General features: G+C 48.1%; 1 protein-coding gene across 1 annotated transcript; it reads right to left on the reverse strand.

Annotated features, from left to right (window-relative positions):
• Nucleotides 1-14,029: 14,029 nt before the first annotated feature.
• On the reverse strand, nucleotides 14,030-25,038 carry LOC142584174 (uncharacterized). Its single transcript, XM_075694342.1, has 2 exons — nucleotides 24,646-25,038; nucleotides 14,030-14,962 (listed from the first exon to the last, which is right to left on the reverse strand). The coding sequence occupies exons 1-2, from the start codon at nucleotides 25,018-25,020 to the stop codon at nucleotides 14,660-14,662; spliced, it is 678 nt and encodes a 225-aa protein (XP_075550457.1). The 5' UTR covers nucleotides 25,021-25,038; the 3' UTR covers nucleotides 14,030-14,659.
• Nucleotides 25,039-72,089: the final 47,051 nt, after the last annotated feature.

The following is a 72,089-nucleotide window of genomic DNA, read 5'->3' on the forward strand; positions in this document are numbered from 1 at the left end:
GGCGCGCAGATCGCTGCTACTACCAATTTCGAGGCGTAAAATAGACATATGTCGGGCGCCTTAGTGAGTGCCAATAGGTCTATAGAGTACGCGTCAGAATGCGTGCAGTTTAGTCTGCCAATGACACCATTACGGCAAGCCATATGGCTGCCTCCGATGAAGTAGTCCATGCGCCGTGACGAACTGAAGCAAAAGACGACGTCGACTCTCCTCGGCGCAGCTTCCTGCACAGTCGCAGTACTTCAGCGAAGACGACCCTCGACTGAAGGTGTAATCGAACCGCTTCAGAACGTTTGCCTCAAAGAGTTACATGGCGAAATTGAATAAGCTGCACTGTTCGGACGCATTTTCTTAGCCAAAAAGTTCTTACGCTGAGATAAGGGTACAGCCGAAGTGGTAGCGGATTTCACTTAGGCGTCGTATGGGAGCGAGGAGTAAGCAAAGCTCGAATGAAACGACGAGAAATGAAAGAATCCCGGTCAATTGATAGCGTCATCGCACGTCATGCCTCAGTAGCTTGTCCACTGCACACAAATCCCTGCCATTACGGCAAATCACTGCACACACCTATTCAACAGCTTTCTTTTCCGAGCGTCTGCTACAGCTCCGAAAAGTACCCCCGCACTCGCCCGTTCACCGTACTTCCGTCAAAAGAATGGCACTGCAAATGTCACGCATTCTTCTCTCATTTCAGCAACACACAGGACAGATGGGTACATTGTAACATATTGGTGAAGATAAAGGTTCTCGGGTGGAGGAATTGCCGGCCTAGTCTGCCAAGCTAACCCCGCCTGTAGCAACATCTTTGTCACCATCACCAACACCAGCAACACTATGTTACAGGGCGACTAAATGTCTTTATTTTGATACTAATTATGGAAAGGAGAAAAAAGAAAGCTGAACTATATATAGTTTACGTGGCCTCAAGATAAGGCGAGCAGCACTCGTTATTTTTTTGTCCGTATGATATGTGATCGCGCAGCACACGTTGGCGGTGCGGTTGTAATGCCGCGCATGAGCTCAATATGAGCTCCCGCGGCAGCCCGTACCGTCTAAGGGGCTGAAAGACGGTGTTGACGAGCAGCAACCGACTACGAAATACACGCTCCCCCTGCATAGCGTCCTTGTCGAGGGCACGGAGAGATATGAAAGCAGCCTTATAAAAGGTAAATGCAGAAAGAAGACGCGGCTGCCGACACCCCCAAATTATTACAAGAGGCTTCACTGCGCAACTTCTGCAGGTGAAAGTTTCGCTGTCTCTTATACTTTGACATGGTATCAGCATTCATCGTTTCTTGGCCTCTCCTCAGCTCGTAAAGTACGATGATGCATTGCGCCAGCTCAAGACTGCTTTGCGAGTTGGCGCAGCCGCATTCCGACGGAACCAAAATTAAAAAACGCCCCAATACTTAAGATTTGCAAACCGTTGAAAAAACCATAGATTGGTGGCGCCAGGGCCTGGAGCCCCTAACTGCGCTCTCTGTCATAGCCCAAGGAGCACATCATAGAAGTCAAGCATAATCAGTCAACATCACCGCAATTACCAGCTCCAACGTTTCTATAAGTTTACCAGCCTCATAAGAACACAAATTCAAGTGCACGTCAGAATACTGTGGAGCACCGCACACGAAGCACATTACGGTTCAATGTTCCAGCTGGTTTCGGATCAAATCAGTTCAAGTCGTCGACCTTGCGACGCTTTACACACTTAGTTCGAAACCCTCACTGCACGCATAGTACATCCAAGCAGCGACGCACACCTTTCTGTAAACATCTGAATGTGGCCTCGCAGTAGGAAGCGAAATCCTGCTAAACAGCGACCATGCGTTAGAGTTCCGGGTGAATTTTGGATTTCGCCTAAACCAGCATTAGTCTATTTCTTGATCTCTAATTACCTCCGACAAGCGCTAGCTGATTCCAAGTTGTACCTGCAAATTTCCTTGTTTCATTACCATACCTAATTTCCTGCCGTTCTCGGCAGCGCTTCCTCTCCCCTAGCACTAACTCTGGACTTCTAATGAAGCACTGATTATACGCCCTACGAATTGCGTAGCTTGCCCAGCTCCAATTGGTCCCTTTAATTTCAACTGCCACTACCCTCGCTTGCTCTCTGATCCACACAGCCCTCTTCATGTATCTTAATGTTTGTCCTAACTTTTTTCGTTCCATCGCTTGCTTAAGCGGTCGTTAACTCGTCCTCAAGCTTCATTGTTAACGTACAAGTTTCTGCCCCATATGTTGGCACTGAAAAAATAGAATGATTGTACACTTTTCAACCACAGCTGTAAGCTCTCGGTAACGATCCGGTAATGCCAGCCGCATTGGCTCCGATCCAACTTCATTCTTCTACAAATTTTCCTGTCAAGATCGGAGTTCGCTGTGAGTAATTGACTTAGATAAACTTACTCCTGCTCACCTTGGAGGCTGACTGTCGGCCATGAATTCTTGTTCCCTTGACAGATTATTTAGCGCTACCTTTTTCTTCTACATACTTATCTTCTACCTACTCTTATACTTTCTCAGTTAAGGTCCTCAATAAATTGTAGCAACGTGTCCCTAGCGTTGATGAACAAGACAGCGTCATCAACAAGCTGAAGGTTGTTGAGATATTCGCCGTTGATCGTTGCTTCTAATCCTTCCCAGACTAACAGCTTGAATATTTCTTCTGCGCATGCACTGAATATCATTGGAGAGGTTGTGTCTCCTTTGCTGATCGCGTTCTCCATAAATATTTTTCCAATTTTCTTGCGGGTACTTAAGATATGTGAAGCCGGAACCATACCTGAAGCCGAGTCGAAACCTGATGAGTTGCGGATACGCGCGCTATGGCTGAACGTACGTATGGAAGTTACACTTAAAGAACGTTTCAGGTGTCAGCCGAATGCTGCAAGCACCACGGCCTTGATGTGAAGTCCGCTCTATCCTTCAGCACAATCCATATGACAAGCAGTTACGCCGCTAATTGCACGCAAATGTCAAAGCTTCGTCCAAACGCACTAAATTAAGTGATCGAACTGCGCGTCTTCGGCAGAGCACAAAAGACGGCATAATTCGAGTGACGCAAATGCTGATCTTGCTGAAACGACGCATTTCAGTGACCTCGCTTAGCTTAGTGCACACTTCCCTCTGTTCACTTCTCGATACCAGGCAACTGTGGCACGATTTTTCATCCGTCATTCTGACCTGGGCGCGATCGGAGATCGTTATTCGGAGCGCGTTGGGTTACGCCGCGCATGATTGGCCTAGGCAGCGCCGACGAGAACGCAGAACGCTACGAGAAGTGAGCAGTTCGAGCGGTCATGCGCTCGCTATAAGATCGCCTTCACATGGCACGTTTGGTGGACTAGATTGAATCCAAACGCCGGCTGCGGCTACGGAATGGCTCATTACGATTCAATCCATAGACCAATTTGAGAAAATGGCGCTTATAAAGGGAGCTTCGGTTGTTGCTTTCGCATTGCTCGACGATGAAGCAGAGCGGCTGTAGGTGGGAAATGCGTTTGAATAGATGGAAGAAAGCGAATTTTGGCGTCCTTTTTGTTTCTAGAAACGAACAGTGCGCGGGTTTTGCTATGAACTCGACCTCGTCATCGGGAGCCAGCGAACCATTGGAAAGTTGTTGCTTCTTGAAAAGCGCGCCACTGTTCCGTCGTTTCCTTTTTTTTCCGCTGTGCACGATGCCACCTAGCGACCACGTAGAGAAAGCAATAGTTGTTAATTATAATAGTTAAAAATAATAGTTATAAACAGATATTACGATTTGAGAACGTGTTTAAGCTTGAGACGAAAAAATACGTTTTTATATGAAGATTTCATTCATTGGAAGACGAGAAAGATTTCGTCTTGTAGTGCATTCTCTGGAAGTAGATGACAAACAGGGCACGTAAACTTCCGGGGCGTTCACCGCTTGCCGAATGACTGCTGTCTTCCTCTAGTTCTCACAAATCTTGTATAATTCCCACTTTTGTGACGTTGCCGCAACTGAACAGAACGCGTTTGGAACAAAGGTCTCCTATCGCGCCCCTGACTATTGCGCAGCAAGCGAGGAGCACCGTGAGACCATCGTCGGCTGGAAAAAAATTATTGCGCTGAATTCGCAAACACCATGAAGGATTTGTTATGTGAGAGGAGGAAAAGAGAGAAATAACAGTGCAGGAAGCGGCTGAAAGACGTGAGTGATGTCATTTCGCCGGGACGGCTGTTAGTCTGCGGTTTAGAATTAGCATATCCAGCCTATCATTAGACGAAGATGGATGTCCTCTGCTGACCCTTTTCTTTGTCTGGTCTTCCCAGCCTGTTACTGGCGGCGCGCACGCAAAACAAACACGTAGTGGCGTTTTTATGAGCGTAATGCTGCGCGCTTTTTTTGCCAAAACGAAGTGTGTTCAGTGATATGCGTCATTCTGGTTATAAATGTGTGTACGTGTGTGTGTGTGTGCGTGTGCGTGTGTGTGTGTGTGTGTGTGTGTGTGTGTGTGTGTGTGTGTGTGTGTGTGTGTGTGTGTGTGTGTGTGTGTGTGTGTGTGTGTGTGTGTGTGTGTGTGTGTGTGTGTGCGTGCGTGCGTGCGTGCGTGCGTGCGTGCGTGCGTGCGTGCGTGCGTGCATTTCACAGCATCACTCTTGTTCAAGCAGTCAAGATGACTTTCGTGTCAAGGGGGGGGGGGGGGGCGTGGTTTTATTCCGCAACCTTTTTACAGCGAAGCTGTTTATGCGCACCCTGTGCCGTCGTTGTCGGACGTCGCTAAAGAAGGGTCCACGTATCTTAAAAGCGGGAGAGGGAAAGAAGAGCTCAACAGGGGTAAAGGGGTTCCTATCTAAAGAGAATGCTATCTTACACGCGAATCTTATGCGGTTGACACAGGTGCATTTTCGTTGATTGAGCCCCATCGACGTCGAATTTATGGACGATTGATTCCACTCTGCCGCAAAAGAAACAAATGTTGTGCTGGCTGTTTGCGGCCAACGAACAGTGCCCAGCTACTGAAACGTGGTACTGGGAGTGCATGGCTGCCGTCACTTCTCGCTGGCGCAATAAGTGCCGGCAGCCGCATCAGCCATCACACCATTCTAATTCATCGTCAAAACGATTACAGCGCCCGCATCTGCAGTGGTTGTCCTCGCGCCCAATATACGGAGCTTTGGATTAGTGGTCCCGCACGTTCCATCCCAGCTACAACTATGGGAAGACTACGAGCAGTACGTACTCCTCAGGAAGAAGCTGCCTTCCACGAGTGTCAGCGAGACTTGGCTGCTGAACGGGCTTGTCGTCGTAGGGCCGACCCCGAGCGGCGCGCCAGAGATGCCGAGTTTAAACGGCATCGCACGCCATCAACCAATACAACAGTACACTAATACTCCATTGCATGGTATAACACTTGGTGTAAGTAACACAACTTCACTGTTCGACGACCAACTTCACGAAGTGGAAGGGCCGTGTTTTTCTTTTCTGTCATCGAAGTGACGTCCCGCTTCAATCATAGACAGGAATTAAGTCCTTCGTGCGTATCCATTGCCTCAGACAGTATGCCACAGCATGAGCAAACATGTAGGCACAGGCACAACGCATCGACTTAGGGGTCAATTCAAACTATGAGCAATATAATAGACGGATTAGGCTAACAGCACCGCAGACGACAACGAATTGCACAAAAGCGACGTGTATTGATGGTTTGAGCGTGTTCGCGCTTTTTCATATTGCATGGACGAATATAGCTTCAAAATCGTCGGAAAAAATAATCACCCACATTCGTATCAGTGATAGAAACCTCAAAGTAGAAAAAAAGTGATAGAAGTGCTCAAAATACATCGACGACAAATTTACGGTTGTTAGGGACAGACACTACAATTTCATTTGCTACCACCCAATAGAGTCTCACGACAAGCGTGAAGCGTCAGGATATTGCGCGCAGAAGAAGACAGAAGAGGAGGAGGAGGAGGAGGAAGAGGATTAGGAGGAGGACGAAATAACTTTATTGCGTGCCCTGCGAGTTGGTGGGGAGGGCCAAAGGCCCCGCCTAGGTGACGGCCAGGAGTTCGTCGATCCTGGCAGCACCCTCGGCCCACTGGACGGCCCATAGTTGATCCTCGAGGGCGGGGCTGAGCAGCGCAGCTTCCCAGCGCGTGCGAAGGCTGTTGCTAGAGGCCGCGTTCTCGTTATTGTTATGTATCCCTCGGCATTCCCATAATATATGGTCCAGAGTGGCTCTGGATTCGCATGTGTTGCATTTGTCCGTTTGATATATATCCGAATATATGATGTGCAAGAGCGCAGGATTCGGATACGTCCTAGTTTTTAATTGCCGCCATGCGACAGACTGCCTTTTTGTCAATTTTGGGTGAGGTCGTGGGAACATGCCCCCCTGTAACCTACAGTGTTTCGTAATGTCATTATATGTTGTCATTCTGTCTTTCCGCTCCCACCCATTTACTGCACCTTCACGTCCAGAGAGTGTCGGGGCGTCACTTGCGACGGCGGCTCGGTCCGTAAGCCCTCGAGCCGCGTGGTGTGCCGGCTCGTTATTGCCGTCGTCCGCGAGGGTGTGAGCGGGTGTTCAGACAGAGCCTATAAAAAACTAAGCAGAAGATCGCAGCACAGGATTAATGTCCCTGCTTTCCACAGCAGCGCACGTCCAATATAATTATGCCCTAAAACTTCTGAATGCACTTTAACATGACAAATCAGAGGGTGCCACAAATATAAAACAACGCGTCTTTTCGGCTATCAGTTATGGCATCTGGTCAATCGGTCGCAACAGCGTGTTCCAGCGCTTACCCGTGTCAGCTCGAGCGTTGCAGATAGCTATAATGTTCGTAACACTCCTACACCATTATCGTAGAAATTTCCTCTTACGTCGGCAGCTGCGACAGCTGTTCAGGTCTTGTGAATGGACCTACGTTTAACATCGGGGCAAGTACTGGAGCTCGCACCTGTGCTGCCATTCTTTTTCTTTTACTTTCTTTCTTTCTTCCTTTCTTTCTTTTTTTACTACAGCGCTCGTCTTTGCACTGGCGGGCATCACAATTTGCTAATCTAACGAGCAGTTTTAGTTCTATGACTACGCATTCTTCATAAGATTTTTTTATTTTTGCGCCGCGATTTGTTCGTAACGTCGGTTAGTGAACTCCAACCACATTTCCTACATTTTCAGTATTGACACGTGTACTTATCTTTATCGGGCGACCACGTTTCGCCGCCTAACAAATGTTATCGCACAGCGCGGGACGCGTCTGCATGCATCCGAAGTTTCTGGAAAGTTATCGATGCTTCTATCCGGCTGTCTGTTGTCGCCGAACCTTGTGCTATCAGATTTCATCGCGTGACGCGAATGGCGTAGAACTTTGTGGAAGGCACACGGGTCCCAACGATTAGTCTGGAACATTCGACAACTATTGTATAAAAGCCGACGCGCTTGACCCGCTGATCAGATTTTCGACGATCGCCGACTGTGTTCGCCGCTGTCGTTGTGCTATAAGTGTAGCCTGTTTTGTGGGCACAGGTTCGCCCAATAAAACTTAGTTTTGTCGTTCACAGTGTTGCTACTGTGTGCTTCAACGTCACCACCACGTGAGAGTATCATAAAAAGCCAACAGCTGAAAAATACATTAAGCATTTTCAATCATTGAGTGCTTTCTGTCATGTTTAGAGAATGTGGACTCCATCAGAAAACTCATACATGAACATGAGATATGAGGAGGTGAACACTTCCATGTCTAAAAGGCTCAAAAATCACCTATCCGGCCACTTTACAATTTTTCCTGCTACAACTAACTGTGAAAAACAATACAAGAAGTGAACTCGCTCCTGCAGCTCCATTCCAATCAGAAGTGTATTAAAGGGACACTAAAGCGAAACAACAAATAGTTTAGACTAATAAAGCATTGTTTGAGAACACTGCAGACAGTCATTTCAAAATAATAGTTTAATTATTACACGAGAAAATTAAGGTCGAAGTATCAGTATTTGAATTTCGCGGCTAAACCCCGACGCCGGTACGTCACTGTGATGTCAGGGATTCCAAAGTATGTTTTCACATTTGGGCCGCGTTGGCTGAGTAAAGGTTCCCGAAACTTGCCATGTTGAATATTTGGTTCCTTTAGAACACAATGTTGTCAATCTGTACCGCTATATAATTATGTAGGCCCTAGAAGATGCCATCAAAATTCATGACGTCACAGTCACCAGGTGCGGTAACTTCAAAGGGGCGTCGCCACCCTTCTGTCGTTCTTGCGCTTTTCTGGCTTACCAAGCGTCTTATCGTGGTAAGAGTGGTGTTTTTGGTGTAGTAGAGAGGCAATTTACTGATCCAGAAGAAATCATTTTTTTAATGTCCTTTAACATGTATGTGACACATTTTAAGTGTCATTACTTTCTCCAGTGCCTTTGCTGTTGATGCTCAACCTTTGACATGCGCTATTCCGTAGTACACGCGCCTCAAAGGGTTAACAATTTTTTGTAAATTAGTTTACTCAGAGTAACTTAAGCAACATCAAAGTATTTCCACCTATCAGTACAGCTCGTATGCGAACACGGCATATGTCTCATGGTCATAGCTTTGTTTATAAAAAATCTGTATTATCGTTAAAAAAACAGCCTGTAGTTCTATGGCTCAGCAGAAGGGCTCCCTCACTGTAGTCAGTTCCCGCATATTTATTCAGCGTCGCTTTATCATAGTTTTCGTAAAAATTACTTACGAGCTATACAGAATCACTCGGTTCCACAACGTGCTTTACGAAAGGGAAGCGTAAGGGGTGTTGGCCTAATATCACAAACAGCTTTGCCTTGCATGCCCATTCTTTTTACAAATATCAGAAGTCTTGTGAATAAATTTCATTCTTTATCTTCGGCAATTGACTCGTGCGATGCGAAAATTATTGCCTTGACAGAAACTTGGCTTCCTGCACATGTGCGCGATTATGATACTTTCTGTGGCGCCGGCAATTTCGCTGTCTACCACTGTGACCGATCTGCACGTCGAGCAGGAAGCGTCCTTCTCGCAATTTCTAAAGATATCCATTATTTCATACAGATCATCATCATCATCATCATCATCAGCCTGGTTACGCCCACTGCAGGGCAAAGGCCTCTCCCATGCTTCTCCAACAACCCCGGTCATGTACTAATTGTGGCCATACCGTCCCTGCAAACTTCTTAATCTCATCCGCCCACCTAACTTTCTGCCGCCCCCTGCTACGCTTCCCTTCCCTTGGGATCCAGTCCGTAACCCTTAATGACCATCGGTTATCTTCCCTCCTCATTACATGTCCTGCCCATGCCCATACAGATACACTGAATTTAAACCCACGGGGTCTTGCATAACTCTCGGTCACACAAAGATAATCCTCGGCGTTTGCTACCGCTCACCCTCGTCATCTGCCACTTTCACTTAAGAGTTACACAATGCTATTAATAATTTTTTTTCGCGTTTTCCCACAACACCGTTATTCTTACTCGGCTATTTTAATTCTGCAAATATAATATGAAATACGCATCCACCCATCATAAACTTTTTGCCCTTCAGGCTAAACATTTTTGTGAACTGTGCTCCCTGTTTCCATTTTCCCAACTTGTGACCCAGCCTACCAGATCATCAATCAACACCGCAAAATGCTTGATTTAATCCTAACTAATCGACCAGAACTTGCTTCCTCTATGACAAACCTACCTGGTATTTGTGACCATTCCTTACTAACATTCGGTTTAAAAGTCTGCTATCTCAAAAAGACAAAAGTTAAGAAAGTTATACGCTATTTACAAGAAAGCCAACATGAAGCCATTACCAATGGACTATCGTCACTTGTTCAAACTTTTTTGTTGATGTTGAGCACCATGCGGCCCAGTCAAATTAGGATATATTTGTAGACTAGGTACGCCTATTAACTGTAAAGTTCATTCTTTAACACGTCATCCCTTCTAATCCACAATCCCCTTGGTACAAATCTTATATAAAGCGCCTATCTAACAGCAAAAAAAACGTCTTTGTAGCTTGGCTAAATCATCTGCAATTAAAACAACTTGGGAAACCTATAAGGCTGCCAATCATGTTTACGTAACTGCACTAAAAAATGCTAAAGACGATTACTTATCCCATACATTACCTGACATGCTTACGACAGATATCCGAAAGTTTTGGTGCGTCATTAACCCGTCTTCTGATAGCTCTATCACCGTTAAAGACGGGTCAGATGAAGTTATTCCAAGTGAAGCTTGCGCAAGCATTCTCAATGAATCATTTGCAAATAAATTTCCGCTTCATTTAACATTGATCCTCCACACACAGAACACTACAACTGTCTCCTTATGCAACCCATAGCTCTTGACTTCTCTCGTATTGCTAGGCCGAGTGATGATTTGCATTTAAACTCAGCCCTGGTTATGATACTACTAATACTAAATTTTCAAAAAGCACTAACTCATTCCGTTCTGTAATACTTGCTAAAATATTCCAACAATCACTAAACACTTGTACTCTGCCTGCTCAATGGAAAATGGGGAAGGTGGTTCCGTTGCATAAATCTGGTAACAAAATCTCACCCCTGAATTACCGCCCGATTTTGCTTACCAGCACCTGTTGCAAACTTCTTGAAGATGTGATATTTACTAATCTCGTTAACTTTCTTAACTCGAACTCATTTTTCACCTCAGCTCAACATGGTTTTCGCAAAACATTCTCATGTGAAACCCAACTAATATCTTTCACTCATAGATTACAGTGTATTTTAGATCGTGCTTCCGGTGCCGACTGTGTATTTTTAGACTTTGGCAAAGCATTCGATAAGGTTTGCCACAAACTGCTGCTATTCAAGCTGAGTCTTTTAAACCATGACAGTGACCTGCTGAAATGGATTGAGTGTTTTCTTACTAACCGTCATCAATTTGTTACTGCGAATAATTATGATTCATCATTGACTGAGGTTCGTTCTGGTGTGCCTCAGGGATGAGTTCTAGGGCGCCTACTTTTCCTGATTTATATTAATGACCTACCTTTATCACTGACTTCTGAAATTCACTTGTTTGCTGACGATTTCGTGAAATATCGTGAAATAATTACTAACGACGACGCGAATGCTCTTCAATCTGGCTTGGACTATGTGATTGATTGGTGCAACACTTGGCTTATGGAATTTAATATTAATAAATGTAAAGTTATGCGCGTGCAGAGGAACACCAGTACTCCTCCTACTTGCAATCTAAATAAAATTCCTCTAGAACCCGTTAACTCGTACAAATACTTAGGAGTTCATATAACAGCAAAACTAACCTGGAACCTTCACACTGAGTACATGATAAGTAAAGCTAATAGCATGCTCGGTTACTTACGCCACAAGTTTTCCAAAGCACCACCATCCTTAAAATGACTACTTTACCAGGCATCAGTGCGTCCTAAATTAGAATGCGTTGCAGCTGTGTGGGACCCGCAACAGGAAAACTTTATTTCTTCACTGGAGCTTGTCCGAAATAATTCAGTCTGATTCATATTTTCAAATTATAACCATACCGTAGCATAACATCAATGAAGGACAACCTATCTCTTCCGTCGCTCGCATCTCGTAGAACAATAGCATGTTTGACACTGTTTCACAAATTTTATTACCAGTCCTCCCTTCACAGTAACTTCATATCTCAGCCTCATTACCTGTCGAGCCGCATGCATCATCGCCATAAGGTCGGACTCCACACAGGCAACACTAACACTTTCAGTCACTCTTTTATTCCCAGATCATCACTGCAGTGGAACCACCTTCCCTGTGAAATGGTATCTATTGTGGACAACAAACTCTTTCGTAAGGCATTAGCTAACATTTTGTAATTAGGAGCTTTTAACATGTTATTTCATTTACTTGCCTTGTACTAACATTGTACTATCAGGAATTATCAAGGTGCTATTTTGTTTACATTATCTGTCGTACTTACAAACATTAGGCAAGATATTACAAAATATTATATAATTAGGAATTACTAACACGCTACATTGTTTACTTTCCGTATTTCGTTGTTATGCTTCCCGTTTTTCCACTCCCCTCTGTAATGCCTTCGCGCCTTGAGGGTGTCATAAATAAAAATGAAAAATAAATAAATAAGCGTTTCGAAGAATCACAAGCGTATTTTCCTAAACGTGTAGGAAGTTTGCCTGATCTCTGTACATAACTGAATGTGTCGCATTTCGAGGGAACAAAAAGCATTTTATGGGCGATGCGTCAGCAAAGTACCCAGAGCGTGAGGTAATTGCAGGATTTGCGAAAAAAATGACTTTAGCAAGTGATCGAACGCGTTGCACAGCCATTCTCGGCAACGTTTCCCGGTGTCTTAATAAAACTATACGTCGCACCAAGCTTACATTCTATAGAAGTAGACACCGTAGTAGTAGTGACGGGTGGAGGAAGTATCCGGCCTAAATTTGATTGCTGCAAATAATTACTGATTACTCGCTTGCTGCCTTGTTCACGCGTTCCACAAGGAATGTGTCTGCGTGTTTACACTCTCTACTCGCTAAATTCAACTAAAGGCATACTCTTTATGTTCACTGAACACAGGAGAGAAAACAGATTTGTCTGAGAAAATTTCTCAGTATGTAGGTGAATTTGGACGTTTGCTGCAAATTGCATACCGAGAGCTCCGGAGCATAATGTTCTTTATTTACAAACAGTGCGTAACCTACCCCGATACCCTGGGAGCACCATACAAGTAATCGAAATTACACGGAATCGAACATTGGAGAACAATACGTATATAGTGCATACAAAACTAAATGAGCGTTGATCAATCATTGCCCCGGTGCATATTCCTTCATCAGGTGATGAAAAGCGTTTTACGGTCGTTATCACTTATACCTTCCAGTGTTCCGAGCGAACTCTAACTTACAGAGTTTGCATTACTTATAAATGTCTGGGATGTTTATAGTAACGTGTTGCGAAAAGAACATATCTGGCTTCATTACGAGGAGGACGAGGAATAAACGTTTATGGTGCGAAACAGCGTGAAAGAGTTTCTTTCTTCAGCGTGGCTCACGGCTTTCTCAGTCCAGAAATCGCTTGGCTAATTACGCGGCCCGCGTCGGTCCACCAGACTTCACTGATCCTCCAGGTTCTGTGCTGTTAACATTGCCTCCCAAGTTTCTTCGATGGCTTGTGGTCGTTCTGAAGCTTCACCTTGATTGTATTTATCGTGGTGTGGGCACACCAACACCTTGTGTTGGAGTGTGTCTGGTGCATCATAAAATCGGCGTAGGTTTGCTAATTTGGTAGGGTGCATCCGCTGCATGATAATTCCATGCAGGTGTGTATTCATTTCTAGTCTGCGGAGGGCAGCAACTTCTTCCTTGCTTAATTTGGATGTAGTAGTGGATATTGTTCTGTCCGGTTTACAAATATTCGCTCCATTCTCGTTTTTTTTTTGCATCTTCATGCGTTATGTGACTTACCCGTGGCAACCTGGGTGAACTAAGAGTCACCTGTGACATGTTTGTCTCTTTCTTTGGGGGTTTGTTATTGCACTACTTTGTCTTTTGACAGGTACCAGCCAGCCTTCGAACATGTTGTACTGCAGTTTTACTCACTTTGTCTTTTTATATTCATGCGAATAGGCGGTGAATTTTTACTGGGTTGGCTGGAGTTGAGCCTGTTCGAAATAAACGCACAATGGTGTCCCCAGATACGTTTTTACACCAATAGCGCGCCTTCATGCAGCGTAGACGTCATAGGGAGCATTTAAGGCATTACTTACCAACCACCCGAATGTCACAGGCTTTGGCTGAGTTGTACAGGTGACGATTATCACAAACGAGCGAGCAAGGTTCACTAACAGCGTTTTGTTCGCTAGTCTGCTGCAGTTTGCCACAAGCATGCCCAGTCATATACGCTTTGAAATAGGAATACTTACCTATGTCCCAAATAGTATATATATTGAGACGTGTTAATCTTAAAGTAATGCTCCATCTGTTGAAAACATGGTGGCGCAATATCGCACAAGTTGTGATGGCATAGCTTACCGCTACACAGCGCGTCTATTCTGTCGGCGAACAGAAGATGTCACTCATGCACCCTTAAGTCAAGTGAATTGCATGGACTACAGGCAGACACCAGCTTGCGCATATCTAATGAACCATTTATTTGAGCATGTTCATGTGGAAATGTTAAAAGTAACTCCTCAAATATAACTACGCCACATAAAAACAACAGCAAGCATGCATGCGCGTAAATTAAAATTCACATCGAAACAGAAGTGACGCAAAGCCACATAGTACCGTACACAAAAATCGTATGCTCAGAAGGTTTACCGCCGTTTTCCCCCCAACTTTGGTCGATAAACTTCGAAGCGTGGCCTAGTGGCTTGGAAATCCCGCCTGTGATCCCCAGCAAAGCCATTAACTCAAAGCGTTCCAAGATAGTCTATACATTTTTGTGGGTTACCCACAAATCATAATGATCCAAAAATCCAGCACAAGTCATATCATTAGCGAAAAGTGTAAAAAGTACACCTCCTCTATGAGCACCACTGTCTTTTGGCGCATGTGTGCAAACAAGCAAGCTTGCAATCCATGGCTCATCTACACACAGTCATGTGAAGCCTTTAAACGCACCAAGTGCGTCGATTGTATGAAAATAAATACGAAAGAAATGCACTAGGAAAAAGGTCTGTGCATTAGCTATCCCGACAGAGCATTTAGCCATTGCCCGGCGCGCGCATCGTCCACGTGTCGGGTGTAACAACAGCGCATGTGCGTCCCAGGCTCATGCGGCCCATGCTTGTGTCGGCCGAGCAGTTGAAGAGCGCCGCGAACTCCACTAGGTGGCGCAGCGGTAGATTCACGCGGTACTCCGCGGGCAACCAATGGCCCTGATGTTCCTTGTAGACCAGGTCGCTGTTCTCGCAGTTGTCGAGAGCGTAGTACACGAAGAACAACGCCTCCGCAGACAGCCTGGGCAGCCGCCGATAACGGAAGTCGACGTTCCACGCTCGTCGAATCTGCGCATCCACATGACGACAACACCGAGTGAAATTATGGGTAATCGGCTCATTTTCATTGCGAGACATCTTTCTGAGCGGTACCGAAAAAGCCCAGTGTCCTACCAACGTTATCAAATGTATTGCCCATCTGACTGCGCCACTGGCCCTGCTTTAAGCACATGCACTCCATCTCACTGCATGCGTTCAAGTGCTTCCATTGCATGCTCCCACTCCAGTAGCCTTGTACAGGATCAATATGCAGCCAGCCGCCGTCAGCGTTGATACGGTCTAAAATAAATTGACGTGGCAGGGCTGCATACGACGTCACAAGGAATGTTTAATTTACGGGTGCATAATATTGACGCAACTAAATGTAGGTTAGGACGTTACCACATGTGAACGCTGGCAGCACAATGTTTCAGAAACTTGTACCTACCATAACCTCTGTTTATATAATTCCGTTTATCTTGCATACCAAGTTGATGCAGTGCGAAGAACACAGATGCAAAGCAACCCACACGGGATTTTGTGTTGTCAAATGCGCCCTTCCAAGATTGTCCGTCGCGCTCAGCTCACCCAAATCAAACCACTATAGTCGTACGACCTGCAGTCTGCGCCCTTAACTGGCCAACATCAAAGCGCTTAAAGCTACGATCCAAGCAACGTAGCAGTCTTACGAACTTATTTGGTCTATCTTCATCGCTCAAGTTGACGCGGGTAAGCGCTGTAATGTGCTGTTGCGGTCGATTGGCCAGAGGCCACAACTGATAGCCGAATATAACGCGTGCTTTCACCTTTGTGGCACGCTCTTATTTGTCATCCGAAAGCTCATTGAGCAGTCTTACTGCGTATTTGTATTGGACGTGCGCTGCTGTAGCATTTATGCTCTTTTATGCGAGCTTCTACTTAATGTCTGACAGGCTGTATTTCTCTATGCGCTAAATAGCCTGCCTTTTCACACTCGTCATGACATTCTATTGGGTGGTAGCAGATAGAAGTGCGGTATCCGTACCTATCCATCAGCTTTGTCATTCTCGCGTTTCGAGCACTTCTAGATTACTTTTTTTCTAGTTTGCGCTTTCCCTCCCTCATAGTGCCACAAAATATTAATTTTCCACTTGCTTTTCAGGCTATAATTCTCAATGCATGCTGACGCTACAAGAAATCGCGACAAAATGTCTAACTAACAAAACTTGATTCTGTTGCACAATTCGCTGTCATCTTGCATACTGTTATCTCAACCTTCTATTGTATTAATCATAGTTTCAATTCGACACTTGGTACAAGTGACGTAGTGTCTGTGTCCACGGTTTTGGTCATACGGCAGCTTCCATGAGGGAACGTATGCGTAGGAAGAACGAGTTTTGTTTATGATGCAAAGTGGGACGTCCGTCACTACGATGAGATATGAAAAAAATAGCGAGAAAGAATAACCTATACCTCATTGATACGGAAATAGAGGACTGCTCAAACAAGCGTCATGCTTAGAAATAAAAAAAACACAAGAATTAAGCAATTACTCGTCGCAGGTGTCATCTTGTAATCAATCGTCTTAAAGGAATACTCTTCTTTATAGGTAACAACTTTTGAGCGGACCTGTCCAGTTATACCCCATTCGCAAGGGCATGTGAAAAGTCCTTTGAAGTTAAGGAGTGTAGAGCTTCCACATGAACATCAGTTGAAGTCATATGCGTCAGTGCTACGGGGTCTCCATATAGTCTCCCATGAACCTTTTAACAGAACCCACAACATATACTAAAATACACAACTGACGAGGGACGAAAAATGCTATCGACGCGAAGAAGTATGTCTAGGACATATCGATGCGTAGAAGCCGATAACCAATTTCTGCATGACATACCATGCTGCGTCGATGTTGCTGCCGGCGACAGGTCATGCCGGCGCTGCTGTAGCGGCGCGTTCATGAATGAGATTGCTGGTGTTACGAAAGTGGTGAGTGCCTAAAAACATTGATAATAGTGTAAAACGTGTTTTTACCGGGTACAAATTCAAGTTCCGTGTTTCTAGAGAACATTTATTCTGTCCCACGCCCTCTAGGGTTATAAGCATACCCTTGAAATTTCAAGGCACAAACGCGGACACCCTTGTCTAAAAGCTCCCTTCGACGAGGCCTACTTTGGTGCACCCGCGTAACAGTGCCAGTCCTCCCTAGAAATAAAGGATCTTGGGATCAAAGGACCTTGAAAGTTCCCGTGTGACGGGGGCATTACTTTGTACCTCTCGATTCTAACGGACTACAAAGATCCACGCTTTCATGAAGCGTGGCGTAATAGGTCTGCATGGTGTCGCCATCAGGTGCCCTGCAGTGCAATACCATAATGTCACGTGACGCCAACCTTACATTTCTCCGAATTGCTAACATACCTTCAGTGTAAAAAGAACTACAAGTGTACATCTCATATCCACACACATAATAAATGCATGGTTCTCAGATACCTACAATATTTCCCTGTTTTTAAATTGCCATTTGTTTAGCAATGCACAGAAGATCCAGGAATGTACAGAGAAGTTCATATAACATTAGAGAGGCCTTCGCTTGTGTGGAGTGCATGGGCTTGAAGAATGCGCGCAAGCACGTATGCACGCGCGCATTTATATACCATATATAACCACAGTGACGCGTACCACTAGAAACACGTCGTTCATGGTAAAAAATTGTGCAGCACAGCGTTCATAAAGACGCCACTGCGTTTTTCTTTTGCATGCGCAAAGCCAGTAACGGGCAACAAGCCATGGGAAGACGAGACGTCAAAGAAAAGCGAAAATAGACGACAGCGATCGTCTCATAACTCGCTGGAGATGCAGTTTAAGGAATCCACGCTAACATCAGTCTTGGGAAAAATAAGGTCATTCACGTCTTTCAGTCGCTTCCTGCGATGTTCTACCCTTTCCTCCTCTCACTTAAGTATTAACATGCGCTTGAGGTTTCGGCGCAATAATTTTCTTCCAGACAGCGACCATGTTATGCTGCTCCGAGCTTGCGGCGGAGTAGTCGAGTCAATATGCCGGCGTGAAAAAGCCAGACAGAATGGCCTGATACGGCGAAGTGAACAAAGTGAAGCGCGCACGGTGCTAATCGAGGTATCAGCAAGATCACCATTTGCGTCGCTCGAATTATTCCGCCTTTAGTGCTCTGCCAATGGCAATCTGGTCGACCACCTAATTCAGTGCGTTTGGACGAAGCTATGACATTTGTCTACAATTAGCGGTGGCAGTACATATCATATATATATATAGGTTGCACTGAAGGACTGAAACTTCTTCACATTAAGGCCGTCGCGCTTGAGGCACTTGGCAAACAACTAAAATGTTTCGTTCATTTATACGTGACTGGCATATTTATGTCCAGCCAAGGCGCACGTGTCCGCATCGCCACGGGCTTCGGCCTTGCCTCAGTGATAGATCCGGCTTCACATGTTTTAGTTCCTCAGCAGAAAGGGGGAAAATATTTATCAAGAAATGAAATGGTTCAGGCGCGGAAACACTCTCTCCAATGATGTTTACTGAATGCACAAAAGAAATATTGAAGCTACAAGACTGGGGAGGATGACGAGTGAAGTTTAACAGCGAATATCTAAGCAATGTTCAGCTTGCAGAAGACATTGTCCTTTTCAGTAACGCGAGGAACGCGTTGCAGCAAATGATTCAGGGCCTTAAGCGAGAAAGTGAGAGGGTAGGGTTGAAAACGTAAACGGATAACGTTGAGTGTGCTGTCAGTGGAATAAGAATTGATGATCGGCAGTCGGCCTCTACAGTCCTTGCAGGAGTATATTAATCCAGGTCATTTACTTACAGGAGACCCTGATAATTAGAAGAAAATTACAAAAGAACGTAAATGAGACAGATTGCATACGGCAGTCCCTAGAAATCATGACGGGTAGCTTACCGCTGTCGTTGAATATTCAATTAATTGTAACATTGTTGCATTCTACCGGTACTAACACGCGAGTCAGAAACTTGGTGATTAACGAAAAAGCTCAATAACCAATTAAGAAGAGCGCAAGGAGCTGTAAAATGGAAAACATTAGGCGTTGTGTTAAAGAACACGAAGAGAGCGGTGTGGATCAGAGTAAACAGGTGAATCCAGTATTCTAGTTGACAGTAGGAGAAAAATGCACCGACGATTACTATGCTCCCGAATGCGAAGTTTGAGCGCAGCTCAATCGTGTTTCATTTCGCGATATATTGGCTGGCACGGACAATCTGTCTGGTGCCGCACATTGCAAGCTGCCCGAAGTGCGACTGCCTCGCTAATCGGGAGATCGCGAGAGGTGGCGCGTGGATGACACGTAGGCGCGATTCACAGCAGCCGCCGCAGACACACCTCCGCTCATGCAACGCTTTGGTCCACATAAGGTATCACGCTCGCCGCATGGCACCGGTCAACAAACAACGGCATGCTACTCTGGCCTCATCTCGTAGCGGTCGTCGCCGCAGAACCCGTCTTGCGCGACACTGCGCTTTTCTTCTCATGCTTTCGCCATGCCCTCTTACTCCGCTTTCCTCCTCACGCTCTCTTCGTTATCGTCTTTTCCTACCCACTGCGCTCCGCGTTCGCTCTTTCATTCTTCGCCGTGCTCGTTCGCTCAGTTACGCCGAGGGACTATGCCGAGGGACGCCGCTAGGGCACGCCGACGCTGAAGCTCGCCGCAGGAACGGGTGCCTGAGAGCTCGGGAACTACAACGTAAAACTATTTCAATATGTTTTTATTCAAATCTCCTGACGTCTAATTTGCGTAACCGCCGACGCAAGCATCGGGCGGTCACCCGCAGGGTTGGCTGAACAAACCAATAAAACACTCTCCTTGTTTATAGGAGGTCACGTTTGTTTGCTTGAAAAAACGAATAACATTGCCTACACTGAGTGGCTTCTCTTATCTAATTGGCTTACAAGAGGCGAGGAGCACGCTCAAGTAGAAAGGGGTTTGATTGGGCCGAGCCACTGCACTGAATATCGATAACCGGATGAAGAGGGTGGTGCCGGCATCTGCGATTGGTCCACTTTCCCTTACTTAGCTTGCGGTGGCTGGTCGAAAATCGCGGCGGCATGCAACGGAAGCTTAAGAATGACATCAAAACGGATCCTCAGCAAAGAGCAGCTGGTAGAACGAGGTCGTAAACGTGCCGAAAGTGCTCGAAAACGTTACACGGCGACGCAAAAAGCTTTATTATACGGAAATAAACCCATGCTCTCCGGCAGGTGCGAGTAGCCAGTGCCTCAGCGATCGGCGGCAGCCATCTTTTATTCCTTCCGGAACGGGGGCAGCCTGCGGCTATTCAGAAGAAAATTCAGTTTTGTTCAGCATATTAACGCAACATTAAAGCGTACACGTCAATTGACGCTGTGAAATTTTGCGATTTTGTGACGTCGCGTGACAAGCAGGTGAAGTGGGTCCAGCCCAAAAGCTTTTGACCAATAGCCGAGGGCGAATAACGAAAAGGCGTCGAATCAGAAATAACTATTTTTCGTTTGTTCGATGAAATCATGCATAATCAGTGCGCAGGTGTCATCTTAGATGGGGAGCTATCGCGGTTTTCGTGACGTCGCGTGCAGGCAGGTTAAGTGGGAGTAGCCCAAAAAAAGTTTTTACCAATCGCGGAGGGCTGATTGCAGAATTGGAATAGTTTTATGTTATAGCGCCCCTGCGCTCTAAATGGTGGAACTGGGCTGGCCACGCGATTCGTAGGACAGATAATTGGTTGTCCATTAAATTTGCAGAGTATCTGCTAAGGGAAAGGAAGCGTTGTGGTGTATAGTAGAAAATTAGGTGGTGTCAGGAAATTAGGGAATTTTCGGGCACACCTGCGAATCAGCTAGCACAGGTAAGGGATAGCTGGATATCACTGGGAGAGCCTTTCGTCCTGCAGTGAACACATATATAGCGCGATCAGGTTTTACAACATCTGAAGCTCGTCCCGAATTTTAACATATTTTTGCTCTTCAGTGCAGTTCGCTTCGTATTGCGAGGCCGTATTCAAATGTTTACAGAACGACGTCTACTGCAGCTTGAATACACCACCCTCACCTGAGCCTCGTATGGTATGTGACGGGACGACGCCTCACAACGTGCGTAGTTGTAGCAAGATCGACGAGTTGAGCCGGCTTGACATCGATACCAGCTAGAATGTTGAACCGTTATGTGCTTTGCGTGTGTTGCTGCACACTATGCTGACGTGTACTTCAGCGTGTGTTATTATGAGGCTGGTAAATTTATGCAAGCGTTGGCGTTCATCACTGTGGTATTACAGCGAAGCTCCATATATGGCTAGCCGTTTCGTCCGTCCTTCCGTCTGTCGCGTGTACGCCGAAATCTCTTCCGGCGCAATCTCATGCGCATGCGCGAAAAAAAAAAGAGAGAAATAGGCGCGCGATTGGCTGCGCCAGTTGTGACATCGTTGCTCTCCGTCGCAGCCGAGCGCGTGCACAGCAGTTTCTCTCCGGCGCCGAAATAGGCAGGCCACGCGTCATACGTACTCCTGAAGAGCAGGCAGCTTTCGATTAGCAACACCGCAAGAGAACCGGGAACGAGCTCATTTGTGACGTGTCGATACTGCAGCCCGGCCACAAGAACATGCTCGTGCAGCCGAGCGCAAGCAGCAACTTCGTACCTAGGATCCTGCAGCCTACAAAGCCGTGTTTTAATGAACTGTCGGGATTAACCCAGTGATAAACACCGTGGCCACACGTTTCAGCTTCGCTGGTTAATTATTTATACGGTAATTTTTGTTTACGGATTACCCTTTACTTCAATGATGTGCCACTTGGGCTATGACAGACAGCGTAGTTAGGAGCTGCAGGCCCTGGCGTCACCAACTTATGGTTTATTACCGGTCTACTAATTTCAAGTGTAGGTGGCTTTGTGCATTTTGGCTCTGTCGTAATCCACAAACATAATCGTAACCTTCCAAACAATCTCTCGACTTGGCGCCGAGCATCTTCTTGTTTTATCAGCTGAAGAAAAGCCAAGGAGAAACAATGAATGCTGATGTGACGCGAAAGTGTGATATGCAGCGAAACGTGCATGAATATTACGTAGCGGTTATCTGTCATAAATTCGGCACAGTCTGTGGCCACGCTTTCTTTCTGCATTTGTTTTTCATGGCAGCTTTCATCGTTCTTCGTACCTCGACAGGGATCATATGCGAAGGGAGCGCGTCTTCCGTCGTACGTTTTCGCTCGACGACATCGTCGACGAACACCTCAAGTGGTGCCTATATGCGGTATTAGAACCACACCTGCCACCATGTGCCGCGAAATCACATGCCATCCCTATGAATGTACCAGTGCTGCTGGCCTTGCCTTGAGGTCACATGAACTATTTATTGTGACGTTTTTTTTCCTAATTAGTATCGAAACAACGGCAATGAGTCGCTCTGTAGTATGGGTGGTTGTGGTGGTGTTGCTACAGCTGGGGGTTAGCCTAGCAGACCTGGCTGGCAATTGCTCTGTCTGAGCATCTCTTGCTGCACCAAATATGCCACCTTGCGTCCATCCCGCCTGTCTCTCGTAGAATTGTGAGAACAATGCGTGACACTGCCGTTCTTTTGGTGGCGGTGCAGTGAGCGGGCGAGCGAATGTCGGTGCCATAGGAGGCGCCCGGAAAAGCAAGCTGTCGAAAAACGGAGTATACGGTAATTGACCGTGAGAATATGGCCTCAACAACAGACGCATGATGTGCGTTCATGCCATCACTTGACTGCGCTTCTTTCTCCGTCGTTCAATCCGACCTTGGCATTCACACCACGCCGTAAGTTGAGTGTGCTGCCACTTCGGTTGCACCTTAATCTTGGCGTAAGACCCTTTTGCCTAAGAAGTTGCGTACGAACGGCGCAGCTTAGTAAATGCCGCCTCTCATCAATTCGAAGGAAAATATATGGCTACAGAGGTATTTAGAAATTTACATTGGAGAAACGATTCACAGAAAAATAAGAGAACTGGAAAGGTAACGAGCAAACAATACTCTAATCGCGCGGACTCGCGCGGCATCGCAAGGAAAAGTGTTAAGCGTATAGAGACGCAAAAACGGCACACTACGGAGCTACGCTATAGACGAAAACAGCGATGGAACCCTATTTTCCAGCTCAGAAAGGAATTAAAGGAGGAAAGCGTTTCCTATAATTCAAAGGGCAGTGCATTACTACTCGTTACCAGCCAGAACTGGATATCTAAGAACATGGTGTTATGAGACAAAGCTTTCCGATGACAAGTGTGCATATGACGCTTGGGAAACTAGCAGTGAAGCAACAGGGAATATTTTTCTACCGTTTCACTGCGTCTATTCATAGGTGAATGAGGACGCAGTAACCCTGCCCTAAGTTTTGGGGTTTTAAGGATAATTGAGGAAACGTGTACATTATAATATGCGATGGAAGACAGTAAAGCCGACTGGAATACTGGTGGTGCATAGCGGCGAACACAGAGAAAGAAAATACAACGCTCCATTAGCGCCGTACGTTTATTCCAAGCTACATGCCATGGTAACACGAAGAAGGAATATCAAAAGCCGATTATAAAATCAGATGAAATGTAAAAATTACTTTTGGGGGACATTCGCCACCCACCAATTTCAAGGGGGATGCTTATATTCACCCGTTCACACATACATACACACATAGATCCGTCTATCCATCTACAAATTTTGTCGAATTAATGGTTCTCCAGTGGATCGCAATAAACTAGAATGCGCAATAACGCTTTCTCTTTCATGAATGTTTCTCCACATTGAAGGTTATATGCGCTATGCTATATAGCCGGCATATCTACGGCTCGTCCTATGACTAGCTAAGCGCCAATGCAAGCTTCTATTTGCATGCAGCCAGGTGTATTTTGGCCCGTTCTTCAAATGGAGTATTACATCCTGGAAAAACAAGTTGTCTAAAATGCATTAGGTCGCTACGCTTCCCTTGCTTCTTCTGATACACATTCAAAAACAAATAGGTTGTTGTACGCAACAGCTATGACTAATGAAATTTTACCGCACTTTAACTGCGAAGACTAAAATGAGTTTTTTTTTTTACTTATTGCCTCAAAAATACTATTCAAATGTGTGAAAATTCAAAACCAGAACGAAACTACACGCGGTAGCAAGTTTACAAGTTACAAACACGCAACTCCATAGCCAAAACAGCTATTGCAATCCTGTGAACCTAACACAGAACCTAATCAGTTATACTGATAAGTTATACTGCAATGCTTGAGCGACATTCTTGCAAGACTCACGTACAGCGGAGGCAACAGTTCTGCGTAAAGTTTCGATTGACGCGTAGGTTTCGTTACTGAGAGGGCGAATGCAGAGGCACTCGAATCAATAGCGCAATTCCATAAAGTGACACGTCTCAACAAATGAAAGCCTGTGTAAGCGCTACTTAAACCTTTATCGAGTGCCCGCACAGAGAAGCGAAGAGGTCGAAACCACCGCCACGGTAGCTCAGTGGTTCTTGCATTGCGCTGCTCAGCACAACGTCACTAGTTCGATCCCAGTCGCAAAGAGTGCATTCTGATTGAGGCGAAATTTAACACCACTCGCGCGACCTGAAACGAGTACACGTTAAAGAACCCCAGGTGGTCCGAATTCCCCCGGAGTGCGTCGCTGCAGCACGCCTCCTAATCACAGTGCGGTTTCGGCATTCGAAACCCTAGAATTTAACTTTCGAGAGATCCCCAAAAAACGGTCCGTCACCTGCCACAGCTCTTGAAAGGCTCGGAAGGCCAACTGCAGCGCCGCCGTTTGCTGCAGGACCGCTCCGCGCGACGTCGCAGGGTCAGGTGCCACGGGACCTCGGAGGGCGGCGGGAAGCTCGCGCAAGTCCCACTCGAAGCACTGCAACAGCGCCTCGAGCCTGCGCCGGGAGGCCTCGTCTGGCTCGAAGTGGTCCCCCCGCTCGTCCGGAAACAGCGCTTCCAGCAGGGCGCGGTAGAAGCGCACCGCGTAGCGCGCCAGCTGCAGCGAGAAGCCCGTGCTGCTGCCCGGCACGGAAGTGTTGAACAGAGCCGCCGGTACCAGCACGCGGTCCAGCGACCGGTCGTAGCTGGCGCGCACCGAAGACGGCCGCATGGGGGCGTCGCTGCTGGCGGTGCCACCTGCGAAAGTTATGCGTGCCAGAGCAACGTTTTATATAGGTGCCTGCGTAGGTGCGGAGTGAAAGATTCTCGGAGTCTCTCTTAAAATGGAGTCGTGCTCCGCCAGTGCCGCTAAGCGTCCTCTCCTTACCTCTACGATGCGACGCGCGTGGGACCAAGCCGTGACCCTTCGAAAAACCTCGTTGATGCAGCAATATAAACTGTATGCGAAGAAATCTTATCGTCGAGCATTTTAACATTAATTAATGCATTCATCGCTTAGGAAGGGCGAGTGTTCATTCGAAACAATGTGCAAATAAGACTGAGGAATGGTGCCCCGCAGAAAAGCTATATCTTCGTGATCACTGTATCTTAGTCCGGACCATCCAAAGCGCGAGATCTAGGGCGAATAAAGATTATGAATAACGCTAAGCGAAATGTCTCAGCAAGCGCAGTTTAGAGACTAGGATGTTTGCGTAATCAAATGTGGTGATAACATTAAAGGGACACTAAAAGAAACACTAAAAGGGACACTATGTGAATTGTTATAATCTTCCCGTAAAAAAAAATTGTACTTCGCAACTTACCATGTCGAAACTGTGCCTGCGTGAATTCAGGGTGTCTAGGGCCTAGTCAGGTGACCACGTGTGTCACCTTTAGCCCTCTTCACCCGGACAACTGTATATTGTCTAAATTTCAATAAAGTCAAAGTCAAAGTCAAAGTCAAATACTAAGTGGGCGTGTGCTGTTCAAATACCATTTCGGAAACCTCGCGACGCTTCTCTCGTGCCAAGAAAAAACTTAGTTTACGAGAAAATTGCATCTGAAGAGTCCGAATACCTTTTTCGTAATTCAAATATCCCGCCACCCACACGGGGGAGGGATGACGTTGCATATGCCATCGCCAACCTTTTCTGCTGTCGGTGAGTGAAAATTTGGAGGACGCTTAAGCTTCGCCTTTAAGAGTGGAACGCGATAGCATTCAAATATCCCTCACTCCTCCTCGCGCTTCCCGGCAACTGGAGCGTATGTAACCGTAGTGTTTACCGGGAAACGCTGGCCGCGAACGCCATGCACGAAGGCGGGCTTCGTGGTAGCCTCTTGCGTAGGCGGCGATGCGGCGGAGACGAGCGCCAGCTGGAAATATTACAAGGAACCGGGCACGCACCTCCGTGGCCTCCGAGAAACCCATCGCGCCTGCGCGCGCCAAATGGCGGACGCTGCGGCCAGTCTGTGAACGCTGTGGCCGCTTTGTGTGTGTGAAGGGGTTTGAGTTTTCGCGTAACAGAATTGTGTTTTCTCTTATGATCAAAGTAAAATCCGAGGGCTATCATGTTCTCAGGTTGTGTGCAAGTCGTGGTTTACGATTTTTTGAAGTATTTTAGCTTAACAAATCCAATTAGTTCAGTCAATTCCTTGCGTCACATTGAAGGCCTGGGTATACGTGGTTTGAAAATGTTTGTGCCGTAATGACGTCTGACGCCAAACGCCGACGCCAGGTTTTGTATAGTACGGGCTCCTCAACGCTATCGACTTCATTCAAACGCCGCCTGGCAGACGGCGGTACCGAGCCAAGGATTCGCCGCCGTAGCTGATTTTTGCTCAAGTGGCGTAGACCGTTCGGGCATCTGCGACGTCACATGGGAGTTGATTTCTCTGCTACTTGCAGTTTGTGCGTGCCATAAAGAAACTACTGAAACGCTAAAGCGTGGACTGCGCGATGTCGAGTGAAAACGAGACCTTTCGACCGCCGGCGTCGTTGTCAAGCATAATTTGTTCAAGTAAATAAGTTGTTGCTGTTGTGAACTACCAAGAGCGCCAGTGAAGCTGTATGTTACATAGAAAGAAAGTTATGTATCATGTATTCTTGACACATCACCCTCCCTCTAATGACCCCAAGAACGGGGTTGACAGTATCAAATAAATAAAAATAAATAATAATTTCAATGCGTTTCTTTTTCTAAAAATGCAATAGAACTGAACAAGTACCATTTTATTTCGTCTTATAATACAAGAATGTTTTTTCCAACGAGTGGTTGAGTACTATTGACAGAATTTAACTGACGAGTGCCTTTGTCATCAGGCACGTGCTTGGATGTCCCGAGGGAGTCTCTAATCCTGTCCTGCATTTACCTCAATTTCTCGGTTATTAAAGCTCTGTTCGCGATAATACTGACGCCTTATATATTCACGAGCACTAATCTACCACTTAAGCATGATTTATTATTTACCTTTAGTGTCCCTTTAAAGAAGTTACTGAGGCCCCGAATAAATTGCCAACAAAACATTGAATGTTAAGGTTAGAAAACTCTGAAATAGCTAGATGAGAAATGAACGGTCAATGACCGATGGGCAGCCACTATAGGGAGAGTTGCATGTTTATTAGCGTCATAATGCATAGCTTCCTGTGCAACTACCACGAATATAAACATATTGAAATTCGCGTGTAACAAGAAAGCACTGGATAGTTCAACACATTGAAAATATTCTGTGCATATCTCACAACGGTTCCGCAATTCCGACACGTTACGTTATCGCCTCTTAAAACATTCATAACTATAGCGTTTCTTGCCCGTACTATTTCTGGTCCTGCTCCAATTGTAAGTTCATACAAATTGAATAAATCAAGCTGCTAACGTGTGTACACAAAACACGTCTCCGTAATAATGTTGGTTACAAAGGAATGAACTTTTTCTGTTTAGTATATAAATTTTAATGTACAACTTGTAGATTACCACCTGTACACGGCATCACTAATGTTTTTCACTGAAACAAAAAAAAGTACCAGTTCACCCCGAAAGGCGCAGCATTGATCGCGATAACTTTACTAAGTAGGGTTACTGTTTTCATCAGCTATATAAACAGTTGTAAACATTTGCTAGTAGCACGGTGTCAAGCACCCTCAGGCAAACATTAACCATCTCACTCAATGACCGCGGGCACTAGCTGTGGGAACGCCGGCATGAAAAGTGGCAGCGGCAGCAAGCAAATTCCTTCCTTCATCCAGGCTATCGCTTCAGCACAAGCTAGGCGCCTGAGAACGTAGAACACGCGAAACCTGAAGTATATCGGGACGGCCGCGCTGACCGCACCATCTGCAGCCGCGGCCGAGGTAGAAGCGGAGACGTGCGCTACACTGCTTCTCCCTCCCCCCCCCCCCTCTTTACGAGCGCGAAAAGGCGTCACCGCACAAGCCACCATTCTTCTTGGCTCATTCTCGTATCCTTTCCTTCGCACATACAGCATCGCACTTGGTTTTTACACAGGACATCCCGCAGATGGCTACAAATGTCGGCGGAAATTGGCCTGGAGCGTCCATATAATTGCTATCGAATTAAAATATTTTGTAGCCAAATGCAACCAAATTACCTTTGTCGCGATACTACGAATATTGTCACAAGTATTTTTATTTTTTTATTTTCACGTCTGCCTAAATACTCTTAAACGCACGAAATCTGCATTTAGCTGCAATGGATAAAGTATACCGAAAGTTGTCGCGTATTTTTTTCTGTGTGTAATTATTTGTAAGTGCGTTCTATTGTCATTTGGATGTTGTATTTTCTGCTGCCTCTTGTAATGAGCATGTGCATTTTTTTGAAATTGCAAACGTGACTGATGTGTATTATTCGCCACTTTTTGCATTGAGCATTGTGAGCTTATGCTGCTCCTTATTTTTATAGTTTCTTTGACTGCGTTCTGTATGCATTTCATCGATGTTCTTGTGCTTAAAGCGCACTTAACATGACTAAAATTAGTATACAGGCTGTTTTTTAGACAATACAGAGTATTATGAAAAGGCTGTAAGCGAAGGGAACGTGGCGTTTTTGCAGAAGATTTCCAAGATCAGATCCGTCAATCAATCAATCAACCAACTGTTTATTTTTGCATTTTCACGCAGGTCAAAATACAGGGAGCGCAGACAAAAAGCTGCCCTGAGGCAAGCTTTTTCAGGCAAGCTGCTCTGAGGCAAGTATGCCCATCAGACGGACATACTTTGCCGCTAATAACGTGAGCTTCAGTGGAGTAATGAAAATTTAATAATTATTATTTCAATGCCTTAGGGGCACTTGTTTAAATGACCAATTTGGAAGCAGTCACAGTTTAATGCACCCTCATTTTCTTGGGCGTTGAAAGTAGCACTTGTCTCGAGATATTTATCATCGAATTTCAACGGTAAATGTAGGCTATATAAAAACCGAGCAGCGCGGGGGCACATAAACGGCGGCCCCGCTATCATATCACGCGGAAACGCCCCGTGACGACCAAGCGCGAAGATGCTTCAAACTGACCCTTTCGTCCCGACCGCCCGATTTGCCTTGCAAGCAAGCGCGGCTGTGTGTCGGGTCGGGATTCGCCCGTGGCACGCTATCATGCAAAACTTCGCCCAACACTTCTTTACGGCCTGCGAGTAACAGCGCAAAATGTAGACAAGAGACGAGACAAGAAGACACCACAAGCGCCGACTTTCAACAACGTTTATTCCGAAAGAAACACGGCTTCTTATAACCATTGCCCACACGTGTCGCAGTCACGTGATTGCACATCAAATGAAACAAGCACTTTTTTCTTTTATGCACTCAAGATAGCGGTTGCACGTGCAAAAGCTCAAGTTCTTTTTTTTGTTAGTAACAAGGGCGGCGTGCTAACGCATTGGTCACGAAGTCTGGTAATCTCGGCCGCCTCAATTATCTCCCGGACCAGCTGGTCATGTGTGTTTCTTCAGCACTTTACAGCATCTAAATTCTGCGGCGCAATCTTTTGAGGGGCAATCCCTGATATGTATGCCTAGATTCCTGTTAGCCTGCTCAACGCTCGTTGCTTCTTTCCCTCTCGTTGCTTACTTCTGACAAGGAGGGGGGCTTCGCTGTGATGCCGAAACACGTCTACCAATATAAGACGTTAGAGGCCATAGGTTCTGTTTTTAACAGTCCTGAAAAGTCTGTTCTGCGGAAAGCAAAGTCAGCTGCAAAGAAGCTATGCGGAAATCTCAAGCTCGACCGCCTTGTGCGTAGCATCGAAACTAGCAAAAAATCATCCCTTGACATGTTTTTCACTGTAAAAACGCATAAACCTGAGTGGCCCCTGCGGTTTATAGTATCTGAGAAGGGCACTTGGCAGAAACCATTGCCCTGTTTTTGCAAGACAAACTAAAACTACTAACTGTTGACGATCCTTTCCAAGTGAAATCCTCAGACAATGTAATAAGGTTTTTAAAAGACAATTCTTGCACTGACTTTGCAGCATGCTCCGTAGACGTTAAAGATTTATATTATTCGATCCCCCAACATGAAATTTTGGAGTGCGTGGAAGAATGTATAGATGCACACGGTGCTGTCGCTTTTCAGAACGCCTCCGGGGTTTCAATTGGTGGCTTCCTGGAACTCCTTTCTGTATAATTGAAGTCCACTTATGTTACGTGGGAAGGGAATGTGTACCTCCAGAAACGCCGCGTCTGTATAGGGTCATGTATTGCGCCAGCACTTAGCGATTTGTTTCTTGCCCAGAAAGATTACTTCAGAACGCCCTAACCAGAACAAACGTCCGGGGAGTCTTTCGGTATGTTGACGATTACTTGGTTCTATGTGATGGCTCTGGCACGAATTCAGATGACGCAGTTTCGGAGGCACTAACATGCTTTAGTCATGCGCTTCAGCCGCTTGCTGTTACCCATGAGGTCCCCACGCAAGGGTCTTTGAGATTCCTTGATCTCAGACTCGAGCTCTCCAAAGGAAAGGTCTGCTGGGCCTATGAACCCAGAGGCGACAAGGCGCCACTGCCATACGAATCAGCGCATTCAAAACTAGTGAAGAGAGCAATTGCAAACCTTTGTCTAACAAATGCGCTCAATAAATCTTGCATCCACGCAATGGAACAAAGTTTTCGTCGGCAGGTTGGCCGGCTTACTGGGGCTGGTTACCCGTCACACCTTCTTATGTCCGTTGCGGAAAAAAGGAACAAGAACCTAAAACTCGAGCGTGCCCATGGCGAGCCAAGTGGCGAGAAGCCAAAATTGAAAGAAAAACGACGGACCGTGGCCCTGCCGTACGTGCACAACTTATCTCACCGCTTGAAAAAGATTGGGCGCAAAGCTGGAGTTAATGTAGTGCTTACTGCCCCGAAAAAACTAAAAAGCCTCTGCCGACGCGCCAATGCTGAACAGCCGATAAACCAGGAAGGGTGTACGATTCATCACCAGAATCGTTTTGTGGAGTGCACAGAAGCGGTGGTGTATTCAATACCTCTGCAATGTGGAAAAAGGTATATAGGGCAAACTTCTAGATGCACAAATGAAAGACTAAAGGAACACAAAGTTAGCGTTGAGCAGGCTAACAGGAATCTAGGCATGCATATCAGGGATTGCCCCTCAAAAGATTGCGCCGCAGAATTTAGACGCTGTAAAGTGCTGAAGAAACACACATGACCAGCTGGTCCGGGAGATAATTGAGGCGGCCGAGATTACCAGACTTCGTGACCAATGCGTTAGCACGCCGTCCTTGTTACTAACAAAAAAAGAACTTGAGCTTTTGACGTGCAACCGCTATCTTGAGTGCATAAAAGAAAAAAAGTGCTTGTTTCACTTGATGTGCAATCACGTGACTGCGACACGTGTGGGCAATGGTTATAAGAAGCCGTGTTTCTTTCGGAATAAACGTTGTTGAAAGTCAGCGCTTGTGGTGTCTTCTTGCCTCGTCTCTTGTCTACATTTTGCGCTGTTACTAGCAGGATGGAAAACCAACAAGCCTAAGCTGCTATTCTAGCGAAATACACTTCTTTACGGGGCGCCCCCACCTGACGCGCAGCAAGACGCGTTTAGTCTCGACATTGCCTCGCTTGAGCTTTGAAATTTAATTGCGAATAGCCCGAATTAGTTGCGATTTTCAATATTTTTAGAAGGCGGGCCTGCACGAAAATTTCACTATCTCCACATTTTCCAGTTAGAATACTGCCTTCAACGCACTAATAAAGAGGTAAATTAATGAATTTGTGGCAAGCACTCTTTGAATCTCATGTTAATAGCGGCAATCTGTTGGCACCTTGCCTGAGAGCTCGTCTCCAAAACACTACTTTCATGGTGCTCATTACATTACAAAAGAAATGAGCACGGTCTAAAACCACGCTCTGTAGATTATTATGTTATGTGTATAGGAATATGACACTTCTCTATCGGGCATTTACGCTTGAACCTACACTACCTTATACTCATTCTTCCTTATCGTCTTATGCCATAAGGGTGTGTCAATTCCTAATGACATAAAGAAGCACGACATTTATTCTTGTTTAGTGAAGGCTTTCTTACTAGTTTTATTTTTCTTTAGTTGACCGGACATAAACACTGTCGGGACATTAAGAGTGATTAAGCCTAAACAAAGTGCCTTAAAATAGCTTTTCGCCCAGCACATCTTCAAGATGTTGTCATTCCTCGTCAGGAAAAAAAACTGAATTGAACTGAAACTTTAATTAGAAAAAGAGTCATGGCGCTTCTGCCTTATCAGGAGCATATCGCGGCAGGTGAAGAAAAATGGGTTACAGGTCATGGCACGCAATCTTAATTACTTCATCGATAATCCTTAAGAAAAACTTTTAACCATACCATTCTTCATGGGTTACGCTACAAGGTCCTAGCTCGGGGTTAATGAAGTTTCTTAAAAATCGCACAGTGAACAAATAAGCGAACAAGGATTGACCTAATAATAAATTAGAACCACTCTGTATCAAATATTGTGCAAGACCGAGAAGAAGATATATTGAGATTGAGAACAAAACACAGCAGCGATGACCATATGTGCAGAGCCGATAACTGACCCATGGGAGTAGAATAATAGGCGTGAAGGTGAAAAAAAAATTAATGCGGCAGAAAAATGGTGTGACGACGGACGTAACGCCACACACAAGCAAAAAAAATATTTGGTAGAGGCTCTTCAGCATCAGTTCCGACCTAATTAAGATGGTGACAATTCTGTTTTAAGTTTTAAGTGCTCCTATCTAAATACATGTAAAAGGAGAATTCGTTTTTCTCGGCAACCACTGCACCAAATTTGACGGGGTTTGTTGCATTTAAAAGAAAAACTTAAAATCTAGTGACTGTTGGTTTCGAATTTTTGAGTTAGATTGTCAATGTTTTATTAAAAATTGGCAAATATTGAAAATTTTCAAAAAACGAAACTATCAAGTTTACAACTCCGTAACTTAACCACTAAAAATGATAATACAATTCTGTGAATTGCATCTAATAGTACATCTAAAGCGGACAAAATTGATATGTTACACATGAATATAAAAAAATTTAATCATAGAGAAATACAACTTTTGCAAAACCGTTGTAACCAACGTAACAAATTCACGTAAGATGTAAAATGACGTACTGAATTTGTCCGCTTTGAATGATCTAATGGATGCCGTTTACAGAACCGCAATATCGGTTCTTGATGCAGAGCTATGAATTTATAAACTTCGTGCTTCTATTTTTTTCAGACAGTCAAATATTTGAAAATCGTTTTAAGAAAATTCAAGCCCTAAATCGAAATTTCGCTTCCAACAGTCACTAGAATTTAACGTTCTCTTTCAAATGCGACAAATTTCATCAAAATCGGTCCAGGGGTTATCTCATAAAAACGTTTTTGCGTTTTACATGTATTTGAATAGGCCGCGTCGGAGTTGGGCCCGAGCTAAAGCTGCCTCTTAAGGCCATCTGTCCTATAGACCAACAGCTAACGCTTAGCTATTGCTATTGCCACGCGCCGTGATAACATAGTTGCACCTACCGGCAACGACGTGCCTCCACCTGGCATGCTGCTGCGCCCGGGATACGGCTCGATAGAACTCCACGGGACTGTCCGTGCGCCAGGACACCAGCGAAGGCGCGCAGGAGTCGTTGCCGCCCGTGCTAGCCACGGGACCCAATTGCGAGGCTCGCCGGCGCTTGATTCGGTAACGGTTCACGAGGACCTGCTCGTTGCTGATCCATACAAGGTGGCCGATGTTGCGCGCGAACGCGTCCTCCAGTTGCGACAACTTCTCTGGCACGCGCGCACCGTATTCGGCGTCCCTGAAGAAGTCTGACGACAGCTTGTCGAAGCACGCCGGCAGAATGTATTCTACTGCCATTGCGCACAATGCCGACGAATTAGAAACATCGGGAACCGTACGACCGCGCATGCTCTTGGCGAACAGCTGCCTTAGATGCACATGCCGTTCTGGCAAGAACGCCGACAGGTGAACCAAGGCCAAGAAGCCCATGTAGTTAAAGATTGCGCGGGGCGTCAACTCCCGCGTTAACGAGGCCAAGTAGTCACGGAGGTATCTCGGTGGCCTCAGTATGACCGAGGTGGTGGGTTCGAACCTGGCGACCCCGTCGAAAGCCGTGGTTAGGAAATGTATCAAATCTGCGTCCAGCTCGGACAGTTTCACAGCGGCGGTCGAGGGTTCAGAGAATTTCGTTCCCCCGAGGTCCACTACACTGGGACGCGCGGAACTTGATCCCAGCCGTATGAAAGCGTTTGTAGTTTCTTCGAGAATGTCGGCCTCGGGGGCTTGCGTAAATTCCGAGGCTAAGTCACGCAGTGCGGCCCGAAACAGCGTTATCACGGGCGATCGCGAGGCGCCGCTACAAAAGAATATGTGAGTCGGCTTTCGCAGCTCAACGATCGCGTTGTCAGAGTATTGGGAAGCAGCGGCTAAAACCGCATCCAGAATGGAGCTCAGACTCAGGTCTCGAAAGAGCTCGCCGGCGAAGTTCCAAACGTCTTTCATCGTTCCATTCACGTCGCGAGGCCATTGGCGTATCGTCCACGTCTTGAAGAGTGCCTTGACGTCATTGGCCGCCTCGTCGGCCTTGTCGCGATCTACGCACGCCTCGTATACGCCAGCCGCAATACCGACGTCCTTCGCGTTGCTGGATGCGAGTAATGACGTCAACTCCTCATCGAGCCTGTCCTGGATAATGGTGTCACTGGAAACAGCGGCGCCGGCGCCAGTGAAACTGTACAGCGGGTGCGCCAGAGGCCAGGCTCCGCAAACGTACTCGTAAAAATTCTCGCAAGCGCTTTTGCCACTGGCGCTCACCAAGGCCTTCACATAATCGCCTTCCCGGTCGCAAAACTGCGAAGAGCAGTAGATGATGCCCGGCGCCGTAGATGTCACTGGTGAAGTTTGAGTCGTCGGTAGCAATGGAACGGAAGTCGTCAGCGAGTAGATAACGGCCAACAGCAGCATCAGACTACCGCCAATGAGACCTATGGCGCATCCAAGCAAGGGCCATGACGGTCCTCCGTCGACGAACGTCGGTGCCGCGCGAGACTCCCTGGACTCTTGTCGGTTCACACGGACTCGCTTCATCTCTGCGTCTTGTTCTTGGGATTCAGTATTTACCAACGCCTCTTGGTTCTGCCCGCCAACACAATCTAGTTTCTCCTCGCCTGTCTTTTGAATAGTGCGTTTTTGCGATTTATTCTCCTCGTGGACTGCTTTTTTTTCTTCTTTGCCTGCAGTGCCACAGGTGCCCACTTTTTCTAGGCCGGGGGACGGCGTGTTGCTGCCAGATTGAGGAGGCTGCATTGTATGGGGTCCTAATAACTCATAAGACTTTCTGGTGAAGGTGCAGGTCGAGTTTTCTCGGCAAGGTGCAGTAGGAGTGGCCGCTTGCTCTAGCACCGATACGAGATTGGAGTCCACTGCGACATCAGTATCGTTTGTGCGCTTCACTACTACATCTGCAACAGACTCAAGAGCACCTGGTGAAGCGGGACAGCGCGGCACTTCGTCCACTGCGGTAAGTACGGGACGGCATGAAGGCCCGTGTGGAGAAATTATTACTGTGTACGTTTCCCTCACATCAGTGGGCGTCATTACTGTTGGTGGTTTGTAAGCAAGGTTTGTCGACGGCTGAGGCTTTGTAGCCTGAGAGCTGTCGCTAGCTTCAACATGTCCGAAATTGGGTTCTAATTTGCCTGCTACTGGCTTCGACTGCTCCAAGTGCCTTTCTTTGTCCAGTGAGTCGGCCTTTAGGTCTTGACGGGTGAAGACTTTCAGCGCAACCTTCAGCGCGGCGTCCGAACGGGTTATCTTTGATTGCTCTCTTCTAGCAGTCTTGATTTTACCTTTCTTTGATGCAGTTGTAACGTTATGTGATTGTACAGCCATGCTGATCTTCCCCTTCGCTTTGCTCACGATTGATGCAACAAGTGGCTGCCGCCCAAGAGCCGTTTTAGCAGATGCCAACTCACTTTCATCGCGAAGCGCTCCTAATGGCCTGCTCAAAATTTCGAGATTGTCAGTGCTGCTTTGTTGCAATTTAATATCTCGATCCTGTGTCAGTGGCTCCTCAAAATTCATACCTCTGGCGAGATGTCCGCCTTCACCACATTTTGCTACGCTTCTTGCTGTCAGTGGTGACTTATCCGGTGCGCCTTCTCCCTCACCGTGAAGCGGCTCATTTCTCATGGCTTTGCGCCTAAGCAGACTCCAGAGACCGGTTGATAAAGGCACTTTCGAAGCAGTCACCACTGACCACTTGATCTCAGCATAATGAGTTACTGGCTGCTGTGGATGGACGTTTGGCGGGCCTCGCATTGGTGGTGGCCGGAAACGTGGAAAGGGTTGTCGCGGTGTTGGATGCTCCGGACCTCCGCGAAAAGGGCCTCTCCAGATACCAGGTGGACACCCGGAAGGCATTATAGGGAAACGGCCCTGAAGGAGCGGCGGGCCTCGCATACGCTCAGGGCGGGGCAGAAATCTCGGTGCCACAGGTGAAGGTGCCGCGGCACTTGGCGCAGCGGCCGATGGGCTCAGCCCGCGCCATTGCATTGGTGCGCCGGGTAACACACCTGCAGTGCCAACGGGTGCCACTGATGAGTCACCTCCGGGACGTTTTTCTTCAGCGCCGGAAGGAGGGGGATCTTCGAGGACAGGAAACACTCCTCCCATTTCGTGAGCAGTATGTTCCTCCGGGGGCAAAGCCACAATGCCTTGCTCAGTTTGAGGAGCATGATCAGGCTTACTGTTGACGGCAGCTTCCTCTTCTGTCACCTGGAGTAGCTCAGTTTCCATGACGGAAGGCTGAGCATGGATGGAGCCTACGCTTGCGGTTTTCTGCGCCGTTTCGTGTACCACGAGAGGTAATACAGTTTCAATGGGTGAAACTGTCGCGCCTGTCTGCTCCTGTACCTTGTGCTCGATATCAGCACCGGCTCGGTTTGAGCCCTCTACTTCCAAGACAACTCCTGGAAGCACAGGAGCTGCAGTCTTGGGCCCTGCAAGCAGGGTATCAGAGGAAGTGGGGCGAATTCTTATCTGTAGGGTCGGTGTCACGATGGTGTGCTGGTTTCCCTGACAGTCGCCAAGGCGTTGTGCTTGCACATGAGCTGCCGTACTGGGCCCTGCAGTCGTGGTGCCGGAAGAAGTGGGGCGAATTGTTATCTGTAGGGCCGATGTGACGAAGGTGTGCTGATTTCCGTGACAGGCGCCAACGCGTTGTGTTTGAAGTGGTTGCAATGCAGCGCGTTCCTGCTCACACAGCTGATCCAAGATTCCCACACCGCTTACTCTATGGTGGTCGGGAACGACTGCTAGCCGTACAGGAACTTTTGCTTTGATCCCTGTAATGGCGGTGTCGGACGAAGCGGGCCGCACCGGTGCTGAAACTGATGGTGAAGACATAGCTGGCTCTGACCTAGACTTTTTTGCTGGAAACTGGGTGGCGTGCGGAGCGACAGCTCCTGGTATGGTAGCCGCGGATATCTTTTGAACTGTGCTCACCACTGCAGGTGTGGTAGGCGTGGATAGCCTTCGAGCTGTGCTCGCCATTGTGGGTGTGGTAGGTATGGATAGCTTTCGAGCTGTGTTCGCCACTGCGGGTGTGGATAGCCTTCGAACCGATTGGTCTTTACCAATAGGCGCTGCTTTTCCGACACTACTTACGGACGGCCGACGACTAGGAGTTCTGACGTTTGGAGTCCTTGCTTTGGAAGACGCCTTCGGGCTCTCGCCTGCGATCGCTGCTTTCTGCAGCTGACCGGGTACTGTCGGGGCATTTGACGGCATTGACACTGAAGACTTCCGCCTCTGCACGGCTGGTAAAGCCTGTTGACTAGATTGGGGATAGACTTTCTCCGCGCTAGATTTCGTAGCAGCAGCTTTTGCTACAAGCGTAGACGGCCCAACCCCTGATATACGTCTTGTAGTCAGTGTTGCTCCGGAAGCCTTCACATCGCGGCCCACTCCTGGAACGCCTCCAGCTAATTGGTTCTCTAAACTAGCAACGTCGTGCAGCAGAGTTGTCGTCACCATTGATCGACAAATGGGAGCCGTAGCTGCCTCGTTCGCACTAGCGGGGGAAGTGATAGATTTCAGCAACTGAACCCCTTCTGCCGCTGCGCATGGTGCACCACCTGAAGCCGGATGAGCTTGAGCCACATTCTGCGCTTCTGAAGTAGCAAGTTGTGCTTTGAGCAGATTTGTCGCCACCACCGAAGCGGATTTTGCTGTAGTGGCACCGACTTCGGTACTTGCTGGCACACCGCTTGACCTCCGAAAACTCTGCACTGTTCTAGGCAATGCGACGTGAGGCATCGCTTCAGCAGTCACCGCCCTTGATTTGTCGTCAAGCAGTCGCAGCCACTCCCGAGGAACATCGAGAAGAACTCTATTAAGGGCAGCTAATTGTTCTGCCGACACGTTCTCAGGAATTAGTTGAACGTTTCGATGCATAGGTTCACTCGCCGTTTTTTGCTGGGCGGACGGTGACGGGACTGCAGTAGCGGTAATAGATTTGGCTGAGCCAGACTGTGTGAGGCTAGATGAGGCAGGGCCAGATGGGGCGGAATCAGAAGGTGCATGGAGAGCGATGGCGGGAAGAGACGGTGTCCGGACAGCCGGGCGGGAGGCACCTAGCAGGGGAGCAGCAGTGTGGGAAACAGTCTGGTCGGGTGCAGTCGGTGCGGGGACAGCCGGGCCGAGGACTACAGCGCCAGTAGCCTTGGAACCACGTCGAGCAACCCCGGCGTCTGCCGGGCCAGTTGCACTCGAAGCTCGTCGAGCCGTACTGGGGACAGTCGGTGCGGGGACAGCCGGGCCGGGGACTACCGGGCCAGTAACATTGGAACCACGTCTAGCAACCCCGGCGTCTGCCGGGCCAGTTGCATTCGAAGCTCGTCGAGCCGTACTGGGGACAGTCGGTGCGGGGACAGCCGGGCCGGAGACTACCGGTCCAGTAAGATTGGAACCACGTCGAGCAACCCCGGCGTCTGCCGGGCCAGTTGCACTCGAAGCTCGTCGAGCCGTACTGGGGACAGTCGGTGCGGGGACAGCTGGGCCAGTAACATTAGAACCACGTCGAGCAACCCCGGCGCCTGCCGGGCCAGTTGCACTCGAAGCTCGCCTACCCGTACTGGGGACAGTCGGTGCGGGGACAGCCGGGCCGGGGACTACCGGGCCAGTAAGATTGGAACCACGTCGAGCAACCACGGCGTCTGCCGGGCCAGTTGCACTCGAAGCTCGTCGAGCCGCACTGGGGACAGTCGGTGCGGGGACAGCCGGGCCGGGGACTACCGGGCCAGTAACATTAGAACCACGTCGAGCAACCCCGGCACCTGTCGGGCCAGTTGCGCTCGAAGCTCGTCGACCCGTACTGGGGACAGTCGGTGCGGGGACAGCCGTGCTAGGGACTACCGGGCCAGTAGCAGTGGAACCACGTCGAACAGTGCCTGGGTTTACCATGCCAGTAGCTTTCGAACCACGTCGAGTCGTGCCGGGGATAGACGGGCTGGTAACAGACAAGCCAGGGACAGCTGAGCCGAAGACCGAAGGAGCTGTCGTCGTTGCAGCTGGTTTGGCCGGCGCTAAGCTCTCCACTGAGGGCTGGCCAGTCAAGCCCTTAGCGACAGCGACCTTAATTGGTTCGGTCTTCGGGAATGATTCTAATGGCTGGAGAGGCGATCCAGGTGGTGGAAGTGATGGCGGCATGTTGTGACACGCAGTGCTGTCGCTTCTATCCTCCGCGCTTGCAACGGCACCGTGACCTCGTCTAAAAGTTGTTTCAATGGTCATTTCGCGATTCTGGCTTCGTGGAAGTATAGTTTCAATCACGGCGCGAATCGTAGAGGCAAATGCGCTGCCCATACTGGGGCGCCCGGCACCTACAGAGACCTCGACACGCGTGCGCTTTTCCTGAGAAGAGCTGTCCATAGTTCGCGTCCGTCCGAAGCTGTCGTAGCTGATTGTAGAGTCCATCGTAGATGTAGAGCGACGCGCTGCTTGGCTTCTGGCCCGAGTGCTATCGGATATGAAAAACTGCGTCTCCATGCGCCTGCCCTGGCTATCACTGCTGCTCTGAGGAGACATTGTAGAGCTACTCGATGTGCTCTGGCTCAAGGCCGGCGCTGTGTACGGTATGTACCATGGTGGCCAAGGCGGGGGTGGAGCCCTTGACGAAAAACACGCTACATCTCCCTGGAAAGGCACGACCTGCGAACGTCAGGAATGGAATAAGTTGCGATTTTTCTTTCTGCAGTTGGCAGATATTGGAGGAGGAGAAACAGCGCGATTACACAAAGCATCGAAACGATTTCGGCCCGTTAGAATGTCAGCATGTGGGCTGTGAGCAGCACCTCCACGGAATAATTCCCGTACCTAATCTGCGAACATGCCGTCGATATTTGGAGTCGACGTTTTGACAGAACATTGCCCACTGCACATAGTGACCGTAGGTTGCACAGGCGGGAATACATGTCAATGGCGCTTGCTGAAACTGCATTTTCGAAGATAAACGGCATTTTGCCTCAGTTATACTGGAAGGTCGCTAGAGTTTACTGTTGTACTTGCGATGTAAGGATATCTTTAAGAAAGCATATTAAATCGTTCTAATGCTTTCATTGTGGTGACAAAGTTACAAAAAATAATTTTAATTACATGTCTTAGAAATGGAGTAAAAGTGCAAAGAACGAGACGAGCAGGCGGAGACAGATGAAGCGCGATATTCTACATCTAGAACTAGCAGAGGCGACACTGCCATTCCTTTAATAGATTTTGCCCTTGACCTATACACTATCGTGGTCGCGGACAACGTTGCCCACAATGTCCAACTTGCCAATACTCGCCAATGTCATTTTTCTTGAAATTCCTCGCCTACTGCCCTTTGTATATTACTTGAGCAGCATCTCCCACTTTATCTATACTTCCACTGTATACGTGTCCCCACACGCCTAAGTCAGTGTTCTCCGAATTCCCACCTTTCACTAACTACTCAAACTTGCAGAATCGCTCTTTCTCTTTCAACTCCTCTTTATCGTCTCGCGTCCAACTTTCTCTCTCCCTTTTCTTCCCCTTGTTTCAAACTCAAGCATGGCTAAATGATATAATAGAATACGCGTTTCTGTCTCTGATACTACAGCAAAATACACCCTCTTCTTGCATACTCTTTTTTTTTCCTATAGCCTCCTCCTACACGGCCTCCTTGGGGAATTTATTCGAATTACGTAGCTACAGGTGGAGTAGCCCACCAGGCGCACATCATTTCCAGTAGAGCCAAGTGCATTCATTACTAATTAAGCTAATTACTTCAAATGCCTCCTTAATTACAAACTTCATGAAGCATATATTAAAACGCTAAAGAGTATCGCCATAAAAGTGTCACTGCATGGTTCTGCTTTTGAACATTGCCAATATCAATGACAAACTTCCATTGATCGCTGTATAAGTATAATCGTACGCCTGCAAAATATCGCGAATGGGCCGTGAGGCCATCGTTTCAGTCAGAGTGTACTATATCTACCTTCAATATGACGTAAGGTCACTGCTGAAAATGCGCTCGTGATCACCAGCATGAAGAGCTGTGGCGCCATCTTGTAGGTTAAAAGCAAAACACTTTCACCGTTCTCGGTGGTCTCACCACTAACCACGTTAAAACAAACTATTGTAGTAAGAACTACAATACAACACACATATTTTGTCTTCACGAAAAGCTGGGAATAAGAAAAGGTTCAAGCTACAATTTATGTCTTGCTGTCACGTTACAGAGCAAATAACAAGACCAAATTTGGATCGGAGCGGGCGGATTGGTAGCTGCCATGTTACGCAATCTCTCGGTAACCGCCAGAGGGCACCGCACGAACTTCCGAGCGAAATTCCGGTCTATAGCCAAAATTTTCCTGCTGCCCAAAAAGCCGGTGACCTTACAAGTGACGGATTGCGCTCCAGGACGGTAAAGCCTGCAGCTTGTCGCTGTCGCTTGTCCGCATCGCTCCAAAGCCATGTGCATTTGACTGGGCCTCAAATCAATGTACACGCGCTTTGTTGCACTCCGCCCCCATCTAAATACGGCGTCTACGGCCGGTTATTGAACTGGCGACATCTCGCTCACTAGCAGAATGGTATAACCGCTGAGCGACCACAATGAGTACTTGTAACTTCCGTAAATAATGTTAACCGGTGCGATTGACCGAGAGTTTCTGCGCCTCGTAGTGCAATATACTGCAAAAGAGTCCACAATTATGTAATACCCGTTTAGCAGCTGAACGAATCAATTCAATGTGAACGCAGCATTTCTATCGCCAAACAGAGGCTCTACATTATTTGTGCTTGATTACAACGCTCTTGTGCTCATAACGATTCATAGTTCAAATGTTATTAGATTGAAGTGGTATAAGGCTCCTAATAAACAGACGAGAACAAGAGGAACCAAGGGGCCCAACTGCCCGAACAATGACTTCGCTGGAAGTGTTCCTTCTCTGCCCAGGTTTCAGCTTCATGCCTTCACAATCTGTTTGGCATACGCTACGTCTTCCGGGAGACTCCTTCCCAGCGGTGCCGAATCACCGCAGTGATTATTTCGATCGCGTCGCAACGCCTTTGCTAGCCATTTCCGTGGTAAATTGTGCGCCGACACGGATGAAGGACAGCGCGGAGCAGAGCCTTTAAGTCTGCCGCTTCCAGTTTGCAGCGCTGATAGAGAATCAAAGCTTAGCACTAAGTCACCCAAACCGTCGCCTTGTTGAACCATGTCTGCAAGGTCATTTAGCATGCAGATTCGACCCGGCCCATTTTGCCTTGGCACGTCTAGTACTTTTTTGTTAACTATAACTATTACCGAATTAGTTGACCGATTCATGCCATTGACCGTGTGGCCATGACAGATGCCGTATAATTTTGACCACCTGGAGTCCTTTAACGTCGACCTAAATGGAAGTAAACGAGGGTTTTCACATTTCGCCTCAGTCGAAATGCGATTGCCACAGCCAAGAAACAAGCCAGCGACCAAGTGCGCAGTCGCAGAACGTCATTGCCATTGCGCCTTTTCAGCGAGTACTTGTCTAGCTGCATGCATACGTATCTCTGATGCCGATACTGCTTGAGCACATGCGTGCGAGCATCTACTAAGAACTCGAACGAAGCTCTCAAATGTAACGGTGGACTTGAACGGCCCTACTGCTGCCATTTTATTGCAGCGCGTTAAAACCACCTCTGCAGCTTCAGTTTCCCCTACGTTAAGTTCTTCGGAACTTTAATGGCCATGAGATCATGCTGTGCTAAGCCGTGAAGCTCATCTTATCGGCTAATCCTTGCGCTTACTCTTTCGCCACAAGTTCCATTATGGCGGTGAGTTAGGCTATAAAGCCGCCACTTCGTGGAGGCCTAACAAGTGCAGACATGAGCGCGACAGAACAGTACCCAGCGCATTTTTTGTATTCATGCTCTGGTCGGACGCAGAGAAGAATTCAAATTGATTCACTCTGCTGATTCTTTCAAAATGCTCCCGCGATAATGTACAGATAAGAATCAAAGCGAAGCTGCTTAACTATTAGAGCTGTGTTTCCCCGAATACACATTTTGCTGTGTCTTGCTTACAGTACTTCCGATACAAAGAGACATTCGTTCGGGCGACGCCTGATCGGCGGTCAAACTAACAGCACTGTCAATACGGACGCATTATAAGCATGGCGAACTTCTCTCTGAAAATTACTCATTATTGGGCTAGTAGGTCTGACCTGTATGCACTGAGGATGAACGAGCGCAAATATTGAACCAAGGGGAGTACTGACATAACCGTTTCTACAATTGTCCTTGTCTTAACGTGAGTGCAGGAACTGGCGACGCATGCACTGTGATAGATTCATGTATTGGTTTTGTTTTGCATGACACCTAGGCGTTTTTGTCACACATATTCTTGCGTGCAGAATATGTGTGAAGTGAATACGATCACGTGGCAGCAGAACATCGGGAAGTTTAGGCACTCTTTCCGGCTCCCACTTGCTGTTCTGCTACATTGCTACATCGAGCCGCGCAATGAGCCGCAGCATAGCATATGGGCTAGGGAACCCGAACGTGCGCTGAAACATTGCGATGTTCCGCCTCCACGCGATCGGATTCTGTGCCATAAAACCACGACCTGAACTTCAAGGAAACGGAAACGAAACCAAAACTGGTTCGCAGAGCACTACTATATTACTTAAATCCCTTTATTACTGACCAGTACTGCCAGCCTCCTAAGCCAGTTTTCCCTTAAGTCGGATGAAAAAATTCCCGGAATTTCCCTAGATATGGCAAAAAACTACTTGTTGAGTTCCTGAATATTGTGATGTAGATAAAGAGTAGGCAAAATTATATTCACAATATATATACAGAGAAGTCAAAGCCAAGATGGCAGAATAACCACGACCACGAATGAGCTCCTTCGATCATCCTCTTCGTCGTGCTGCTGAGCGCCTTGTTGAGAATCAGGGAGTCGCTTGTAACATAACCCCCGCGATCGGAGCACCGTCTCGGCACTTAGACAAGGGAAGGGCTGTAGGCTGAAGCGTACGGCTTGAGACGGCTCATATGCACTACATCGGTGAGGGGCACTGGAAATGACGAGCGACTATCCAACGGAGTTATTTCGTATGTGAGCTCAATGAGCCCGTGTTTAAACCTTGTATGGCCCGGAGTATCAGGAAAGAAGTATCGAAGACAGGCCCACGTGGCGGCAAGGGGTCCAAAGAAAGAACAAGGAGCCTGTTTAGAAGCAAACGGTTCTGTGGTGGCTTTCGTGATGGGCCTCTTGAGTCAGCTGCTAGGCAGACAGATAAAAATAAATTATAAGGTTTTACGTGCCAAAACCACTTTCTCATCATGAGACACGCCGTAGTGGAGGACTCCGGAAATTTTGACCACCTGGGATTCTTCACCGTGCGCCTAAATCTAAGTGCACGGGTGTTTTCGTATTTCGCCCCCATCGAAATGCAGCCGCCATGGCCGGGATTCGATCCCGCGACCTCGTGCTCAGCAGCTCAGCACAATAGCCACTGAGCAACCACGGCGGCTGAGGCAGACAGACGGTCCAGCGCAATATGACGATCCGTTTGAGGACGACCAGTAGCACCGCGGGCATATTTTGTAGCAGCGTGCGGAGCTGATAGAAGTAGTGTCCCAAAGGGCAATGTGAGGTGGCGGCCAAACGAGATAAAATGCGGAAAAGCAGGCAGCGTTATGGTGGGACCAGTTGTACGCGAATGCCACGTAAGGCAAACTTTTGTCCCATTCATGGTGACCTGCTGAAGAGCACATGGATAGCATCGTGATGAGCGCGCGGTTGAGGCATTCTATAAGTTCAGTCTGCGGGTAGTAGGCGGTGGTTACTTTGTGACGTGTGGAACAAGAGCGAAGAATATCGTCGACGCCGTGCGAAAGACCGACCACGATCTGCCAGCATCTGCCGTGGAGCCCCGTGGTGGAGGATGACGTCGTGAAACAGGAACTCCGCAACGTCAGTGACGCAACTTGTCGGCAGTGCCCATGTGATGGATTACCGTGTCGCGTAGTCAGTAGCTACGGCGATCCACTTGTTCCCCGAAAGAGAAGTCGGAAATGTGCCAACGAGATCAAGGACGATGTGGTAGAACGCACTAGTTGAAATGTCTATAGGCTGAAGTGAGCAAACGACATACGCAAGGAAGAACGCTTGCGGCGTTGGCAGGACTCGCAACCAGCTACGCACCAACGCACACAATGGTAAAGGCATGGCCAGAATAACTGACGCCGCACGCGATCGTATGTGCGGGATACTCCGAGGTGGCCTACTCTTGTGGCATCGTGGAGCTGGTGGAGAATAGTAGAACGGAGGGTTGTAGGTACTGCCAGCAAAAGCTCGGGACCGTCGGAGTTCGTATTGCCACGGTAGGGAATATTGATCTGTGGCTGATAAGTCGCCTCGTGAGGCTTCATGTTGTCGGCGTGTTCTTGGCTTCAAAGCTTCGTCGGGATGGCGCGGTGTCGTCGCTACGTCGTCGTTGTCTGTGGAGAATATTCGGCATTTCGATGTACAGCAACAGTACCTCGATCGCTTGCTGCGTTTCATTTTCCAGGTAGGGACTAGACGACTGGCCACGGGATGGCATGTACTGTGGGCACTGCGGCGACAGACCTGGTGGCGGCGAAGGAGACGGTAGTCGAGGGCTTCATTGAGTAGCGGCGAGGTGTTCGTCGATATCGCGAGGCCGTTTACTTTTCTGTGGGTGCGACGCGTTCACGGCAAACCCTCATAGTCCGAAGTCGTAGTACGGGCATCGGTGGTAGACGTGGCCGACATCTCCGCAGTGATAGTAGAGTGGGTGGTGGTCTGGTGCGCCATACCTCTGTCTTCCTTAGGTATTTGCACTGGGTGACGGGTGGGCGAGCTGGTGGGGGCGGCGGACGAAGGAATTGCGGCTTTACGCAGCCCTAGCATGTACACGGAGGGGGACCTAGACAGTGGGTGACGGCGGCGTAGGTGACCGCTTCCGGCAAGGGTTGCGGCGATGTGGGAACTTCTGGGACTTCAAGTGATTCCTGAAGTTTGTACTTGACTGTGCCAGCGATAAAGGTCACCTGGGTCTGCTATCTTCAGCACAACTTCAGCAGCTCTTCCCCTACGACCACTTTGATTGTGTCACGCAAGTTGGCAGTGCCTGGCTCTTAAGCTTCGGCGTAGTTTGTTGTCAGCGCGCCGTGCTTCTATTCCTTGGTGCGCATTTGAAGCGTCTTCTCGATTGCTGCGGTCTCCAAAACAAACTCGGCGGTAGTTTTGGGCTACTTGTGTATCGATGCAATGAATAGCTGTTTTTCACACCCTGCATTACAAACCGTTTGATTTTCTTAAGGTATGTCTTGGCCAGCGTGATAGAACATGTTTTCGTTTGTTAGTTGTACTCGTGTTTCCATGAGAACTTCGGCCCTTCCCTTGCGTACGACACTCGTGAACGTATTCAAGAAGTTTCACAAAATCAGTTCCGCGTCGCTAGGCTTGTCTCTCTGTTCTCGAATAAGGTCCGAGCATCGTCAACCAGAGAAAAATAGACATGGTGCAACTTGTGCTCGTCGCTCCAGCTGTTGAACGCCGCGGTCCTCTCGTATGTCTCCAGGCAAGTTCAAATGTCTTCAAATGATGATCCACGGCCGTTGGTGGCTCCCTGGGCTATCGAAGTACGATGGCTACTGACGATTCTGGGTCCTTCATCGTGGCTACGCACTTGGTCTTTGCCTTCCTGGTCTTCACGGGTAGAAGCCCGAGCAACGGGTGTAGATTTTGCAGCCGGAGGCTAGCTCGATAGTCCGGGGCGACGTTGGTACTGTGTTCGGCGTTACGGTTTGCATCACGGCTTTGCGGGGACGTCTGGTACATGAACGAAAAAGCACCTCCACCAGATGTCACGTTGTAGGGACGGTGATAAAAGACGCAGTGTCATAACTGTGGGTTACAAATTTGACTCTTTATTGAGCTAACTTGTGCACAGCAGAAGCAGTAACACACAAGCACAATGATAACGGCCAGCAAAATCGGCGATCTTCGAAAATCTGATGTGCGTTTGACGTGCGTCGTATTCTTTACATGTCTGCCGAAGCTTCCAGCGTAATCTGTGGTGCCCGCGGGCCTTCCAGAAAGAACAATTTGTGTCTCACATAAAATCTGATTAAACAAGGTTCAGCGAGAACATACACAACAGATAGAATCAACGCTAACGTTCGAGTAAGTTCGAAATAATGCCGGCAACACCCCCGCTTAGCGACCAGATTAAGTTTTTAGTGAGTTAAATGCAGTCCTCTGAAAATAATAAATAAGTACGCACGCCATTATACACCAAGATAATATTCAGTAGACTCAGGGCAACAGTTGACTTTAATTTGCCACGGGAAGAGGCTGGCTTCAGGAAAGAATAAGCTACAATAGGTCACATCTATACCATCAAACAAGTAAATGAGAAGTCTACGGAGTACAATAAAACTCTCTACATGGTTTTTATATATTAAGAAAAGGCTTTTGGTTCTTTAAAAGTACCAGCAGTCATGGAGGCATTGCGTACTCAAATAATACAGCAGACATACGTGAGTATCATGGGAAATGTCTACAAAGACAACAGATCTGCCTGGCTTATACACAACAAAAACAGAAAATTATCTATCAGGAAAGGGATCAGGCCCTCAGACGCGATCTCTCCAATGATATTCACTGCAAGCCGAGTTTTCAAGCTGTTAGACTGGAAAGGCTTAAGAGTAAGGATCAACGGTGAATATCTCAACAACCTCCGGTTTGCAGATGACATTGTGCTGTTCAGCAACACTGGGGGTGAATTGCAACAAATTATTGAGGATCTTAATTGAGAAAGTGTAACAGTAGGGTTGAAGAATAATATTGCCACGCGGTCTGGCAGAGCAGGGGACGAAAGAAGAGGAGAAAGAGTTCATCTCGGCGCGGTGCGTCGATGCTCGTGCATAGTAATGTGCTAACGCCTGAAGATCAGCGTGTGCTTTAACAATGTATGCGTGACAATTTTGGTGGAGGTTGTTGGGTAAGCTCAACTTATAAAGGATTCCCCACTGGTTGGCAAGATCACCATTCCACAATTGGAACTGACTCCGGTTCAGCGCACAAGCCGGTGAATCCGAGGCCTCGCAACAGAATTGACAAATCTTCAGAAAGATGTGATAACTGCGACCATTGCGAACACTAAGGAAAGGGTGACGCCGACTTACATGACGCTGGTGAATCCACGAGTGCATACGGCTTTTCATGACGATGCCTTTGAAGACGTGCAAGATTTGCTGGCTTATTTCGAGGGCATAGGCTGCGTTTAACGAATGGGGCAACACCACCAAACTCAAAAATGTCTACTTCAGCTTCCAGGATGCTGCTGGCAATTGGTTTATTAACCGTGAAAGTGCCCTATCATCATGGCCTGAGCTCCAGCGCAAGCTAATGGAGACTTTCTCCAGCCCTTATCGGCGGCAAAAAGCGTCACGAGCCCTTCAGTCACGCGTTCACAAGGCCAATGACGGCGTTTCACGATGTACGTGAAGGACATGACGCGTCTCTTTCAGTGGGCCGATCCAAGCATATCGGAAGAGAAGGTGCGTCGCGTGATGATATGCGTAAAATAACAGCTGTTTGGCTGTCTTGTTGGGAATCCGCCGAAGGCTGTTGCTAAATTCCTTACTGGAGCGAGCCACAGCTATCGAAAAGGCACTTCAGCAGCGGTCCGACATGTACAGCCGACCAGTAAATGCCGCTTCCGCACCGGATACACCAGTAGGCTGGTAGGGTACTCCAGTAGGCGATTTGTAGGCTGGTGATGATGAAAATAGGTTGGAGTACATAGTGCAGGGATTGCTATTTTCTGACTATAAGCTTATCACTGTCGTTGAAAAAAAAAGTACAATAATTGGATTTTACAGGTACTAAAATATTGGGCAGAACATGGAGGTTAACAAAGAAGCTCGAGAACAAGTTAAGGGCTGAAAATGTAATGAAGGGAACGAAAAATGTTAGGCGTAAAGTTAAGAGGCACGAAGAGAGCGCTGTGTATCCGAGCAAACGGGGATAGCCGATATTCTATTTCTCATTAGGAGAAAAAAATGCAGCTGGGCAGGCCATGTAATCGTATAACAGATTATCCGGTGGACCGTACGTGCTATAGAATGGGTGCCAAGAGAAGAAAAGCGCAGTTGCAGACGGTACAAAATTCGGTGGGGTGATAAGGTTAAATAATTTGCAGAAGCAGCTTGGAATCACATAGCGCAAGACAGGGGTGAATAAAGATCACTGGGAGAGGCCGTCGTCGTCCAGTGGACATAAAAGAAAAGGGTGATTTTAGGCTGACTTTGACTTTGCAGCGCATACCCACTTGGAACAAGGTTCAATGTTGCATGGGCTCAGATATATTCGCCACCTTACTAGCGGTAAAGGTGCAATGATGTCCCGCTTACTTTCTCAACACAACGCTCATTTGTCTATTGTAGCACAAAAATGACTAGAAAGCCATGTATTTCGAAACTGGTGCCATCATGAAAATTCATTCAATGTGGATGCGCCTTGGAAATTCACCGGCTACAATTTGTAAATTGCAATAATTGCCGCAAAGTAATTAATTAAAAATATAGTTTACCATTCTTGTTAATCAGCCGATTATGCATTTCGAATTTTCGTCGGTGTAAAGTCCACCGCTTCGAGTCATCCAGCTCAAGGACTACAATTACGCTATGTGGCACCGGCCATTTTTAAAAATTCGCGAAAGTTCAGAAGTTATCCCTCCACATTGCAGGCATATTGGCGAAATTACCATCTTCCGTTATCTGTTCTCTAATCCACACCACTGTCGTCCTTTGTTAACGTTGCGCGAACATTTCTCGTTCCGTCGTTCGTCGCGAAGTACTTAATTTCTTCACAAGCGTCTTTGTTAACCTCCAAATTTCTGCCCCGTACATTATTACCAGCAGAACGCAGTGATCGCCCTCTCTTCTTTTTTCGAGGTTATCGGTAAGCGGCTGGTCATACCTCGTTTACAATACCTGCCCCATCTTTGCATTGTCGTTGGTCAAACCCGAACCTGCATGACACAACAGTCAGCCAAGTAAAAAGGAAGCCGCATACCTGAGTGCCAGGCGGGACTTTTGGGCTTTCGGAGTTTACTGCAGGCTGCATATCTGTCGCTGTGGGAACCGGCATGCCCTTCTCGCCGATAAGCTGGGGCCTCTCGGCAGTACCACCGATAAAATGTTCCGCTGCATACGCACAACGAGAGCAGCGAGAAAAAAACTAGTTATTGCTCCACAGTGAGAAACCGAAAATAAACATCGTTAATGAACCGCTATTGAGTGCGCTAAGTCTTAGGAGTCCTCTGATGTTAAATAAATATTAAAATTACCTAATTGGCAATTTAGTAATAAATGTGAGAAAAATGCACCAGCATTAACTCACCCCTGTTTGACGTCACTGATCCATGACTTAAACCGCGTTCGCCACATTGATAAGTGTGGCTAAGAAGTTCACTCGACACACATCCTGCCTCTTCGAGGAGTGAAATCCAACTGACGGTGGTCCGGAGCAGACTGTCATCAGTTGCACTTCACTCGTTAAGTCAGACGTCTGTCGACTGTATTGTAGCCCACTCTTGTCGACAAAGTAATAGGCCCGAGAAGACGTTATGAAAACCCTTGCCGTCACAGAGACCCGGTGTGGAAATTACAAGGGAGTGCCACGACCTGGTACCCCCATATCAGGTGGTGCCACGTCGTACCGCATTAGATGGTACCCGCTAATCTTTTTTGCGTCTTTTCTGGCCTATAGGAGGCATGCGCTGTCCTCATCAAGGCAGCAATATTGTTGTGCGACCAACACGGTGAAAAGCTGTGCTTCATTTTTGTCCGCTAATCACCAGCAGCACAGTGTAAGCTGTAAACAGAACAAAAAGTTTGGTAGCGTCCTACACTCCTGTAAGACGTGAAGACAGAAGCCTGCTGCGCACTTGGTAAAACATTAAGTTACACTAGCGGCGAGCTCAGACTTCTTGCAAGACATAACGAGCCGCTGCGTGATGTACACCTTTTGCACTTTAGGTCGACCTCCTCAAGGACACATTCGAGCCCTTAACGCACTACTTAATGGTGCAGAACACTTGTCGTCCGTAACTGTTACAAATGTGTAACAGAAGCAGTACACAACTACACTGGATCCCCTCACCAGGGAAAAGCAGCACCCGCGGTCGAACGCCTTCCTCACACTGCTTCGCACGGCGCACCTTGTTTCTCGCTTGGCGAGCATTCTCGGCCATAGCGTACTTGCGCGGCCTGCTGCAATATGCACTAGGCCCCGGGCTATCGCCCTCCATCGCCGTCTCTCTCGCATCTCAGTCCACTGTCGCCACGACCGCCGCCGCCACCGCATGACGTCAGCGACGCAAGACCTCTTTCTGTCTGCGGGCGCAGCTCGTTCCCCTCTCCACCATCCGCTCACTTGGAGGTCATGTTTTTTTCTTTTTTTACCACTCGACCAGACGTCACATTTTTTTCAAGCCTATCGCGTAGCGAGCCACTTAAATGCCCCTCCCCAGGCCACATAGAAAATTCTCTAAGGAGCGTCCTGCAGCAAAAATTTTTGAAATCGTTTCATTAATAGCCGAGATAGAAATATTTCAGTGCTGCGAAGCCAAGATTTCCGGAGGCGAGTGCCACTACCAAAAGCGACACTCTCAACTTTCCCCGTCTTGCCTCCGCGAGGGAAATTCCTGCCCTGCGTTCTCCTTTAATATCGGAGCTCGAGGATCGCCGTGACGCGTACGTCACGGGCCCCGCCTTCATATTACAAGGTTAACAAAGTTCTTTTTACTTTTTTGCGGCGCGGCGCACTTCCGCTGATGGCGTCGCGTGCGTGCTGTTGCGATGGTCTCGTTTTGTGCAGCGCACGATTTTGCGCGCTATGCACAAGGACGCCTGACTAGCGATTCAAGTCAGTGCTACAGGTATACTGAGGCAGACCTAAGAGGTTCACAGAGCATGATGGCGTGCCAGAACACGGTAGGAAATGGCATAGCTTCGGTATCTGCCGCACGACTGCAAGACGTGAGAACAAGCAGACGAAACGGAAGTGCAAATCTCTTGCTGCGGTGCGAAGTAAAACAAGAACACACTGACATTCGGTTTGTGTGTTTTATTATTTCTCTAAGCATTATTTCGTATATTCAACCAACATATTATACAAACAAGAGATGTTACCTTGAATAAATCTCGAAGTCACGTGTCGCTATGAGCGACGTCACAGCACAAAGACATATACGTAGGCGCTCTATAGCACGTTACTTCACCATCCGGCGTGGAGCGCGGCGGTCGCGAGAAGGGCAAATGTCGCTCGACTTGAAATTAGCAGACACGATCGTTAACAGACACTTAACAGACACGATCGTTAGCGCGCATTGTATGCACTGCGCTTGTTAGCTCCGAATGGCCAGATGTGGCGAGGGGGCCTTTAGGGCTTTGGCCTTAAAAATGGCACGCGCGACCATGTCATGTACATTACGAAGCATTCTCTCAAGGTACAGGTGACTTTTCTTTATCTGTTGCAGAAGGGTAATTTACCACTACAGCTCACCTAATAGTTCTCTTTTGTCCGTTTAATGTGCACCCAAAACCAGTTCTTGCATTAGGGAGTTTTAGATATGCGCAACAAAAGATAGGAGATGCAAACCGCCGGGCTTACGAAATAACTCAAAAAAGGCATACGAAAGAACCTAGAAGGGGTACAAAGGAACGCAATCAGCGTGTGGCGTTTTAGGTGCGCAAGGGAGATAGGATGAGTTACTTCTAAAACTCCATATACTTAGACTACATCATTCCCGGATGAGATCAGCCGCATTGCGGTTCGTGCACGTCAGTGGCGCCGCACGTAATGTACTCGGTAAGCTCGCTTCCTGTCAACTCACCTTCAAGCAGCATTTCGTTATCCTGCGGCGCCGAGGCGGCCGTCGTAGCACGTAGCGGTTTCCGGTGGCTCTCAGGTGGTCGCGTCGCCTCGTTTGGAGCCTCGGCCATGGACGGCGCGACAATGCGAGAGCGGCTTCGCGGCATCTTCGAAGCCGAGGGGTCTTCTGCGAGCGGCTGCGAGGGGCGACGCTGGGACACGACCTGCGGCATCGTTCCCTCCTGGTTCGCTAGTCTGGTTGCACGCGGAAGCGCGCTCGTGAAGACGATGAAGACATATAGCACCGACCCACAACAGGCTAGCGGCGAAGAGGCGAGTAGTAGAATAATAAGAGAGCACAGGGAATAGCCGAAATAGTGATAACAATAATATTACAGCTGAAATAATTAATGATATCATGTTTCGTGACTATTTACTTAAGGATATAGGAGAAGTAAGAACGTGTTGTTTATCTGTCGGTCTACTGTAAACTGTGCTGCAAAAGTAAAAGTGCTGTATAGAACGAACTGAAAGATGAAGAATGTGCGACGATTATGGTACTCCCTAACGCGAAATATTTGCGAAGCTCCATACGTATTTTGTTTTTCGCGATATATAGAAAAAAAGAATGTGAGACCGAAACCACCGCGCCTACTGGCAGGCTAGTGCCGCCGGCGCCCTCACAGAGGGAGGGGTAGTGTGGGATAGATAGATACAATAAACTTTATTTTCCAACGGATAAGGTGGTCTACCCACCCCCCGACACGCAGGTCAGGGCCCGAGTGCCGCCGCCTCAGATGCAGGCTGGGAGGTCTTGGGTCCCAGCAGCCTCTTCAGCCAGTTGGACGAGCCGGAGCTGCAGCTCAGAGTCTGAGCTGCGCAGCAGGGTCTCCCAGGTGTCTCTACTACCTATTTTGTGCGTTCCCCCGGAAGAGTACGGACATTCCCATATTATGTGGTCGAGGGTCCCTCTCGGATCACAAAGATTACACCTGTCGCTCCTGGCCTCGGGGAACATGTGGTTCGCCATAAGCGGGTGCGGATACGTATAAGTTTGTACTCGTCTCCACGCGACTGCTTGTCTGATGTTTAATTTTGGGTCTGGCGGGGATACCAGTCTACGAGCCAATCTATAACGCTGCGTGATCTCCCCATATTTTAGCGTGCACTCTACGCTCCCTCGGTCATCGAGGGGCCCCGTAGCGGTTCGGCGGTAGAGATCTCGAGCCAGCTCGTGGGCCGCCTCGTTGCCGGGGGCGGCTTCGTGCGCCGGAGTCCAAATTATTTGAATTTTTCTATCTAACTTTCTCTGGCCTAGGATTCTGGCCGCTAAGGGCGAGATCCTTCCCTTGCTAAAATTTTGTATGGCAGTTTTGCTGTCACTGATCACAAATTTCGCGTCCGTTCCAGCGCAAGCTAATGCGATCGCAATTTCCTCGGCAACTTCTATGTTGCGCCCGCGCAGAGTGACAGCGGTCACGGGAATATCCCGGCCGCTGACGGCCGTTGCCACCGTAAAACTGCCGCTACCTCCCGCCGCGTCTACATAAGCTACATCATGTTCCGAAATATTACCGAATCTAATTTTTAATGCTTCGGCTCGTTTATGCCTCCTGTCTTTGCTATGTTCCGGGTGCATGTTTTTTGGCAGAGGGGGGGGGGGAATAATCATATTTTCTCTCACTTCCCTATCTACTTCCACCTTTTGGGTGGGGCCTCAGTCCGGATTTAATCCAACTTTGGCCAATATGGCTCTTCCTGTCCTCGTGGTGCTAAGTCTCTCAATTTGAGAGGTTCGCACCGCTTCCACCAGTTCTGCCCATGTTTTTGCACTCCTAGAGCCATCAGTCTCTCTGTTGATGTACACATGGGCAGTCCCAGCGCTCCTTTTACGCATTTTCTCATTAGAGAATCAATCTTTTCTCTTTCCAGCGCTTTCAAATCGAGATATGGCGTTGCATAGCTCACCCGGCTGAACATGTACGCCTGTATTAGTTTAATTAAATTTTTCTCCTTTAGCCCTCGGCCTTTGCTGGCCACCCGCCTAATTAGGCTCAGGGTCTGTATTGCGTGATTCTGCAGCCTCTTGACGGTCTCTCCATTGTTCCCGTGTGACTGGAGAATCAGGCTCAAGATTCTAATTTGCTCGACTACTGGTACCTCCTTACCCGCCACCTTAATTTTGATCTCCGACGGTGCCTTGCACCTTATGTGTTTCGGATTGTATATAAACAATTCTGATTTCTGCGGCGAGCATGCGAGGCCTCTCTCGGCCGCGTAATCGACTATGATGTCGGTGGCGGCCTGGAGCAGGTTTTCGATGGCTGAATCACTTCCGCGGTTGACCCAGAGGGTGATAACATCCGCATACATACTAAATTTTAATCCCTCGAGCTTTGCCAATTGCTCGGGGAGTTCTCTCATAGCCACGTTGAAGAGTAGGGGAGACAGCACTGATCCCTGGGGCGTACCCTTACTCCCAAGCTCAATTGTGGGGGATTCCAGCGTTTGGAACCTCATGCAGGCAGTTCTTCCCGTCAGGAAGTCCCTGATGTATCGATATGTCCTGGTACCTACATTAATCTTGTTCAGCCCTTCCAGGACCGCCTCATGTTTCACGTTGTCAAAAGCCTTCGTGAGGTCTAGTCCAAGAATTGCTTTTGCATCTTTAGACCTTGAGTCTATTATATCATGTTTGATTTGGAGCATGACGTCCTGCGTACACAAGTGAGGTCGGAACCCGACCATCTCATGAGGCCACAGATCGCCCTGCTCCGTAAAGCCCATCAGTCTGGTCTGGACGACGTGCTCCTTCAATTTCCCCACGCATGAAGTTATGGAAATTGGCCGTAAGTTTTCCAATTGCGGAGGCTTCCCGGGTTTCGGTATTAAAATAATGCTTGCCGTCTTCCACTGTTGTGGGAGCTCGCCTTTATCCCAACATTCCTGCGTGTACTTCATTAGATAACTAATGGAATCATCGTCTAAGTTCCTGAGCATCTTGTTCGTTACCCCGTCAGGGCCCGGAGCCCACTTCGTTCTGAGTCTTACAATCTCTGCCCTCACTTCCGCTTCTGTGATGGGGGCGTCCAACGCCTCGTTAGGCGCTCCATCATAGTCTGGTAGTGGAGTTCGCGATGTTTCCCCCACGAACGTCTCAATTAATTTCTTCATGAAATAATCATCCTTCCCTACGAACGCGTGCCTATGTTTTGCCAATCTTATACCGGATTGAGTTTTCGAGCTTGCGGGGTCCAACAAGTGCCGGAGGATGTTCCACTTCTTGGAGAGGTTCATGCTTCCCTCCATTTCGTCACACTTGTTGGCCCAATTTTGTTCGCATAATGTAAAAGTATAATCTTCGATTTCCTTATTATGCCTAGCAATCCTTCTTCTGAGGTTGCGGTTCCATTTCTGATTTTTGAGACAACGCTCCATGCTTTGCTTAGCTTCCCACATATGCAGAAGACGGCTGTCCGCTATCTCCGGGGCTTTATCCCCTTCGAGCGTTTTTGTCGTCTTCCTAACGTCCGATTTGAGCGCCGTCGTCCATTCCTCGATGTTTCTGATAGGCCCCAGTTCCTGCACTCTCTTGATATCTCTAAACTTATCCCATTCAACGACGGTCGGCGCGCGAACCCTGCGCGTTTGAAGGCCCTCTTTCAGTATGGAAACAATTATGTAGTGGTCGCTGCCAAAATTTTTATCTGAATTATGCCATTCTAGATCTGTAATGTTTTTCGAGAATGTCAGATCTGGAGATGTATCCTTACTAACGCTATTGCCCACCCTCGTTGGACTCTCAGGGTCCGTGTGCAGAGTGAGCCCTATGTCATGCGTATCTTCCCACAGCTGTCTGCCTTTCGGGCTTTGGTGCGGGTACCCCCATTCCTGGTGATGTGCATTAAAGTCCCCCACTATCGACAGTGGCTGGTTGCTTGAAATTTTGAAGGCATTGCGAAGCAGAGCCCTGAACCTCACCTTCCTTTGCCTGGGTGAGCTGTATAAATTTAGAAGGAATAAACTAGGGTCCTTCTGTTTTCCGGTTAGAATTTCGACAAACAGGTTCTCGATCTCTCTCGACTCTAGACCGTGTTCAATGGCCGCGATATTTCTTTTCACGAGAGTTGTGACCGAGGATTTCTCCCCCGTGCCACTATGAAATGCCTGATAGCCTGACAGTTTTGCGGGTCCTCCAGTTTCGTGGAGGGCAATCGCCAAAGGAGTCTCATCTAATAGCGGAAGGTACTGTTGCAGAATCGACCGCTTGCGCCGGAAGCCGCGACAGTTCCCCTGCCAGATTTGATTTTCATTTGCACGCCTGGCCATTTTGCAGTTGCGTGATGATCTGCTCCATATTCTGTTGCCACCCGTTCATGGCGACCATCTCATTCCTTAGCCTTTGGCATTCCTCAGCCTGTTTCTGAAATGCCCCGAGGACAGCTTGAATTTGGATGTTGATATGGTTCATAATTTCATTCATCTTGGCCTCTAGCCTTTCCAAATTTTCGACCCTTTTCTCTACAGCCTGAATAGGGTCGGCTTCTTGAATTTTGCGTTTCGTTGGTGGCGGGAGGGACGCCTCTGTGACCATCTTATCCTCTCCTTGCGGCTGTTGACGTGCCGCTGGGGGGGGTCATCTGTCTAATGGTTGTTGCGGAGGAGGGGTTGCCTGCCTTTGTGATTTCTTTAAGTTTCGGATTTCGGACCGTTGCGAATCGACTATCCCCGTTAATTTTTCGACCATTTTCTTTAATTTTTCAATTTCCTCGTCCCGTTTATCCCTCTGATTACTTTCCTGGGAGATCTTGCCCGCAAAATTCACACCCTTACGCTCCTTTCTCCTACCTCGTCTCCATGGGTTGGCAGGGTCCCTTGAGCTCGAACGCCCCCTGGACTGGCTCCTGGCACGGGAACCGGAGACTCCTTTGGGCAGCGGCGATGGTCTGCTCTGATTTGCTTCCAGTTTTCGGAAAGATTCCTCGCGGAAGTTGAAGTCTTTTCCCCCTATGGGTTCGCGTTGTCGACTATGATGTCCCCCACCAGTCGTCGTTGCTTGTTCCATCTTCTCCCACTGTCGCTTCTTAACTTCGTAGGGAGTGCGGCAGAGTCCTCGACACTTGAGGTCTCCTAGGGCGTGGCCTTTGCCGCACAGCTGGCATTTCAGCTCACACCTGTGGTCATTTGACGGGTTCTCGAGGCCGCAGCCACGGCACTTGACGTTCGTCGGGTCCGGGCACACGTCAGCGCGATGCCCGAGTCGGCCACAGGCGGCACACACTTCGTATTTTTTACGGTACAGCTGGCATCTGTGCGGTGCCCCGTTGAGGTAAATCCAACTTGGCACTTTTTTCTCCTTGAAGAGAATAAAGATCGACTGTGAATCTTTGCCCAGCCTGCGGACGCCTCCAATCTCGAGGTTATCCTTGCCGTCTAGGCGCTACCGAATTTCTTCGATGGGGTATCCGAGTGGAACCCCGTGGATGACTCCCTTTCCGCAGTGCTCGAGGGTCGCCACGTAGGTGAAAGTCTCCACTTGTTCACCGTCGAACAAGAGCTGTTTCACGCTTGCGTACTTCAGCTTCCTCTCCGCACTCGTAGTGATGACGAGAATGGAGTGCTGCTTCATAATTGGAGTTATTATATCTTCCTTCTCTTCGCGCGGGTTAATCCCCGCCGACATTTTGATGATGTCAGTCAGATATGCTGTTCCATATTTGGTAAGCTTAGCTAGGCCACCACGTGGTCGGAGAAAAAGTTTCTCGGCGCCCTCTGCAATGCACGTATGCTGACGCTCGATCGACTTGGCCGCCATTTTTCTGCCTCCTTGCCTCTGCCGGGCTCGCTGTTTCGCAGTTTTCGGTCCGCTCTTTTCTAGCGGCACGTACCTTCCTCTTTCGCTAGTGTACCATTGTCCTGAAGGAGGAGGAGGAGGAGGAGGAGGAGGAGGAGGAGGAGGAAAAACTTTATTTGCTCTAATTGATTAGAAATCAGCGGTGGCAGATGCGGTCGGCCGTCTTCACGGTCTTATTCCCCATCTGCGCAGGGTCGACGCCCCTATTCCAGGGCACCACTTAGGGTGGCTACTCGGTGAGCGTGCCTTACTAGTCCATGCTGCACTTTCGGGTCGCTGCTGGAGAGCACCCTCTCCCACTGCTCCGCACTCGGGTCTTTTCTTTGAAGGAATTGTTGGCTCTGAACGCATTCCCATGTAATGTGGTATAATCTGGGCTTGGCGCCACACCAGGGACAAATGTCTCTATACTGGGTTGGAAACATCTTGCTTAGTGTGTTTAGATTTGGGTATGTTCCTGTTTGCAGCCTCCTCCAAGAGGTTGCTTCATGCTGATTTAGGCTGTTGTGGGGTGGAGGGTATTTGATTCGGACCCCCTTATAGTAATTCAGAATGTCTGAGTAGCTTGGGTTGACTGGTATGGGTTCCACAGGGTCGGTGCTTGTGGCCGCTCGGTTTGTGTGCTCTCGAGCTTCCTTCTCCGCCCTTAGGTTCCCTTCTATCCCAGCGTGTCCCGGTACCCAGAAAATTGTATGCCTGACTTGGTTGTTAGCCCTGCAGGAGCGGAGGATGTGAAGCGCTCTGCGTCCTATTCTGCCGTTCATGTAATTCCGAGACGTAGCTTGCGAGTCGGTTAGTATCGTTAAAGACCTTTCGGATCGGTAGCCCTCCACTGCCGCTAGAGCTACGGCTATTTCCTCAGCTTCCGTTATCGAGCAGTCCTTCATTGACCCGCTGCTGATCTCTTTGTAGTCCTGGCTTATTACTATCGCAGCTGTCTTTATTATGTTTGTGCCTCTTTGCTTGGCGTATACTGCAGCATCTGTGTATACTGTTGTGTTTTTTGCGGCCAGGTACTTTTCGACGTATTTCGCCCTTGCGTCCCTTCGCGCCGTGTGGAGGTTTGGGTCCATATTTTTGGGTAGGGGGCTAACAGTCTATGTTTTCCGATATTCATCAGGAATCCCCTCCGTTCTTTGGGTTTCTTTGATTGATTCCGCGAAGCCTAGCCTTATTAGCAGTTCCCTTCCCGTTTTGGTCTGCGGGAGTCTCATGAGCTGTGCGATACTTTGGGCTTCTTTTAGTTCTTCGAAGATGTTGCTTAAACCAAGTGCCATTAGTTTCTCTGTCGATGTATTGTTCGGCAGGTGAAGTGCTGTTTTGTACGCTTTGCGTAAAATTGTGCCCGCTTCTTGTATTTCCTGTTTGGTGCAGTTGTAGTACAGGAGTGAGTATGCGACCCTGCTGACCACCAGGTTGCCAACCAGCTTAAGTGTGTCTCCTTCTTTCATCCCATATCTCTTTTGTGACACCCGCGTGATCATGCGTGCTATTTGGGTTGTTGACTGCTTGAGTGTTTTCAGCGTGTGGGTGCAGCGCTGCTTGGATTGCACCCACATCCCAAGGATCCTGATTTGTTGGCTTTCCGGTATCGGCGGCCCCTTTAGCCGTATGTTAAGGCTTTCTTTGCTTTTCTTGCCCCGTGTAATTCTCAGAAGCTCGGATTTCTCCGTAGAGCACTCAATGCCTCTTTCCCCGACGTATTGTCCTGGAACCGAAGATTCCTCAGGTGTAGTTGCTGCTTCCATAGTGGCCATGATTCGCAACTTCCGCGCGACCACGAGTGGCAAACGATCCTCGGTGGGGACGCCGCGGGCCCGGTCGGCCGCGGTAGCCTCAGCGCCTCAGCTACGTGCTGCGTGCGGACACAGTCCAAAAATGGAGGAAATAAGGTCCCACTTGCGGGGAAAGCGGTACCCCCGTAGTCCTCTCGAGTTCCGTCGTCGATTGAGCACAAAACCTAGGAAAACCACATCGAAAGACTGCCGAAAAAAATGGCTGTGGCTTAGCTAAGGTTAAGCCCAGGATGCGAAGCATAGTAGCCTTTATTTTAGTTGTTGAACCACTGTTTAGCCTGGTGAACTGCTGTTGTTTGGCTATATTTGGTTCGGCTAGACGAAGAAACAACTCATGCGTTACTCTGCTTCGCCTTCAAGAGTGGAACGCGACAGCGTTCCCGTCGACCCGCCAAGGGGTGTAAGACAATGGGATATGGCGCAGCGACTACGCGCCCCGCATTGGACGCGGTGAGCGTCGAGCCACGCAGCGTTCGGCGCGTCAACGAAATGTGCGCCTGAGCAAGCGACGCACGCCTGAGCCTTAGAAACAGCTCGTTTCTAAGGCGACACCGCATTCACTAGAGGCGCTTTTGTACCGCTTTGAAGCATCGTACTCGTGGCTCAGTGGTAGCGTCTCCGTCTCACACTCCGGAGACCCTGGTTCGATTCCCACCCAGCCCATCTTGCAAGAGTTGAGCCAAAGCCACCTAGAAACAAGCGCAGCTGCTTATATACCGCCGCGACGCCGCGAGCGACGCCGCGAGTTGGAGCTCCGTTTCTCCTCTGTCGTGACGTCACGGTGTCACGTGGTCAGCCTTGAAGGCGACACCGCCGCGCCTGAGGAGCTGGGTTGAGCTCTAGTAATATGCTTCGCATAAAAGGCCAAAATTCGCGCAGCCCATCGGAAGCGCGTTCTACCAAGATGGCACTTCCTAGTATGGGAACGCCAGCCCGATCAGAGGCATCGGAGCCAGCTGCGGAAGAAGACGACGACGAAGACACGCGCGCATTCGCGCGGTTAGGCCGAGAGACTGCGGCGCTCGACCCAAGAACGGGTGCCTAGTAGGTGCGCTCTATATAATCGGCAGAACCTCCATCACGACGACTGTCGACAGCAATGCGTTTAGCATTGAATCAAACTAGCGAGACAGCGTATTCCCACCGCGTACTGCAGCGGATACTGTTTCACGCTTCCCTAAGAACACTCGGCGCCATCTAGCTAAACCACCTCGAATTCTGCTCGTGACCACCAAAATGCGTGACGCGCGCCGGTGCGTTCGAACGCGGAGAAACGCGTAATGCGACAACTGCGCTTCTCCCTCGCGCTTATTTCCGGACACACTGCGCCACATGGTGGCGCTGCCCAGATGTCCGCGTGTTGCCTCCGAGACGAAGACATGACGCACCTAAGGCTGCAAACGATTACAGTTGTTCCCTCGCTGGCCACACACCCAGTGGAACATGCTCAGTGACCAAAATTGACGAGACGTCCATTTATGAGTGGCACATACCGAGTGCATTCGAGGCGCCGCTCTCTAAGGCGTTGGCAGCCACTTCAGCATACACTAAAGAGGATGAATAGGAAAGCCTGCCCGCTCACGAGACATTCATTACGTTACTTGACATTTTGATCGTAGTGTGTTGTTACTTCTCATTACTTGCTATCTTCCACCAAAGGTCGTAAGTTCAAGGTGCCTTAATTAACTCTGCCCTAATTAACACCACAGGAAGTGGTGACGCATCTTCGCCTCGGCTTCACGCTTTTATATAAAGAAATCTATGACCTAAAGTGCCCTAATTAACACCAAAATTCGTGGGGTCGACTCCAACCGAAGGTCGAGGGTACAACTTCCTATGAATTTCGGTGCCATGTATTTTGGTACGATAACTGCGGACTTGCGATTTTTCCATCCATAAGCCAATCTAAAGCTTTCGCCTTAAAATAAGTCACAGTGACTTTAGCATGCGCTTAAGAGGGTGAAGGCGAAATCCTGCACGCTCACAAGATATTCATTAGATTACTCGACATTTTCATTCTGGTGCGTTGTTACTTCCTATTACTTGTTTCATCTCACCAAAGGTGGTAGGTACGAGTGCTTTAATTAACTCTAACTTAACTAAATGTGCCTTAATTAACACCAAAGCTACTGGATTCGACTCTGGACCTTCACGATGTCAATTGGAATCCTGCCTAGAGCTATGGCCGGTTCGCCCATATCTCCATGTTGCGCCGCGGGTTCGAGTGCCTTAATCAATTTCACCTTAGTTAACAGCAAATATCGTGGGCTCGACTCCCACCAAAGGTCAAAGCTTCGACTCCCACCAATGGTCGTTAGCTCGACTCCCTATGAATGTTGGTGTGTATGTGAAAACTTTCATTGTAATGAGGTCCGGAGGCTCAACTTCTCAAGCCAAGGCTGACAGTGCCAACGTTCCCACGTTGGCAGTGTCAGGCCAAGCCTTTCAGCGACATCTTGGGCCCTCTGGACTGTCCTTAGTTGGTCCTGAAACAATGGGCTTTGAATCCTTTTCTCCCACTGTGTCCATTCTTCAACGAGGTTGGGGAGAGTCGCGGGACACCCCGCCAGCATGTGTCTGATTCCAATGATGTCATTACAATCGTTGTAGTCCATCTTAATCTCCCTCTGTATATATATTTTATTAATGGTGTACGATGTGGGATATGTACCCGTTTGCAATAAGCGCAGTGAGACTGCCTGAGCCCTGTTCAGTTTTGAATGTGGATATGGGAATTGTAATGTGTGGTAGTAATGTTTGGTAGTAAATAGTAATGTTTTGTAACGTCACTGTATGTTATTAAATGATCTATAGATTCCCTGGCTTGATGCTGAACGGCTCGGTTGTGTCTGTCACGGTCAGAAAGTCTTCGTGCCAAGTCATGAGCAACCTCATTGAGGTTTACCCGAGTCTCGTCCACTTTCGCCATATGCGCAGGAAACCATCGGATTTCAGTTGTCATAATCCCAATGTTTTCAAAAAGTTTAGCTGTAACTCCAGCTACGTAGCCTTTATCAAAACACTTTACAGTGGATTTCGAATCACTGTAAATGCAGGCCCACTGATGGTCCTGATGGCTAGAGCAATTGCCGGTTGTTCGGCCAACATGGGGTCCTTGGTAAATATAGTGAGAGCGTCTTCCACCTTCTCTTGATAATTTGATACAATGGCCGTATATGCTTCTTTACCTTTCACCCAGGCAGCATCAACTATAGTTGCCAGTTGGTTCTGCTGCTCTATTTCCTGCAAGAGTGCTTTAGCTCTTGCCTTTCTCCTTTCGACGTTATATCCTGGATGCATGTTTGTGGGGAGAGGGTTGGTTCTGATCTTGTTCTTAACTTCAGTCCTTAATTCTACTTCAGCCTCTATTGGGCTCCTTGATGTATTCAGTTCTGTACCTATTGCCTTTAATATGTTCCTGCCAGCTCGTGACTTTGTCAATCTTTCGTGTTGTGCTAGCTGTTGGGCCTCCACGATTTCTTCCATTGTGTTGTGCACCCCTAGGCTCATGAGTTTGTCGGTTGCAGCGTTACTGGGTATCCCTAGGGCTACTTTAACGAGCTTCCTCAGCATCACATTCAGTTTGTTAAGTTCTGCCTGCTTCCCTTTGAATAATCCAGCCACATAAGTGAAGTGACAGAGAGCAAAGGCGTGTATTAGCCTCAAAGCGCTCTCTTCTCCTAAGCCTCTTTGTCTATTGGTAATTCTCCTTAGTAACCTAATGACTTCATCTGTTTTATTCGAGATATGTTGTATTGTTCTATAGTTAGTATTGTTTCCGCCTATGTCATACCCAAGAACCTTGATTTTTTCAACTAGCCTGACTGCGCATCCTTCATGGCTCATCTGACTGCGCACTCTTGGCTCATCTTCCGGAATGTCACCTCTTGGTTTACGACCTTTTCTGCGATGTTTAATGACTAAGAGTTCTGATTTGGCTGCCGATCATTCCAACCCCATGTCTTTCAGTGTGTTCTCTACAACATATAAACTTTCCTGTAATCTGGTCTCTGTCTGTCCTACATTGCCCTAGGCACTCCATATGGTTATGTCGTCGGCATATATCACATAATGTATACCCTCAATTTTCTCCAGATTTCTTGCAACCTTGAACATTGCTAAATTGAATAGGATGGGTGAGAGCACAGCCCCTTGTGGAGTGCCCCTATTTCCCAAATTCTTAGCTTCTGATTTAAGCTCACCCAGCATGAGTTGTGCAGTTCTATTTCTAAGAAAGTCTTTAACCATGTTAAAAAGTCTCTTACCTAAACTCATCTCTGAGAGAACGTCAAGTATTGCCTTATGCTTTATACGATCAAAAGCTTTTTCCACATCCAATTCCAAAAGAGCTTTCGTATGCGCTGGGCTGGCCTGCATAAGTTGATGTTTGATCAGCAGCATAGCATTCTGAGTTGACAGCCCTGGACGAAAGCCGATCAGGTTCTATAGGAGGATGTCGTTCTGCTCAACGTATTTCGTGAGTCGATTTAGGATAACATGTTCCATGGCTTTGCGTTGAGATGACGTCAAGGAAATAGGACGGAGGTTGTCTAGAGTGAGTTGTTTGCCTGGCTTTGGTATGAGGATAGTATTGGCCACCCTCCATGCCACTGAGTATACCCCTTTTCTCCAACATTCACTGAAGTGTTCAGTTAGATAAGAGATTGATTCATTATCTAGATTTCTTAATATCTTGTTAGTTATTCCGTCAGGTCCAGCCACCGATCTACCATTAAGACGGCGAAAAGCCGCCCTCACTACATTCTCAATGAAGTCCCGGTCAAGTTCTTCACATATGCCTCCAGTATACTCGGGGCTCTCGTCTCCTTCATTTGGTTGTTTAAGCGGGAGATATTTGGCTGCGAGACTATCCATGATATCCCTCACTGCTTTATATTGGCTTTCCTGATGAACCAACTTAGCTATAGCTGTTCTCTTGCTTGTCCTTGTTTTATTCCCGTTGAGCAAGTGCTTGAGGAGGTTCCAGCTACCTCCATGTTTGAGTCTACCATCAGCCCAGATCTCATCCCACTGTTGCTTACAGATCTCATCCCACTGTTGCTTCACGAGGGTCTTCGAATGATCGTCGCCTTCTCTGTTTAATTGCGCATTTTTTTCCTTAGCCTTCTGTTAAGTTTCTGCGTTGTCCATCTCTGTAATATAGCCTGTTTGGTCTCAATCAGATGCTCCAGCCTGCTGTCCATAGCTTCAATATTTTCCTCTGTCCTGATTTCTTTAGTGGCCTCCTTGACGTCCTCTCTGAACTAGATGACCCAAATCTGAAAGGGCTCCTGCTCGGCATCTAGAGGCCCCCCTTTCCTTCTGTTCGCCCTGATTTTTCTGAACTGATCCCAATCAGTGAATTTGAAGATTCTAGTTTCCTGTCTCGGTATGCGTATGGATATGTGTATGATGTAATGATCGCTTCCGAGATCCAAGTTAGAATTTTCCCAATTGGCTCCTCTTGAATTGTTTACAAAAGTAAGATCTGGCGTGCAGTCCCTGCTTGTGGACGTGCCACAACGGGTGGCATACGCCGGATCAGTAATCAAGCATAACCCCAGGTCCATGGCAAGACTACATAGCTCCTCTCCCTTCTTTGTGTTCCAACTGTATCCCCATGTGCGATAGGGAGCATTAAAGTCCCCTCCAATAATGAGCGGGGAGTTTTTGGCAACCGAAAGCACCTTGTTGAAGAGTGCTCTAAACCTATGTGTCATGTCATAAGGACTGCTGTAAATATTCAAACGGAAAATGCTTTGCGTCGTACCTCTGTTCCTTTTAAGTACTATCTCAACTAGAATAAATTCAAACCTGGAATGTCTAAGGTGAATATCATGCTCAATGTATGGCAACTTTTTGTGAATGAGGGTTGCCAAACCCCTCCCCACTTTTTTGTCTCTACATATAACTTTGTAGCCAGTGAGCATAATTTCATCCGCTAAGGTTTCCTGCAGCATAATTACCTTTGGTCTGGCCTCAGATGAACTGACAACCTGTTGCAGTGCTGCTTTTTTGTGTTGGAACCCGCGACAATTGCATTGTCACACGTTAAATCCATGATTACTGTCATTGTTATTAGGTGAGGCTGCCTTTCTATTACCTGCTATTTTCCTCTGTGTGATGGCCCCCGACAATCCAGGAATGGACTTTATACTCTCCGCCTCCGATGGCAGATATTCATCGTCGTCATCCCCTCGCGCATCCATTTTCCTAAGTCTTCTCCCCGTCGTTAGCCTCCATTTCCACAATTTGTCCACATTAAAGTTGGTCGTTTCCACTGTTTCTCTTATCGCTTTAATTGCCTCTTTTATTTCACTGAGGGCTGAAAAGACTGAATCATCCTCGGAACTCACCGCTCTCTCTTTAGGGGCAGGGGAGCTGGATTCCCCTCGGTCGTTGCTTTTGCTTACAGGTCAATCTATCTTTACTCTAGTAGGGCTTGACTGCTCTTTTTTACGAAGCTCTACTACCTGCCTGGTCAATTCTTCATTAGCTTTTCTTAAAGAAGCTACTTCTTTAATTAATTGCTCTATTCTGGCATCATTGTCATCACGCACAGCGGCCGATGCGCCCCCAGCAACCCTCGCCATACCTTTTACTTTGTCAGCGCAGGTGGTTCCTGGCGTCATCTTCTCGCCAGGTATTGAGTCCCTTTGCACGAAGCGCACCTGCGCTTCCCTTGACTTGGAGCGTCTTCTCTCCCTAGATAGTGTGCGATGCCTGGATCTGGTGCGACTCCTGGAGCGTGAGTGCTCCCTGTCCTCGGGGCGATGGTTGGGCGCCACCTGTTGCGCCTCCGACTGCGCTCTTGTTGACGACCGAGTCCTGCTGCGCTCTCTTCGACGGAGTCGTACGACGTAAGGGACTTGAAATCTTTTCTTACAAAACTGGTCGCCGGTAGGGTGATCGCCTTCATAAAATTTACACCTAGGTACACACACATGTTCATCTCTTGGGTTACGAGTTCCACAACCCCTGCACTGAACAAAGTCAGGTGTTGGACACACATCGGAGCAGTGCCCGACCCTTCCGCAGGTGAAGCAGACGTCGAATTGCTTCATGTAAAGGTAGCATCTCACTAGTGTGGATCCATACCTGAAAAAATTGGGCACTTTGAGTCCATCGAAAAGTACAATGACCGATCCCGACGTCTTGATGCGCTTAGCAGCCAGCGCAAGCGGGTTCAAGTCATGCACGATATTTCTTGTTATCATAGCTTGGGAGTATCTGATGTCCACTATTCGGATGACACCTTTGCATGTGGCATGTGGTGCCGCTTCGTGTGCATTTACCTCGTATTCCGCTTCCATAATCTTGAAAGACTTGATTCTAACGTACTTCGCAGCATGTTCGGGCTTAGGTGTGCTGACTACGATGGTATTTTGAGTGAAGTTTGGGCAGACATCTTCACGGGCCTCGTCTTCCGTTAGCCCGGACGCCTCGACGACTGCAGAACCAATCGTGCTGGTGCACACCTTGTTCAAATTGGGCCCTCCTCGAGGTCGTATAATGATCTTTCTGTGCTCCTCAGGCAGTTGAGGCATCCTCGAAGCTTTGATAGCCCGATTCTTAACCATTCCACCGACGGCGGTTTTCTTGACGCCATGCTCTTGCTGATTGCATGGCAATGTGCTCTCCTCATCCAAAGCCTTTGTGCTGGCTCATGATCTTCGGCCAGCCACTACTTGCCAGCCGAATTCGTCCTGAGCGTTGTTTCTTTCATTTCCAGCAAAATCTTCATCTTCCATGCTTGTATCCGCCATGCCTGCGGGCAGGTGGGCTTACTAGGTCCAACAAAGGCCCTACTCCTCACTAAGCTTAGCTAGGCTAAGCTCAAGTCGGCGTCTAGGAGCAGAAAAGGTTCCGTAAAATTGTGAATATACGAGCCCCACCTCGAATCTTGGTGTCAGTCGATTCGCCGTCGCATCGTGGATCCAGTGGTATGCTTCTGCGATAGGTAGCGAGGACCTGGAAGTGGTAAGGGAATACATCTACTTAGGACAGGTAGTGACCGCGGATCCGGATCATGAGACAAATAATCAGAAGAATAAGAATGGGCAGGGCTGCGTTTGGCAGGCACTCTCAGGTCATGAACTGCAGGTTGACATTATACCTCATGAGAAAAGTGTATAACAGCTGTGTCTTACCAGTACTCACGTACGGGGCAGAAACCTGGAGACTTACGAAAGGAGTTCTGCTTAAATTGAGGACGACGCAACGAGCTATGGAAAGGGGAATGATGGGTGCAACGTTAAGGGATAAGAAAAGAGCAGATTGAGTGAGGGAGCAAACGCGAGTTATTTATATCTTAGTTGAAATCAAGAAAAGGAAATGGGGGGGGGGGGGGCATGGGCAGGACATGTAATGAGGAGGGAAGATAACCGATGGTCATTAACGCTTACGGATTTGATTCTAAGGGAAGGGAAGCGTAGCAGGGGGCAGCAGAAAGTTAGGTGGGCGGAAGAGATTAAGAAGTTTGCAGGGACGACGTGGCCGCAATTAGTACATGACAGGGGTAGTTGGAGAAGTATGGGGAGGCCTTTGCCCTGCATTAGACGTAAGCAGACTGATGATGATGATGATGATGATGATGATGATGATGATGATGATGATGATGATGATGATGATGATGATGATGATGATGTGCTTATTAATCAGGAATCCGACTCCTGGTTCTCGTCTCTTCGCTAAGCCCCGGTGGCACAGGACGTGCCAGCTTTTTTATCACTGTATATGCTTATTTTGTCCTCCTAACCTCAGTGCGCCCTATTATATCCCATTTACTGCCCGCTGATTCCTCCAATAGCACTGCTAGACTCGCCTCACTAGATAACGTTCTAGTGTTAAGGGCTGCCAGGCTCAGATTCCAATGGCGGCCTGTCCGGACTCAGAGATTCTGAACACCATTTGCTGCTTCACAGGTCTCACCGCTGCCGTGGCCAGTTGCCTCGAAGCTGCTGGGGACTGAGGGTCGGAGTTTGATTGTTGTATTCATATAGAAGGTTGTGGCGAAGTACTGCACCAGGGTACCAATCCTGCTTGGTGTAGGAGTGCGTTACCCGTTCTAGTCCCCGGGATCAGGCCGTACACCAGGCCTTTTTTATGCAATTTTTATCAACACGCGGATTTCTTTTAATCCGGTGGAAAAAATGCGCGGCACCGGAATTCGAGCCATGGTCCTCTTGCACGCGAGGGGGCTCTACCTCTATGCCACCGCTGAACCTCCGTACTTCATACCACTGTACCTCGCGTACTTCATATCTCGTGAAGTAGATTCACGTGATATGACGTAACTTTAGCTAGCTGATCAATCTTTAAAAAAAATTACAACCTTTGGGGCTTATTTCATTCCACAACAATAGTCGTGATCTGTCTTGCCCGCGTTTCCTTTGTTTAACGCTGCGAACCCGGTACTTCCCAGTCGCGAACGGATTGCGCGTTATCAGTGTGACACAGCATTCTCGACAGGAAGGTAGTGAGCACTGAGTTTTCAAGAAAGGAAATGCAAGCAAGGCAGATGGCGATAATTGTTGCGGGACAAGTATACATCCCAAAGGGTGCAACCTTTTTAAGAGTGATGGGTAATTATAAACCATACGGACATAAATATCAAACGAATGGGAATCAAAAAAGCTATGCGATGGTGTGATGCGTCAAGTGCGCGAGTGCCGTTATCGGAGTAGGTCAGCCATGCGGAGGCAACGACGACACGCTGCAGCGGTGACGCGGGCGCGCCGAACAAATTCAACCAGCAACAACAAGAAGCGAGCAGAGAGGAAAGTGGAAGAAGAAGTCGGGGAGACGTGGAACAACGAGCCTGCGTGTAGGAAGGAATTCGCAAGAGAGAGAGAGAGAGAGCAAAACATATTTATGAATAATATTTGAGTGGAGAGAGCAGCCTGGGAGGAACCCTCAGTCCAGGGTCCCTGAAAAGATTCCGGCGATGTTTCGAGCCTGTTGTATAACAGCTCGGAGGAACTCGGGAGGTCCGTCGCGGAGGGTATCGTCCCACAGCTCTTTGTCGCGTAAGGGTAAAGGAGAGTTTGCAAGGGAGGAAAGAGGTTTGCAGTGCACTCAAACGTGACGTGGAAGATTGGGGCCGAGCTGCCACAGCCAGGGCAACGATCTGCATAACAGTGTGGGTAGAATTTATTGAGAGACACAAAATTTAGAAAAGTTTGTAACTGGCGTAATACCACTGCTTCCTCTCGCCAGAAGGACGATGGTGGTGCGCCGTGGTTGCGACGAATGCGTGTATAATGACCGAGTATATCTTTATAACGGAGCAAGGGATCCCCCCACTCTGAACCAGCTGCCTCTCCACGCCGAGTCGCCCGGAGGGGAATTTCTCGGGCAACCGCATGTGCGCTTTCGTTACCCGGCAACGAGGTATGACCAGGGGTCCAGACTAAGTGGAGGCCATTGGCCAGCTTCATCGCTTTGCGAATCATTGCGTCTATGCGAAGTTGTTGCGCTTGGGTCAACCGCTGAAATGAGAGATGGTATGTAAGCCGGCTGATCACGCATGCCTCCACCGAGCGCAGCAGGTCCTCTTCTCCAAGGCCCGAGCGCCTGTCACAGACCATCCGGATCAAGACCAGAATTCGCTCAATCTGTCTGGATAGAAGGGCAAAAGTATAGTTAGACCACCTGTAAGAGTCCACCTAGTTAACTGTCCATTTCGGCCACTGCTGATTGAATGCAGCTGTACGAGAGAGGAGGAGACGGGCGGCCCTAGC

This window comes from Dermacentor variabilis, chromosome 6, assembly GCF_050947875.1.
Source record: "Dermacentor variabilis isolate Ectoservices chromosome 6, ASM5094787v1, whole genome shotgun sequence".
Taxonomy (NCBI): Eukaryota; Metazoa; Arthropoda; class Arachnida; order Ixodida; family Ixodidae; genus Dermacentor; species Dermacentor variabilis.

Excerpts from the sequence above, each read along its gene's own strand:
- LOC142584174 (XM_075694342.1), bottom strand. The coding sequence starts at position 25,020 with ATGCGGCCGTCTTCGGTGCGCGCCAGCTACGACCGGTCGCTGGACCGC. Across the intron at positions 14,963-24,645 it reads CCTTTCAAGAGCTGTGGCAG|ATTCGACGAGCGTGGAACGT; the intron begins GTGACGGACCGT and ends GTGGATGCGCAG.